Raw genomic sequence first — 71,482 nt, 5'->3', positions numbered from 1 at the left:
ACACACGCCCCGCCAGGAACACAGTCAAGGGCCACCGTCAAGCACAAACACACGCCCCGCCAGGAACACAGTCAAGGACCACCGTCAAGCACAAACACACGCCCCGCCAGGAACAGTCAAGGGCCACCGTCAAGCACAAACACACGCCCCGCTAGGAACAGTCAAGGGCCACCGTCAAGCACAAGCACACGCCCCGCCAGGAACACAGTCAAGGGCCACCGTCAAGCACAAACACACGCCCCGCCAGGAACACAGTCAAGGGCCACCGTCAAGCACAAACACACGCCCCGCCAGGAACACAGTCAAGGGCCACCGTCAAGCACAAACACACGCCCCGCCAGGAACACAGCCAAGGGCCTCCGTCAAGCACAAACACGCCTCGCCAGGAACACAGTCAAGGGTCTCCGTCAAGCACAAACACACGCCCCGCCAGGAACACAGTCAAGGGCCACCGTCAAGCACAAACACACGCCCCGCCAGGAACACAGTCAAGGGCCTCCGTCAAGCACAAACACACGCCCCGCCAGGAACACAGTCAAGGGCCACCGTCAAGCACAAACACACGCCCCGCCAGGAACACAGTCAAGGGTCTCCGTCAAGCACAAACACACGCCTCGCCAGGAACACAGTCAAGGGTCTCCGTCAAGCACAAACACACGCCCCGCCAGGAACACAGCCAAGGGCCACCGTCAAGCACAAACACAGGCCCCGCCAGGAACACAGTCAAGGGCCTCCGTCAAGCACAAACACACGCCCCGCCAGGAACACAGTCAAGGACCACCGTCAAGCACAAACACACGCCCCGCCAGGAACACAGCCAAGGGCCACCGTCAAGCACAAACACACGCCCCGCCAGGAACACAGTCAAGAGCCACCGTCAAGCACAAACACACGCCCCGCCAGGAACACAGTCAAGGGCCACCGTCAAGCACAAACACACGCCCCGCCAGGAACACAGTCAAGGGCCACCGTCAAGCACAAACACACGCCCCGCCAGGAACACAGTCAAGGGGCCTCCGTCAAGCACAAACACAGGCCCCGCCAGGAACACAGTCAAGGGCCTCCGTCAAGCACAAACACACGCCCCGCCAGGAACACAGTCAAGGGCCTCCGTCAAGCACAAACACAGGCCCCGCCAGGAACACAGTCAAGGGCCTCCGTCAAGCACAAACACACGCCCCACCAGGAACAAGGCCAAGGGCCTCCGTCAAGCACAAACACAGGCCCCGCCAGGAACACAGTCAAGGGCCACCGTCAAGCACAAACACACGCCCCGCCAGGAACACAGTCAAGGACCACCGTCAGGCACAAACCCACGCCTCGCCAGGAACACAGTCAAGGACCACTGTCAAGCACAAACACACGCCCCGCCAGGAACACAGTCAAGGGCCACCGTCAAGCAAAAACACACGCCCCGCCAGGAACACAGCCAAGGGCCTCCGTCAAGCACAAACACACGCCCCGCCAGGAACACAGTCAAGGGCCACCGTCAAGCACAAACACACGAACTGCCAGGAACACAGTCAAGGGCCACCGTCAAGCACAAACACACGCCCTACCAGGAACACAGTCAAGGGCCACCGTCAAGCACAAACACACGGCCCGCCAGGAACACAGTCAAGGGCCACTGTCAAGCACAAACACACGCCCCACCAGGAACACAGCCAAGGGGCCACCGTCAAGCACAAACACACGCCCCGCCAGGAACACAGTCAAGGGCCACTGTCAAGCACAAACACACGCCCCACCAGGAACACGGCCAAGGGCCTCCGTCAAGCACAAACACAGGCCCTGCCAGGAACACAGTCAAGGGCCACCGTCAAGCACAAACACACGCCCTGCCAGGAACACAGTCAAGGGCCACTGTCAAGCACAAACACACGCCCCGCCAGGAACACAGCCAAGGGGCCACCGTCAAGCACAAACACACGCCCCGCCAGGAACACAGTCAAGGGCCACTGTCAAGCACAAACACACGCCCCACCAGGAACACGGCCAAGGGCCTCCGTCAAGCACAAACACAGGCCCTGCCAGGAACACAGTCAAGGGCCACCGTCAAGCACAAACACACGCCCCGCCAGGAACAGTCAAGGGCCACCGTCAAGCACAAACACACGCCCCGCCAGGAACACAGCCAAGGGCCTCCGTCAAGCACAAACACACGCCCCGCCAGGAACAGTCAAGGGCCACCGTCAAGCACAAACACACGCCCCGCCAGGAACACAGTCAAGGGCCACCGTCAAGCACAAACACACGGCCCGCCAGGAACACAGTCAAGGGCCACCGTCAAGCACAAACACACGCCCCACCAGGAACACGGCCAAGGGCCTCCGTCAAGCACAAACACAGGCCCTGCCAGGAACACAGCCAAGGGCCACCGTCAAGCACAAACACACGCCCTACCAGGAACACAGTCAAGGACCACCGTCAAGCACAAACACACGCCCCGCCAGGAACACAGTCAAGGGCCACCGTCAAGCACAAACACACGCCCCGCCAGGAACACAGTCAAGGGCCACCGTCAAGCACAAACACACGCCCCGCCAGGAACACAGTCAAGGGCCACCGTCAAGCACAAACACACGCCCCGCCAGGAACACAGTCAAGGGCCACCGTCAAGCACAAACACACGCCCCGCCAGGAACACAGTCAAGGGCCACCGTCAAGCACAAACACACGCCCCGCCAGGAACACAGCCAAGGGCCACCGTCAAGCACAAACACACGCCCCGCCAGGAAACAGTCAAGGGCCACCGTCAAGCACAAACACACGCCCCGCCAGGAACACAGTCAAGGGCCTCCGTCAAGCACAAACACACGCCCCGCCAGGAACACAGTCAAGGGCCACCGTCAAGCACAAACACACGCCCCGCCAGGAACACAGTCAAGGGCCACCGTCAAGCACAAACACACGCCCCGCCAGGAACACAGTCAAGGGCCACCGTCAAGCACAAACACACGCCCCGCCAGGAACACAGTCAAGGGCCACTGTCAAGCACAAACACACGCCCCACCAGGAACACAGTCAAGGGCCACCGTCAAGCACAAACTCACGCCCCGCCAGGAACACAGTCAAGGGCCACCGTCAAGCACAAACACAGGCCCGGCCGGAACACAGTCAAGGGCCTCCGTCAAGCACAAACACACGCCCCGCCAGGAACAGTCAAGGGCCACCGTCAAGCACAAACACACGCCCCGCCAGGAACACAGCCAAGGGCCTCCGTCAAGCACAAACACACGCCCCGCCAGGAACACAGTCAAGGGCCACCGTCAAGCACAAACACACGCCCCGCAAGGAACACAGTCAAGGGCCACCGTCAAGCACAAACACACGCCCCGCCAGGAACACAGCCAAGGGCCTCCGTCAAGCACAAACACACGCCCCGCCAGGAACACAGTCAAGGGCCACCGTCAAGCACAAACACACGCCCCGCCAGGAATACAGTCAAGGGCCACCGTCAAGCACAAACACACGCCCCGCCAGGAACACAGTCAAGGGCCTCCGTCAAGCACAAACACACGCACCGCCAGGAACACAGTCAAGGGCCACCGTCAAGCACAAACACACGCCCCGCCAGGAACACAGTCAAGGGCCACCGTCAAGCACAAACACACGCCCCGCCAGGAACACAGTCAAGGACCACCGTCAAGCACAAACACACGCCCCGCCAGGAACAGTCAAGGGCCACCGTCAAGCACAAACACACGCCCCGCCAGGAACAGTCAAGGGCCACCGTCAAGCACAAACACACGCACCGCCAGGAACACAGTCAAGGGCCACCGTCAAGCACAAACACACGCCCCGCCAGGAACACAGTCAAGGACCACCGTCAAGCACAAACACACGCCCCGCCAGGAACACAGTCAAGGGCCACCGTCAAGCACAAACACACGCCCCGCCAGGAACACAGCCAAGGGCCTCCGTCAAGCACAAACACACGCCCCGCCAGGAACACAGTCAAGGGCCACCGTCAAGCACAAACACAGGCCCCGCCAGGAACACAGTCAAGGGCCACCGTCAAGCACAAACACACGCCCCGCCAGGAACACAGTCAAGGGGCCTCCGTCAAGCACAAACACAGGCCCCGCCAGGAACACAGTCAAGGGCCTCCGTCAAGCACAAACACACGCCCCGCCAGGAACACAGTCAAGGGCCTCCGTCAAGCACAAACACAGGCCCCGCCAGGAACACAGTCAAGGGCCTCCGTCAAGCACAAACACACGCCCCACCAGGAACAAGGCCAAGGGCCTCCGTCAAGCACAAACACAGGCCCTGCCAGGAACACAGTCAAGGGCCACCGTCAAGCACAAACACACGCCCCGCCAGGAACACAGTCAAGGACCACCGTCAAGCACAAACACACGCCCCGCCAGGAACACAGTCAAGGGCCACCGTCAAGCACAAACACACGCCCCGCCAGGAACACAGTCAAGGGCCACCGTCAAGCACAAACACACGCCCCGCCAGGAACACAGTCAAGGGGCCTCCGTCAAGCACAAACACAGGCCCCGCCAGGAACACAGTCAAGGGCCTCCGTCAAGCACAAACACACGCCCCGCCAGGAACACAGTCAAGGGCCTCCGTCAAGCACAAACACAGGCCCCGCCAGGAACACAGTCAAGGGCCTCCGTCAAGCACAAACACACGCCCCACCAGGAACAAGGCCAAGGGCCTCCGTCAAGCACAAACACAGGCCCTGCCAGGAACACAGTCAAGGGCCACCGTCAAGCACAAACACACGCCCCGCCAGGAACACAGTCAAGGGCCACCGTCAAGCACAAACACACGCCCCGCCAGGAACACAGTCAAGGGCCACCGTCAAGCACAAACACACGCCCCGCCAGGAACACAGTCAAGGACCACCGTCAAGCACAAACACACGCCCCGCCAGGAACACAGTCAAGTGCCACCGTCAAGCACAAACACACGCCCCGCCAGGAACACAGTCAAGGGCCACCGTCAAGCACAAACACACGCCCCGCCAGGAACACAGTCAAGGGCCACCGTCAAGCACAAACACACGCCCCTCCAGGAACACAGTCAAGGGCCACCGTCAAGCACAAACACACGCCCCGCCAGGAATACAGTCATGGGGCCTCCGTCAAGCACAAACACAGGCCCCGCCAGGAACACAGTCATGGGGCCTCCGTCAAGCACAAACACACGCCCCGCCAGGAACACAGTCATGGGGCCTCCGTCAAGCACAAACACAGGCCCCGCCAGGAACACAGTCAAGGGCCACCGTCAAGCACAAACACACGCCCCGCCAGGAACAGTCAAGGGCCACCGTCAAGCACAAACACACGCCCCGCCAGGAACACAGCCAAGGGCCTCCGTCAAGCACAAACACACGCCCCGCCAGGAACACAGCCAAGGGCCTCCGTCAAGCACAAACACACGCCCCGCCAGGAACACAGCCAAGGGCCTCCGTCAAGCACAAACACACGCCCCGCCAGGAACACAGCCAAGGGCCTCCGTCAAGCACAAACACACGCCCCGCCAGGAACACAGCCAAGGGCCTCCGTCAAGCACAAACACACGCCCCGCCAGGAACACAGCCAAGGGCCTCCGTCAAGCACAAACACACGCCCCGCCAGGAACACAGTCAAGGGCCACCGTCAAGCACAAACACACGCCCCGCCAGGAACAGTCAAGGGCCTCCGTCAAGCACAAACACACGCCCCGCCAGGAACACAGTCAAGGGCCACCGTCAAGCACAAACACACGCCCCGCCAGGAACACAGCCAAGGGCCACCGTCAAGCACAAACACACGCCCCGCCAGGAACACAGTCAAGGGCCTCCGTCAAGCACAAACACACGCCCCGCCAGGAACAGTCAAGGGCCTCCGTCAAGCACAAACACACGCCCCGCCAGGAACACAGTCAAGGGCCTCCGTCAAGCACAAACACACGCCCCGCCAGGAACAGTCAAGGGCCTCCGTCAAGCACAAACACACGCCCCGCCAGGAACACAGTCAAGGGCCACCGTCAAGCACAAACACACGCCCCGCCAGGAACACAGTCAAGGGCCACCGTCAAGCACAAACACACGCCCCGCCAGGAACACAGTCAAGGGCCTCCGTCAAGCACAAACACACGCCCCGCCAGGAACAGTCAAGGGCCTCCGTCAAGCACAAACACACGCCCCGCCAGGAACACAGCCAAGGGCCACCGTCAAGCACAAACACACGCCCCGCCAGGAACACAGTCAAGGGCCACCGTCAAGCACAAACACACGCCCCGCCAGGAACAGTCAAGGGCCTCCGTCAAGCACAAACACACGCCCCGCCAGGAACACAGTCAAGGGCCTCCGTCAAGCACAAACACACGCCCCGCCAGGAACAGTCAAGGGCCACCGTCAAGCACAAACACACGCCCCGCCAGGAACACAGTCAAGGGCCACCGTCAAGCACAAACACACGCCCCGCCAGGAACACAGTCAAGGGCCACCGTCAAGCACAAACACACGCCCCGCCAGGAACACAGTCAAGGGCCTCCGTCAAGCACAAACACACGCCCCGCCAGGAACAGTCAAGGGCCTCCGTCAAGCACAAACACACGCCCCGCCAGGAACACAGTCAAGGGCCTCCGTCAAGCACAAACACACGCCCCGCCAGGAACAGTCAAGGGCCTCCGTCAAGCACAAACACACGCCCCGCCAGGAACAGTCAAGGGCCACCGTCAAGCACAAACACACGCCCCGCCAGGAACACAGTCAAGGGCCTCCGTCAAGCACAAACACACGCCCCGCCAGGAACAGTCAAGGGCCTCCGTCAAGCACAAACACACGCCCCGCCAGGAACAGTCAAGGGCCACCGTCAAGCACAAACACACGCCCCGCCAGGAACACAGTCAAGGGCCTCCGTCAAGCACAAACACACGCCCCGCCAGGAACAGTCAAGGGCCACCGTCAAGCACAAACACACGCCCCGCCAGGAACACAGTCAAGGGCCTCCGTCAAGCACAAACACACGCCCCGCCTGGAACAGTCAAGGGCCACCGTCAAGCACAAACACACGCCCCGCCAGGAACAGTCAAGGGCCTCCGTCAAGCACAAACACACGCCCCGCCAGGAACAGTCAAGGGCCACCGTCAAGCACAAACACACGCCCCGCCAGGAACAGTCAAGGGCCTCCGTCAAGCACAAACACACGCCCCGCCAGGAACAGTCAAGGGCCACCGTCAAGCACAAACACACGCCCCGCCAGGAACACAGTCAAGGGCCTCCGTCAAGCACAAACACACGCCCCGCCAGGAACAGTCAAGGGCCACCGTCAAGCACAAACACACGCCCCGCCAGGAACAGTCAAGGGCCTCCGTCAAGCACAAACACACGCCCCGCCAGGAACAGTCAAGGGCCACCGTCAAGCACAAACACACGCCCCGCCAGGAACAGTCAAGGGCCTCCGTCAAGCACAAACACACGCCCCGCCAGGAACACAGTCAAGGGCCTCCGTCAAGCACAAACACACGCCCCGCCAGGAACACAGTCAAGGGCCTCCGTCAAGCACAAACACACGCCCCGCCAGGAACACAGTCAAGGGCCTCCGTCAAGCACAAACACACGCCCCGCCAGGAACACAGTCAAGGGCCTCCGTCAAGCACAAACACACGCCCCGCCAGGAACACAGTCAAGGGCCTCCGTCAAGCACAAACACACGCCCCGCCAGGAACACAGTCAAGGGCCTCCGTCAAGCACAAACACACGCCCCGCCAGGAACACAGTCAAGGGCCTCCGTCAAGCACAAACACACGCCCCGCCAGGAACACAGTCAAGGGCCTCCGTCAAGCACAAACACACGCCCCGCCAGGAACACAGTCAAGGGCCTCCGTCAAGCACAAACACAGGCCCCGCCAGGAACACAGTCAAGGGCCTCCGTCAAGCACAAACACAGGCCCCGCCAGGAACAGTCAAGGGCCACCGTCAAGCACAAACACACGCCCCGCCAGGAACAGTCAAGGGCCTCCGTCAAGCACAAACACACGCCCCGCCAGGAACAGTCAAGGGCCTCCGTCAAGCACAAACACACGCCCCGCCAGGAACACAGTCAAGGGCCTCCGTCAAGCACAAACACACGCCCCGCCAGGAACACAGTCAAGGGCCTCCGTCAAGCACAAACACACGCCCCGCCAGGAACACAGTCAAGGGCCTCCGTCAAGCACAAACACACGCCCCGCCAGGAACACAGTCAAGGGCCTCCGTCAAGCACAAACACACGCCCCGCCAGGAACACAGTCAAGGGCCTCCGTCAAGCACAAACACACGCCCCGCCAGGAACACAGTCAAGGGCCTCCGTCAAGCACAAACACACGCCCCGCCAGGAACACAGTCAAGGGCCTCCGTCAAGCACAAACACACGCCCCGCCAGGAACACAGTCAAGGGCCTCCGTCAAGCACAAACACACGCCCCGCCAGGAACACAGTCAAGGGCCTCCGTCAAGCACAAACACAGGCCCCGCCAGGAACACAGTCAAGGGCCTCCGTCAAGCACAAACACAGGCCCCGCCAGGAACAGTCAAGGGCCACCGTCAAGCACAAACAACAACTTCCTCAGCCAAACAGCCAACATAAAAAAAGTCCTCAGATTGCCTCGTTGTGACTAATTAGCGAGAAGCTTCCACGCACGATAACATTGAGTCCAATAAGTCGCTCGTAGGGCACAAGCGTTCCGCTCCTCCCCAAAACTAATACAATCTCGAGCGCAACAAATGAATGAATTAAGTCTTTTGATAGACTGGAGGCGCCGGGAGCTGAGGCAATATTTACCACACTTGACTATTGTTAATTAATTAACTTGACTATTGTATTAATTGACTAACAGTCAAGCACTCGGCCAACTGTGCACGAGCATTATTGGGGTAATTACGGTGTACAATCCTCAGGTCTCTCATAGGAAAACTGTGCCTATTAACACCAACTATTTTGGTTATGTCATCCTGGACCCGCTAGAGGATGGTGTCTAATGTGTCGTGTACTGAACACTGTTTATCTTCCTCATACACCTGTCACGACGCTGACCACAAGTAAACATTAATGCAGGCATTATGACCCCAGGCATTAGGGCCCCTTGCTGACGTTAGTTTCTCCTCCTGGCATTAGTGTTCGCCCTGCTGGCATTAGTGTGTCCCTGCTGGCATTAGTGTGTCCCTGCTGGCATTAGTGTGCCCCTGCTGGCATTAGTGTGCCCCTGCTGGCATTAGTGTGCCCCTGCTGGACTTAGTGTGCCCCTGCTGGCATTAGTGTTCCCCCTGCTGGCATTAGTGTGCCCCTGCTGGCATTAGTGTGCCCCTGCTGGCATTAGTGTGCCCCCTGCTGGCATTAGTGTGCCCCTGCTGGCATTAGTGTGCCCCTGCTGGCGTTAGTGTGCCCGTGCTGGCATTAGTGTGCCCCTGCTGGCATTAGTGTGCCCCTGCTGGCATTAGTGTGTCCCTGCTGGCATTAGTGTGCCCCTGCTGGCATTAGTGTGCCCCTGCTGGCATTAGTGTACCCCTGCTGGCATTAGTGTGCCCCTGCTGGCATTAGTGTGCCCCTGCTGGCATTAGTGTGCCCCTGCTGGCATTAGTGTGCCCCTGCTGGCATTAGTGTTCCCCCTGCTGGCATTAGTGTGCCCCTGCTGGCATTAGTGTGCCCCTGCTGGCATTAGTGTGCCCCCTGCTGGCATTAGTGTGCCTCTGCTGGCATTAGTGTGCCCCTGCGTGCGTTAGTGTGCCCGTGCTGGCATTAGTGTGCCCCCTGCTGGCATTAGTGTGCCCCCTGCTGGCATTAGTGTGTCCCTGCTGGCATTAGTGTGCCCCCTGCTGGCATTAGTGTGCCCCCTGCTGGCATTAGTCTGACCCTGCTGGCATTAGTGTGTCCCTGCTGGCATTAGTGTGTCCCTGCTGGCATTAGTGTGCTGCTGCTGGCATTAGTGTGTCCCTGCTGGCATTAGTGTTCCCCCTGCTGGCATTAGTGTTCCCCCTGCTGGCATTAGTGTTCCCCCTGCTGGCATTAGTGTGCCCCCTGCTGGCATTAGTCTGACCCTGCTGGCATTAGTGTGTCCCTGCTGGCATTAGTGTTCCCCCTGCTGGCATTAGTGTGTCCCTGCTGGCATTAGTCTGACCCTGCTGGCATTAGTGTGTCCCTGCTGGCATTAGTGTTCCCCCTGCTGGCATTAGTGTGTCCCTGCTGGCATTAGTGTGCCCCTGCTGGCATTAGTGTGCCCCTGCTGGCATTAGTGTGTCCCTGCTGGCATTAGTGTTCCCCCTGCTGGCATTAGTGTGTCCCTGCTGGCATTAGTGTGTCCCTGCTGGCATTAGTGTTCCCCCTGCTGGCATTAGTGTGCCCCCTGCTGGCATTAGTGTGCCCCCTGCTGGCATTAGTCTGCCCCTACTGGCATTAGTGTGTCCCTGCTGGCATTAGTGTGCTCCTGCTGGCATTAGTGTGCCCCTGCTGGCATTAGTGTGTCCCTGCTGGCATTAGTGTGCCCCTGCTGGCATTAGTGTGCCCCTGCTGGCATTAGTGTGTCCCTGCTGGCATTAGTGTTCCCCCTGCTGGCATTAGTTTGTCCCTGCTGGCATTAGTGTTACCCCTGCTGGCATTAGTGTTCCCCCTGCTGGCATTAGTGTGTCCCTGCTGGCATTAGTGTGTCCCTGCTGGCATTTGTCTGCCCCTGCTGGCATTAGTGTGCTCCTGCTGGCATTAGTGTGCCCCTGCTGGCATTAGTCTGCCCCTGCTGGCATTAGTGTGCTCCTGCTGGCATTAGTGTGCCCCTGCTGGCATTAGTGTGCCCCTGCTGGTATTAGTGTGCCCCTGCTGGCATTAGTGTGTCCCTGCTGGCGTTAGTGTGTCCCTGCTGGCATTAGTGTGTCCCTGCTGGCATTAGTGTGCCCCCTGCTGGTATTAGTGTGCCCCCTGCTGGCATTAGTGTTCCCCCTGCTGGCATTAGTGTGCCCCTGCTGGCATTAGTGTGTCCCAGCTGGCATTAGTGTGCCCCCTGCTGGCATTAGTCTGCCCCTACTGGCATTAGTGTGCCCCCTGCTGGCATTAGTGTGCCCCTGCTGGCATTAGTCTGCCCCTACTGGCATTAGTGTGCCCCTGCTGGCATTAGTGTGCCCCTGCTGGCATTAGTGTGCCCCTTGCTGGCATTAGTGTGCCCCTGCTGGCATTAGTGTGTCCCTGCTGGCATTAGTGTTCCCCCTGCTGGCATTAGTGTTCCCCTGCTGGCATTAGTCTGCCCCTACTGGCATTAGTGTGTCCCTGCTGGCATTAGTGTTCCCCCTGCTGGCATTAGTGTGCCCCCTGCTGGCATTAGTGTGCCCCCTGCTGGCATTAGTCTGCCCCTACTGGCATTAGTGTGTCCCTGCTGGCATTAGTGTGCCCCTGCTGGCATTAGTGTGTCCCTGCTGGCATTAGTGTGCCCCCTGCTGGCATTAGTGTGCCCCTGCTCGCATTAGTGTGCCCCTGCTGGCATTAGTGTGCCCCTGCTGGCATTAGTGTGTCCCTGCTGGCATTAGTGTGTCCCTGCTGGCATTAGTCTGCCCCTGCTGGCATTAGTGTGCCCCTGCTGGCATTAGTGTTCCCCCTGCTGGCATTAGTGTGCCCCTGCTGGCATTAGTGTGCCCCTGCTGGCATTAGTGTGTCCCTGCTGGCATTAGTGTGCCCCTGCTGGCATTAGTGTGCCCCTGCTGGCATTAGTGTGCCCCTGCTGGCATTAGTGTGCCCCTGCTGGCATTAGTATGTCCCTGCTTTCATTAGTGTGCTCCTGCTGGCATTAGTCTGCCCCTGCTTTCATTAGTGTGCTCCTGCTGGCATTAGTCTGCCCCTGCTGGCATTAGTGTGTCCCTGCTGGCATTAGTGTGCCCCCTGCTGGCATTAGTGTGCCATTGCTGGCATTAGTGTGCCCCTGCTGGCATTAGTGTGCCCCTTGCTGGCATTAGTGTGCCCCTGCTGGCATTAGTGTGACCCTGCTGGCATTAGTGTTCCCCCTGCTGGCATTAGTGTTCCCCTGCTGGCATTAGTCTGCCCCTACTGGCATTAGTGTGTCCCTGCTGGCATTAGTGTTCCCCCTGCTGGCATTAGTGTGCCCCCTGCTGGCATTAGTGTGCCCCCTGCTGGCATTAGTCTGCCCCTGCTGGCATTAGTGTGTCCCTGCTGGCATTAGTGTGCCCCTGCTGGCATTAGTGTGTCCCTGCTGGCATTAGTGTGCCCCCTGCTGGCATTAGTGTGCCCCTGCTCGCATTAGTGTGCCCCTGCTGGCATTAGTGTGCCCCTGCTGGCATTAGTGTGTCCCTGCTGGCATTAGTGTGTCCCTGCTGGCATTAGTCTGCCCCTGCTGGCATTAGTGTGCCCCTGCTGGCATTAGTGTTCCCCCTGCTGGCATTAGTGTGCCCCTGCTAGCATTAGTGTGCCCCTGCTGGCATTAGTGTGTCCCTGCTGGCATTAGTGTGCCCTTGCTGGCATTAGTGTGCCCCTGCTGGCATTAGTGTGCCCCTGCTGGCATTAGTGTGCCCCTGCTGGCATTAGTGTGCCCCTGCTGGCATTAGTATGTCCCTGCTGGCATTAGTGTGCTCCTGCTGGCATTAGTCTGCCCCTGCTGGCATTAGTGTGTCCCTGCTGGCATTAGTGTGCCCCTGCTGGCATTAGTGTGCTCCTGCTGGCATTAGTGTGCCCCTGCTGGCATTAGTGTGCCCCTGCTGGCATTAGTGTGCCCCCTGCTGGCATTAGTGTGCCCCTGCTGGCATTAGTGTGCCCCTGCTGGCATTAGTGTGCCCCTGCTGGCATTAGTGTGCCCCTGCTGGCATTAGTATGTCCCTGCTGGCATTAGTGTGCCCCTGCTGGCATTAGTGTGCCCCCTGCTGGCATTAGTGTGCCCTTGCTGGCATTAGTGTGCCCCTGCTGGCATTAGTGTGCCCCTGCTGCCATTAGTGTGCCCCTGCTGGCATTAGTGTGTTCCTGCTGGCATTAGTGTTCCCCCTGCTGGCATTAGTGTGCCCCTGCTGGCATTAGTGTGCTCCTGCTGGCATTAGTGTGTCCCTGCTGGCATTTGTCTGCCCCTGCTGGCATTAGTGTGTCCCTGCTGGCATTAGTGTGCTCCTGCTGGCATTAGTGTATCCCTGCTGGCATTAGTGTGCTCCTGCTGGCATTAGTGTGTCCCTGCTGGCATCAGTGTGCTCCTGCTGGCATTAGTGTGCCCCTGCTGGCATTAGTGTGTTACGCTGGCATTAGTCTGCCCCTGCTGGCATTAGTGTGCCCCTGCTGGCATTAGTCTGCCCCTGCTGGCATTAGTGTGCCCCTGCTGGCATTAGTGTGTTCCTGCTGGCATTAGTCTGCCCCTGCTGACATTAGTGTGTCCCTGCTGGCATTAGTGTGCCCCTGCTGGCATTAGTGTGCCCCTGCTGGCATTAGTCTGCCCCTGCTGGCATTAGTGTGCTCCTGCTGGCATTAGTGTGCCCCTGCTGGCATTAGTGTGCTCCTGCTGGCATTAGTGTGCCCCTGCTGGCATTAGGCTGCCCCTGCTAGCATTAGTGTGCTCCTGCTGGCATTAGTGTGCCCCTGCTGGCATTGGTCTGCCCCTGCTGGCATTAGTGTGCCCCTGCTGGCATTAGTGTGTTCCTGCTGGCATTAGTCTGCCCCTGCTGGCATTAGTGTGTCCCTGCTGGCATTAGTGTGCCCCTGCAGGTATTAGTGTGCTCCTGCTGGCATTAGTGTGCCCCTGCTGGCATTAGTGTGCCCCCTGCTGGCATTAGTGTTCCCCCTGCTGGCATTAGTGTTCCCCTTGCTGGCATTAGTGTGCCCCTTGCTGGCATTAGTGTGCCCCTGCTGGCATTAGTGTGTCCCTGCTTCCATTAGTGTGCCCCTGCTGGCATTAGTGTGTCCCTGCTGGCATTAGTGTTCCCCCTGCTGGCATTAGTGTGTCCCTGCTGGCATTAGTGTTCCCCCTGCTGGCATTAGTGTGCCCCTGCTGGCATTAGTGTTCCCCCTGCTGGCATTAGTGTGCCCCTGCTGGCATTAGTGTGCCCCTTGCTGGCATTAGTGTGCCCCTGCTGGCATTAGTGTGTCCCTGCTGGCATTAGTGTTCCCCCTGCTGGCATTAGTCTTCCCCTGCTGGCATTAGTGTGTCCCTGCTGGCATTAGTGTGCCCGTGGTGGCATTAGTGTGCCCCTGCTGGCATTAGTGTGCTCGTGCTGGCATTAGTGTTCCCCCTGCTGGCATTAGTGTTCCCCCTGATGGCATTAGTGTGTCCCTGCTGGCATTAGTGTGCCCCTGCTGGCATTAGTGTTCCCCTGCTGGCATTAGTGTGCCCCTGCTGGCATTAGTGTGTCCCTGCTGGCATTAGTGTTCCCCCTGCTGGCATTAGTGTGCTCCTGCTGGCATTAGTGTGTCCCTGCTGGCATTAGTGTGTTCCTGCTGGCATTAGTGTTCCCCCTGCTGGCATTAGTGTGTCCCTGCTGGCATTAGTGTGTCCCTGCTGGCATTAGTGTGTCCCTGCTGGCATTAGTGTGTCCCTGCTGGCATTAGTGTGTCCCTGCTGGCATTAGTGCTCCCCCTGCTGGCATTAGTGTTCCCCCTGCTGGCATTAGTGTGTCCCTGCTGGCATTAGTCTGCCCCTGCTGGCATTAGTCTGCCCCTGCTGGCATTAGTGTGTCCCTGCTGGCATTAGTGTGCTCCTGCTGGCATTAGTGTGCTCCTGCTGGCATTAGTGTGTCCCTGCTGGCATTAGTGTGCTCCTGCTGGCATTAGTGTGTCCCTGCTGGCATTAGTCTGCCCCTGCTGGCATTAGTGTGTCCCTGCTGGCATTAGTGTGCCCCTGATGGCATTAGTGTGTCCCTGCTAGCATTAGTCTGCCCCTGCTGGCATTAGAGTGCCCCTGCTGGCATTAGTGTGCTCCTGCTGGCATTAGTGTGCCCCTGCTGGCATTAGTGTGCCCCCTGCTGGCATTAGTCTGCCCCTGCTGGCATTAGTGTGTCTCTGCTGGCATTAGTGTTCCCCCTGCTGGCATTAGTGTTCCCCCTGCTGGCATTAGTGTGTCCCTGCTGGCATTAGTGTGTCCCTGCTGGCATTAGTGTGCTCCTGCTGGCATTAGTGTGTCCCTGCGGGCATTAGTGTGCTCCTGCTGGCATTAGTGTGCCCCTGCTGGCATTAGTGTGTCCCTGCTGGCATTATTGTGCCCCTGCTGGCAATAGTTTGCCCCTCCTGGCATTAGTGTGTCCCTGCTGGCATTAGTGTGTCCCTGCTGGCATTAGTGTGCCCCTGCTGGCATTAGTGTGTCCCTGCTGGCATTAGTGTTCCCCTGCTGGCATTAGTGTGTCCCTGCTGGCATTAGTGTTCCCCCTGCTGGCATTAGTGTTCCCCCTGCTGGCATTAGTGTGCCCCTGCTGGCATTAGTGTGCCCCAGCTGGCATTAGTGTGTCCCTGCTGGCATTAGTGTGCCCCTGCTGGCATTAGTGTGTCCCTGCTGGCATTAGTGTTCCCCCTGCTGGCATTAGTGTTCCCCCTGCTGTCATTAGTGTGTGCCTGCTGGCATTAGTGTGCCCGTGCTGGCATTAGTGTGCCCGTGCTGGCATTAGTGTGCCCGTGCTGGCATTAGTATTCCCCCTGCTGGCATTAGTGTTCCCCCTGCTGGCATTAGTGTGTCCCTGCTGGCATTAGTGTGTCCCTGCTGGCATTAGTGTGTCCCTGCTGGCATTAGTGTGCCCCTGCTGGCATTAGTGTGTCCCTGCTGGCATTAGTGTGTCCCTGCTGGCATTAGTGTGTCCCTGCTGGCATTAGTGTGTCCCTGCTGGCATTAGTGTGTCCCTGCTGGCATTAGTGTGTCCCTGCTGGCATTAGTGTGTCCCTGCTGGCATTAGTGTGCCCCTGCTGGCATTAGTGTGCCCCTGCTGGCATTAGTGTGTCCCTGCTGGCATTAGTGTGTCCCTGCTGGCATTAGTGTGTCCCTGCTGGCATTAGTGTGTCCCTGCTGGCATTAGTGTGCCCCTGCTGGCATTAGTGTGTCCCTGCTGGCATTAGTGTGTCCCTGCTGGCATTAGTGTGTCCCTGCTGGCATTAGTGTTCCCCCTGCTGGCATTAGTGTGTCCCTGCTGGCATTAGTGTGTCCCTGCTGGCATTAGTGTGTCCCTGCTGGCATTAGTGTGTCCCTGCTGGCATTAGTGTGTCCCTGCTGGCATTAGTGTTCCCCCTGCTGGCATTAGTGTTCCCCTGCTGGCATTAGTGTTCCCCCTGCTGGCATTAGTGTGCCCCTGCTGGCATTAGTGTGCCCCTGCTGGCATTAGTGTGCGCCCTGCTGGCATTAGTGTGCCCCTGCTGGCATTAGTGTGCCCCTGCTGGCATTAGTGTGCCCCCTGCTGGCGTTAGTGTGCCCGTGCTGGCATTAGTGTGCCCCTGCTGGCATTAGTGTGCCCCTGCTGGCATTAGTGTGCCCCTGCTGGCATTAGTGTGCCCCTGCTGGCATTAGTGTGCCCCTGCTGGCATTAGTGTGCCCCTGCTGGCATTAGTGTGCCCCTGCTGGCATTCGTGTTCCCCCTGCTGGCATTAGTGTGCTCCTGCTGGCATTAGTGTGCCCCTGCTGGCATTAGTGTGCCCCCTGCTGGCATTAGTGTGCCTCTGCTGGCATTAGTGTGCCTCCTGCGTGCGTTAGGGTGCCCGTGCTGGCATTAGCGTGTCCCTGCTGGCATTAGTGTGCCCCTGCTGGCATTAGTGTGCCCCTGCTGGCATTAGTGTGTCCCTGCTGGCATTAGTGTTCCCCCTGCTGGCATTAGTGTTCCCCCTGCTGGCATTAGTGTGCCCCCTGCTGGCATTAGTCTGCCCCTGCTGGCATTAGTGTGTCCCTGCTGGCATTAGTGTACCCCCTGCTGGCATTAGTGTGTCCCTGCTGGCATTAGTGTGTCCCTGCTGGCATTAGTGTTCCCCCTGCTGGCATTAGTGTGCCCCCTGCTGGCATTAGTATGCCCCCTGCTGGCATTAGTCTGCCCCTACTGGCATTAGTGTGTCCCTGCTGGCATTAGTGTGTTCCTGCTGGCATTAGTGTGCCCCTGCAGGCATTAGTGTGTCCCTGCTGGCATTAGTGTGCCCCTGCTGGCATTAGTGTGCCCCTGCTGGCATTAGTGTGTCCCTGCTGGCATTAGTGTTCCCCCTGCTGGCATTAGTGTGTCCCTGCTGGCATTAGTGTTACCCCCTGCAGGCATTAGTGTTCCCCCTGCTGGCATTAGTGTGTCCCTGCTGGCATTAGTGTGTCCCTGCTGGCATTTGTCTGCCCCTGCTGGCATTAGTGTGCTCCTGCTGGCATTTGTGTGCCCCTGCTGGCATTAGTCTGCCCCTGCTGGCATTAGTGTGCTCCTGCTGGCATTAGTGTGCCCCTGCTCGCATTAGTGTGCCCCTGCTGGCATTAGTGTGTCCCTGCTGGCATTAGTGTGCCCCTGCTGGCATTAGTGTGTCCCTGCTGGCATTAGTGTGCCCCTGCTGGCATTAGTGTGCCCCTGCTGGCATTAGTGTGCCCCTGCTGGCATTAGTGTGCCCCTGCTGGCATTAGTGTGCCCCTGCTGGCATTAGTATGTCCCTGCTGGCATTAGTGTGCTCCTGCTGGCATTAGTGTGCCCCTGCTGGCATTAGTGTGCCCCTGCTGGCATTAGTGTGTCCCTGCTGCCATTAGTGTGCCCCTGCTGGCATTAGTGTGTTCCTGCTGGCATTAGTGTTCCCCCTGCTGGCATTAGTGTGCCCCTGCTGGCATTAGTGTGCTCCTGCTGGCATTAGTGTGTCCCTGCTGGCATTAGTCTGCCCCTGCTGGCATTAGTGTGTCCCTGCTGGCATTAGTGTGCTCCTGGTAGCATTAGTGTGCTGCTGCTGGCATTAGTGTGTCCCTGCTGGCATTAGTGTGCTTCTGCTGGCATTAGTGTTCCCCCTGCTGGCATTAGTGTACCCCTGCTGGCATTAGTGTGCCCCAGCTGGCATTAGTGTGTCCCTGCTGGCATTAGTGTGCCCCTGCTGGCATTAGTGTGTCCCTGCTGGCATTAGTGTTCCCCCTGCTGGCATTAGTGTTCCCCCTGCTGGCATTAGTGTGTCCCTGCTGGCATTAGTGTGCCCGTGCTGGCGATAGTGTGCCCCTGCTGGCATTAGTGTGCCCGTGCTGGCATTAGTGTGCCCGTGCTGGCATTAGTATTCCCCCTGCTGGCATTAGTGTGTCCCTGCTGGCATTAGTGTTCCCCCTGCTGGCATTAGTGTGTCCCTGCTGGCATTAGTGTGTCCCTTCTGGCATTAGTGTGTCCCTGCTGGCATTAGTGTGTCCCTGCTGGCATTAGTCTGCCCCTGCTGGCATTAGTGTTCCCCCTGCTGGCATTAGTGTGTCCCTGCTGGCATTAGTGTGTCCCTGCTGGCATTAGTGTGTGTCTGCTGGCATTAGTGTTCCCCCTGCTGGCATTAGTGTTCCCCCTGCTGGCATTAGTGTGTCCCTGCTGGCATTAGTGTGTCCCTGCTGGCATTAGTGTGCTCCTGCTGGCATTAGTGTGTCCCTGCTGGCATTAGTGTGCTCCTGCTGGCATTAGTGTGTCCCTGCTGGCATTAGTCTGCCCCTGCTGGCATTAGTGTGCCCCTGTTGGCATTAGTGTGCCCCTGCTGGCATTAGTGTGTCCCTGCTGGCATTAGTGTTCCCCCTGCTGGCATTAGTGTGTCCCTGCTGGCATTATTGTGCCCCTGCTGGCAATAGTGTGCCCCTCCTGGCATTAGTGTGTCCCTGCTGGCATTAGTGTTCCCCTGCTGGCATTAGTGTGTCCCTGCTGGCATTAGTGTTCCCACTGCTGGCATTAGTGTTCCCCCTGCTGGCATTAGTGTGCCCCTGCTGGCATTAGTGTGCCCCAGCTGGCATTAGTGTGTCCCTGCTGGCATTAGTGTTCCCCCTGCTGGCATTAGTGTTCCCCCTGCTGACATTAGTGTGCCCCAGCTGGCATTAGTGTGTCCCTGCTGGCATTAGTGTGCCCCTGCTGGCATTAGTGTGTCCCTGCTGGCATTAGTGTTCCCCCTGCTGGCATTAGTGTTCCCCCTGCTGGCATTAGTGTGTCCCTGCTGGCATTAGTGTGCCCGTGCTGGCATTAGTGTGCCCCTGCTGGCATTAGTGTGCCCGTGCTGGCATTAGTGTGCCCGTGCTGGCATTAGTATTCCCCCTGCTGGCATTAGTGTTCCCCCTGCTGGCATTAGTGTGTCCCTGCTGGCATTAGTGTGTCCCTGCTGGCATTAGTGTGTCCCTGCTGGCATTAGTGTGTCCCTGCTGGCATTAGTGTGTCCCTGCTGGCATTAGTGTTCCCCCTGCTGGCATTAGTGTGTCCCTGCTGGCATTAGTGTGTCCCTGCTGGCATTAGTGTGTCCCTGCTGGCATTAGTGTGTCCCTGCTGGCATTAGTGTGCCCCTGCTGGAATTAGTGTGTCCCTGCTGGCATTAGTGTTCCCCCTGCTGGCATTAGTGTTCCCCTGCTGGCATTAGTGTTCCCCCTGCTGGCATTAGTGTGCCCCTGCTGGCATTAGTGTGCCCCTGCTGGCATTAGTGTGCCCCCTGCTGGCATTAGTGTGCCCCTGCTGGCATTAGTGTGCCCCTGCTGGCGTTAGTGTGCCCGTGCTGGCATTAGTGTGCCCCTGCTGGCATTAGTGTGCCCCTGCTGGCATTAGTGTGCCCCTGCTGGCATTAGTGTGCCCCTGCTGGCATTAGTGTGCCCCTGCTGGCATTAGTGTGCTCCTGCTGGCATTAGTGTGCCCCTGCTGGCATTAGTGTGCCCCTGCTGGCATTAGTGTGCCCCTACTGGCATTAGTGTGTCCCTGCTGGCATTAGTGTGCTCTTGCTGGCATTAGTGTGCCCCTGCTGGCATTAGTGTGCCCCTGCTGGCATTAGTGTGTCCCTGCTGGCATTAGTGTGCCCCTGCTGGCATTAGTGTGCCCCTGCTGGCATTAGTGTGTCCCTGCTGGCATTAGTGTTCCCCCTGCTGGCATTAGTGTGTCCCTGCTGGCATTAGTGTTACCCCTGCAGGCATTAGTGTTCCCCCTGATGGCATTAGTGTGTCCCTGCTGGCATTAGTGTGTCCCTGCTGGCATTTGTCTGCCCCTGCTGGCATTAGTGTGCTCCTGCTGGCATTAGTGTGCCCCTGCTGGCATTAGTGTGCCCCCTGCTGGCATTAGTCTGCCCCTGCTGGCATTAGTGTGTCTCTGCTGGCATTAGTGTTCCCCCTGCTGGCATTAGTGTTCCCCCTGCTGGCATTAGTGTGTCCCTGCTGGCATTAGTGTGTCCCTGCTGGCATTAGTGTGCTCCTGCTGGCATTAGTGTGTCCCTGCGGGCATTAGTGTGCTCCTGCTGGCATTAGTGTGCCCCTGCTGGCATTAGTGTGTCCCTGCTGGCATTATTGTGCCCCTGCTGGCAATAGTTTGCCCCTCCTGGCATTAGTGTGTCCCTGCTGGCATTAGTGTGTCCCTGCTGGCATTAGTGTGCCCCTGCTGGCATTAGTGTGTCCCTGCTGGCATTAGTGTTCCCCTGCTGGCATTAGTGTGTCCCTGCTGGCATTAGTGTTCCCCCTGCTGGCATTAGTGTTCCCCCTGCTGGCATTAGTGTGCCCCTGCTGGCATTAGTGTGCCCCAGCTGGCATTAGTGTGTCCCTGCTGGCATTAGTGTGCCCCTGCTGGCATTAGTGTGTCCCTGCTGGCATTAGTGCTCCCCCTGCTGGCATTAGTGTTCCCCCTGCTGTCATTAGTGTGTGCCTGCTGGCATTAGTGTGCCCGTGCTGGCATTAGTGTGCCCGTGCTGGCATTAGTGTGCCCGTGCTGGCATTAGTATTCCCCCTGCTGGCATTAGTGTGTCCCTGCTGGCATTAGTGTGTCCCTGCTGGCATTAGTGTGTCCCTGCTGGCATTAGTGTGCCCCTGCTGGCATTAGTGTGCCCCTGCTGGCATTAGTGTGTCCCTGCTGGCATTAGTGTGTCCCTGCTGGCATTAGTGTGTCCCTGCTGGCATTAGTGTGTCCCTGCTGGCATTAGTGTGCCCCTGCTGGCATTAGTGTGTCCCTGCTGGCATTAGTGTGTCCCTGCTGGCATTAGTGTGTCCCTGCTGGCATTAGTGTTCCCCCTGCTGGCATTAGTGTGTCCCTGCTGGCATTAGTGTGTCCCTGCTGGCATTAGTGTGTCCCTGCTGGCATTAGTGTGTCCCTGCTGGCATTAGTGTGTCCCTGCTGGCATTAGTGTTCCCCCTGCTGGCATTAGTGTTCCCCTGCTGGCATTAGTGTTCCCCCTGCTGGCATTAGTGTGCCCCTGCTGGCATTAGTGTGCCCCTGCTGGCATTAGTGTGCGCCCTGCTGGCATTAGTGTGCCCCTGCTGGCATTAGTGTGCCCCTGCTGGCATTAGTGTGCCCCCTGCTGGCGTTAGTGTGCCCGTGCTGGCATTAGTGTGCCCCTGCTGGCATTAGTGTGCCCCTGCTGGCATTAGTGTGCCCCTGCTGGCATTAGTGTGCCCCTGCTGGCATTAGTGTGCCCCTGCTGGCATTAGTGTGCCCCTGCTGGCATTAGTGTGCCCCTGCTGGCATTCGTGTTCCCCCTGCTGGCATTAGTGTGCTCCTGCTGGCATTAGTGTGCCCCTGCTGGCATTAGTGTGCCCCCTGCTGGCATTAGTGTGCCTCTGCTGGCATTAGTGTGCCTCCTGCGTGCGTTAGGGTGCCCGTGCTGGCATTAGCGTGTCCCTGCTGGCATTAGTGTGCCCCTGCTGGCATTAGTGTGCCCCTGCTGGCATTAGTGTGTCCCTGCTGGCATTAGTGTTCCCCCTGCTGGCATTAGTGTACCCCCTGCTGGCATTAGTGTGCCCCCTGCTGGCATTAGTCTGCCCCTGCTGGCATTAGTGTGTCCCTGCTGGCATTAGTGTACCCCCTGCTGGCATTAGTGTGTCCCTGCTGGCATTAGTGTGTCCCTGCTGGCATTAGTGTTCCCCCTGCTGGCATTAGTGTGCCCCCTGCTGGCATTAGTATGCCCCCTGCTGGCATTAGTCTGCCCCTACTGGCATTAGTGTGTCCCTGCTGGCATTAGTGTGTTCCTGCTGGCATTAGTGTGCCCCTGCAGGCATTAGTGTGTCCCTGCTGGCATTAGTGTGCCCCTGCTGGCATTAGTGTGCCCCTGCTGGCATTAGTGTGTCCCTGCTGGCATTAGTGTTCCCCCTGCTGGCATTAGTGTGTCCCTGCTGGCATTAGTGTTACCCCCTGCAGGCATTAGTGTTCCCCCTGCTGGCATTAGTGTGTCCCTGCTGGCATTAGTGTGTCCCTGCTGGCATTTGTCTGCCCCTGCTGGCATTAGTGTGCTCCTGCTGGCATTTGTGTGCCCCTGCTGGCATTAGTCTGCCCCTGCTGGCATTAGTGTGCTCCTGCTGGCATTAGTGTGCCCCTGCTCGCATTAGTGTGCCCCTGCTGGCATTAGTGTGTCCCTGCTGGCATTAGTGTGCCCCTGCTGGCATTAGTGTGTCCCTGCTGGCATTAGTGTGCCCCTGCTGGCATTAGTGTGCCCCTGCTGGCATTAGTGTGCCCCTGCTGGCATTAGTGTGCCCCTGCTGGCATTAGTGTGCCCCTGCTGGCATTAGTATGTCCCTGCTGGCATTAGTGTGCTCCTGCTGGCATTAGTGTGCCCCTGCTGGCATTAGTGTGCCCCTGCTGGCATTAGTGTGTCCCTGCTGCCATTAGTGTGCCCCTGCTGGCATTAGTGTGTTCCTGCTGGCATTAGTGTTCCCCCTGCTGGCATTAGTGTGCCCCTGCTGGCATTAGTGTGCTCCTGCTGGCATTAGTGTGTCCCTGCTGGCATTAGTCTGCCCCTGCTGGCATTAGTGTGTCCCTGCTGGCATTAGTGTGCTCCTGGTAGCATTAGTGTGCTGCTGCTGGCATTAGTGTGTCCCTGCTGGCATTAGTGTGCTTCTGCTGGCATTAGTGTTCCCCCTGCTGGCATTAGTGTACCCCTGCTGGCATTAGTGTGCCCCAGCTGGCATTAGTGTGTCCCTGCTGGCATTAGTGTGCCCCTGCTGGCATTAGTGTGTCCCTGCTGGCATTAGTGTTCCCCCTGCTGGCATTAGTGTTCCCCCTGCTGGCATTAGTGTGTCCCTGCTGGCATTAGTGTGCCCGTGCTGGCGATAGTGTGCCCCTGCTGGCATTAGTGTGCCCGTGCTGGCATTAGTGTGCCCGTGCTGGCATTAGTATTCCCCCTGCTGGCATTAGTGTGTCCCTGCTGGCATTAGTGTTCCCCCTGCTGGCATTAGTGTGTCCCTGCTGGCATTAGTGTGTCCCTTCTGGCATTAGTGTGTCCCTGCTGGCATTAGTGTGTCCCTGCTGGCATTAGTCTGTCCCTGCTGGCATTAGTGTTCCCCCTGCTGGCATTAGTGTGTCCCTGCTGGCATTAGTGTGTCCCTGCTGGCATTAGTGTGTCTCTGCTGGCATTAGTGTTCCCCCTGCTGGCATTAGTGTTCCCCCTGCTGGCATTAGTGTGTCCCTGCTGGCATTAGTGTGTCCCTGCTGGCATTAGTGTGCTCCTGCTGGCATTAGTGTGTCCCTGCTGGCATTAGTGTGCTCCTGCTGGCATTAGTGTGTCCCTGCTGGCATTAGTCTGCCCCTGCTGGCATTAGTGTGCCCCTGTTGGCATTAGTGTGCCCCTGCTGGCATTAGTGTGTCCCTGCTGGCATTAGTGTTCCCCCTGCTGGCATTAGTGTGTCCCTGCTGGCATTATTGTGCCCCTGCTGGCAATAGTGTGCCCCTCCTGGCATTAGTGTGTCCCTGCTGGCATTAGTGTTCCCCTGCTGGCATTAGTGTGTCCCTGCTGGCATTAGTGTTCCCACTGCTGGCATTAGTGTTCCCCCTGCTGGCATTAGTGTGCCCCTGCTGGCATTAGTGTGCCCCAGCTGGCATTAGTGTGTCCCTGCTGGCATTAGTGTTCCCCCTGCTGGCATTAGTGTTCCCCCTGCTGACATTAGTGTGCCCCAGCTGGCATTAGTGTGTCCCTGCTGGCATTAGTGTGCCCCTGCTGGCATTAGTGTGTCCCTGCTGGCATTAGTGTTCCCCCTGCTGGCATTAGTGTTCCCCCTGCTGGCATTAGTGTGTCCCTGCTGGCATTAGTGTGCCCGTGCTGGCATTAGTGTGCCCCTGCTGGCATTAGTGTGCCCGTGCTGGCATTAGTGTGCCCGTGCTGGCATTAGTATTCCCCCTGCTGGCATTAGTGTTCCCCCTGCTGGCATTAGTGTGTCCCTGCTGGCATTAGTGTGTCCCTGCTGGCATTAGTGTGTCCCTGCTGGCATTAGTGTGTCCCTGCTGGCATTAGTGTGTCCCTGCTGGCATTAGTGTTCCCCCTGCTGGCATTAGTGTGTCCCTGCTGGCATTAGTGTGTCCCTGCTGGCATTAGTGTGTCCCTGCTGGCATTAGTGTGTCCCTGCTGGCATTAGTGTGCCCCTGCTGGAATTAGTGTGTCCCTGCTGGCATTAGTGTTCCCCCTGCTGGCATTAGTGTTCCCCTGCTGGCATTAGTGTTCCCCCTGCTGGCATTAGTGTGCCCCTGCTGGCATTAGTGTGCCCCTGCTGGCATTAGTGTGCCCCCTGCTGGCATTAGTGTGCCCCTGCTGGCATTAGTGTGCCCCTGCTGGCGTTAGTGTGCCCGTGCTGGCATTAGTGTGCCCCTGCTGGCATTAGTGTGCCCCTGCTGGCATTAGTGTGCCCCTGCTGGCATTAGTGTGCCCCTGCTGGCATTAGTGTGCCCCTGCTGGCATTAGTGTGCTCCTGCTGGCATTAGTGTGCCCCTGCTGGCATTAGTGTGCCCCTGCTGGCATTAGTGTGCCCCTACTGGCATTAGTGTGTCCCTGCTGGCATTAGTGTGCTCTTGCTGGCATTAGTGTGCCCCTGCTGGCATTAGTGTGCCCCTGCTGGCATTAGTGTGTCCCTGCTGGCATTAGTGTGCCCCTGCTGGCATTAGTGTGCCCCTGCTGGCATTAGTGTGTCCCTGCTGGCATTAGTGTTCCCCCTGCTGGCATTAGTGTGTCCCTGCTGGCATTAGTGTTACCCCTGCAGGCATTAGTGTTCCCCCTGATGGCATTAGTGTGTCCCTGCTGGCATTAGTGTGTCCCTGCTGGCATTTGTCTGCCCCTGCTGGCATTAGTGTGCTCCTGCTGGCATTAGTGTGCCCCTGCTGGCATTAGTCTGCCCCTGCTGGCATTAGTGTGCTCCTGCTGGCATTAGTGTGCCCCTGCTCGCATTAGTGTGCCCCTGCTGGCATTAGTGTGCCCCTGCTCGCATTAGTGTGCCCCTGCTGGCATTAGTGTGTCCCTGCTGGCATTAGTGTGCCCCTGCTGGCATTAGTGTGCCCCTGCTGGCATTAGTGTTCCCCTGCTGGCATTAGTGTGTCCCTGCTGGCATTAGTGTGTCCCTGCTGGCATTAGTGTGCCCCTGCTGGCATTAGTGTGCCCCTGCTGGCATTAGTGTGCTCCTGCTGGCATTAGTGTGTCCCTGCTGGCATTAGTCTGCCCCTGCTGGCATTAGTGTGTCCCTGCTGGCATTAGTGTGCTCCTGCTAGCATTAGTGTGCTGTTGCTGGCATTAGTGTGTCCCTGCTGGCATTAGTGTGCTCCTGCTGGCATTAGTGTTCCCCCTGCTGGCATTAGTGTGCCCCTGCTGGCATTAGTGTGCCCCAGCTGGCACTAGTCTGCCCCTACTGGCATTAGTGTGTCCCTGCTGGCATTAGTGTGCTCCTGCTGGCATTAGTGTTCCCCCTGCTGGCATTAGTGTGTCCCTGCTGGCATTAGTGTGCTCCTGCTGGCATTAGTGTTCCCCCTGCTGGCATTAGTGTGCCCCTGCTGGCATTAGTGTGTCCCTGCTGGCATTAGTGTGCCCCTGCTGGCATTAGTGTGTCCCTGCTGGCATTAGTGTTCCCCCTGCTGGCATTAGTGTGTCCCTGCTGGCATTAGTGTGCCCCTGCTGGCATTAGTGTTCCCCCTGCTGGCATTAGTGTGTCCCTGCTGGCATTAGTGTGTCCCTGCTGGCATTAGTGTGTCCCTGCTGGCATTAGTGTGTCCCTGCTGGCATTAGTGTGTCCCTGCTGGCATTAGTGTGTCCCTGCTGGCATTAGTGTGCCCCTGCTGGCATTAGTGTGTCCCTGCTGGCATTAGTGTGCCCCTGCTGGCATTAGTGTGTCCCTGCTGGCATTAGTGTGCCCCTGCTGGCATTAGTGTGCCCCTGCTGGCATTAGTGTGCCCCTGCTGGCATTAGTGTGCCCCTGCTGGCATTAGTGTGCCCCTGCTGGCATTAGTGTGCCCCTGCTGGCATTAGTATGTCCCTGCTGGCATTAGTGTGCTCCTGCTGGCATTAGTGTGCCCCTGCTGGCATTAGTGTGCCCCTGCTGGCATTAGTGTGTCCCTGCTGCCATTAGTGTGCCCCTGCTGGCATTAGTGTGTTCCTGCTGGCATTAGTGTTTCCCCTGCTGGCATTAGTGTTCCCCTGCTGGCATTAGTGTTCCCCCTGCTGGCATTAGTGTGCCCCTGCTGGCATTAGTGTGCCCCTGCTGGCATTAGTGTGCCCGTGCTGGCATTAGTGTGCCCCTGCTGGCATTAGTGTGTCCCTGCTGGCATTAGTGTTTCCCCTGCTGGCATTAGTGTTCCCCCTGCTGGCATTAGTGTGTCCCTGCTGGCATTAGTCTGCCCCTGCTGGCATTAGTGTGTCCCTGCTGGCATTAGTGTGCCCCTGCTGGCATTAGTGTGTCCCTGCTGGCATTGGTGTGCCCCTGCTGGCATTAGTGTGCCCCTGCTGGCATTAGTGTGCCCCTGCTGGCATTAGTGTGCCCCTGCTGGCATTAGTGTGCCCCTGCTGGCATTAGTGTGCCCCTGCTGGCATTAGTATGTCCATGCTGGCATTAGTGTGCTCCTGCTGGCATTAGTGTGCCCCTGCTGGCATTAGTGTGCCCCTGCTGGCATTAGTGTGTCCCTGCTGCCATTAGTGTGCCCCTGCTGGCATTAGTATGTCCCTGCTGGTATTAGTGTGCTCCTGCTGGCATTAGTGTGCCCCTGCTGGCATTAGTGTGCCCCTGCTGGCATTAGTGTGTCCCTGCTGCCATTAGTGTGCCCCTGCTGGCATTAGTGTGTTCCTGCTGGCATTAGTGTTCCCCCTGCTGGCATTAGTGTTCCCCTGCTGGCATTAGTGTTCCCCCTGCTGGCATTAGTGTGCCCCTGCTGGCATTAGTGTGCCTCTGCTGGCATTAGTGTGCCCGTGCTGGCATTAGTGTGCCCCTGCTGGCATTAGTGTGCCCCTGCTGGCATTAGTGTGCCCCTGCTGGCATTAGTGTGCCCCTGCTGGCATTAGTGTGTCCCTGCTGGCATTAGTGTTTCCCCTGCTGGCATTAGTGTTCCCCCTGCTGGCATTAGTGTGTCCCTGCTGGCATTAGTCTGCCCCTGCTGGCATTAGTGTGTCCCTGCTGGCATTAGTGTGCCCCTGCTGGCATTAGTGTGCCCCTGCTGGCATTGGTGTGTCCCTGCTGGCATTGGTGTGCCCCTGCTGGCATTAGTGTGCCCCTGCTGGCATTAGTGTGCCCCTGCTGGCATTAGTGTGCCCCTGCTGGCATTAGTGTGCCCCTGCTGGCATTAGTATGTCCCTGCTGGCATTAGTGTGCTCCTGTTGGCATTAGTGTGCCCCTGCTGGCATTAGTGTGCCCCTGCTGGCATTAGTGTGTCCCTGCTGCCATTAGTGTGCCCCTGCTGGCATTAGTGTGTTCCTGCTGGCATTAGTGTTCCCCCTGCTGGCATTAGTGTGCCCCTGCTGGCATTAGTGTGCCCCTGCTGGCATTAGTGTGTCCCTCCTGGCATTAGTCTGCCCCTGCTGGCATTAGTGTGCTCCTGCTGGCATTAGTGTGTCCCTGCTGGCATTAGTCTGCCCCTGCTGGCATTAGTGTGCTCCTGCTGGCATTAGTGTGTCCCTGCTAGCATTAGTCTGCCCCTGCTGGCATTAGTGTGTCCTTGCTGGCATTAGTGTGCTCCTGCTGGCATTAGTGTGCCCCTGCTGGCATTAGTGTGCCCCCTGCTGGCATTAGTGTGTCCCTGCTGGCATTAGTGTGCTCCTGCTGGCATTAGTGTGTCCCTGCTGGCATTAGTGTGCTCCTGCTGGCATTAGTGTGTCCCTGCTGGCATTAGTCTGCCCCTGCTAGCATTTGTCTGTCCCTGCTGGCATTAGTGTGCCCCTGCTGGCATTAGTGTGCTCCTGCTGGCATTAGTGTGCCCCTGCTGGCATTAGTGTGCCCCCTGCTGGCACTAGTGTGTCCCTGCTGGCATTAGTGTTCCCCCTGCTGGCATTAGTGTTCCCCCTGCTGGCATTAGTGTGTTCCTGCTGGCATTAGTGTGCCCGTGCTGGCATTAGTGTTCCCCTGCTGGCATTAGTGTGCCCGTGCTGGCATTAGTGTTCCCCCTGCTGGCATTAGTGTTCCCCCTGCTGGCATTAGTGTGTCCCTGCTGGCATTAGTGTGCCCCTGCTGGCATTTGTGTGTCCCTGCTGGCATTAGTGTTCCCCCTGCTGGCATTAGTGTTCCCCCTGCTGGCATTAGTGTGTCCCTGCTGGCATTAGTGTGTCCCTGCTGGCATTAGTGTGCCCCTGCTGGCATTAGTGTGTCCCTGCTGGCATTAGTGTTCCCCCTGCTGGCTTTAGTGTTCCCCCTGCTGGCATTAGTGTGTCCCTGCTGGCATTAGTCTGCCCCTGCTGGCATTAGTCTGCCCCTGCTGGCATTAGTGTGTCCCTGCTGGCATTAGTGTGCTGCTGCTGGCGTTAGTGTGCTCCTGCTGGCATTAGTGTGTCCCTGCTGGCATTAGTGTGCTCCTGCTGGCATTAGTGTGTCCCTGCTGGCATTAGTCTGCCCCTGCTGGCATTAGTGTGTCCCTGCTGGCATTAGTGTGCCCCTGCTGGCATTAGTGTGTCCCTGCTAGCATTAGTCTACCCCTGCTGGCATTAGTGTGCCCCTGCTGGCATTAGTGTGCTCCTGCTGGCATTAGTGTGCCCCTGCTGGCATTAGTGTGCTCCTGCTGGCATTAGTGTGCCCCTGCTGGCATTAGTGTGTCCCTGCTAGCATTAGTGTTCCCCCTGCTGGCATTAGTGTTCCCCCTACTGGCATTATTGTGTCCCTGCTGTCATTAGTGTGTCCCTGCTGGCATTAGTGTGTCCCTTCTGGCATTAGTGTGCTCCTGCTGGCATTAGTGTGTCCCTGCTGGCATTAGTGTGCCCCTGCTGGCATTAGTGTGCTCCTGCTGGCATTAGTGTGTCCCTGTTGGCATTAGTGTGTCCCTGCTGGCATTAGTCTGCCCCTGCTGGCATTAGTGTGTCCCTGCTGGCATTAGTCTGCCCCTGCTGGCATTAGTGTGCCCCTGCTGGCATTAGTGTGCCCCTGCTGGCATTAGTGTGTCCCTGCTGGCATTATTGTGCCCCTGCTGGCATTAGTGTGCCCCTGCTGGCATTAGTGTGTCCCTGCTGGCATTACTGTTCCCTTGCTGGCATTAGTGTGTCCCTGCTGGCATTAGTGTTCAACCTGCTGGCATTAGTGTTCCCCCTGCTGGCATTAGTGTGCCCCTGCTGGCATTAGTGTGCCCCAGCTGGCATTAGTGTGTCCCTGCTGGCATTAGTGTGCCCCTGCTGGCATTAGTGTGTCCCTGCTGGCATTAGTGTTCCCCCTGCTGGCATTAGTGTTCCCCCTGCTGGCATTAGTGTGTCCCTGCTGGCATTAGTGTGCCCGTGCTGGCATTAGTATTCCCCCTGTTGGCATTAGTGTTCCCCCTGCTGGCATTAGTGTGTCCCTGCTGGCATTAGTGTGCCCGTGCTGGCATTAGTATTCCCCCTGTTGGCATTAGTGTTCCCCCTGCTGGCATTAGTGTGTCCCTGCTGGCATTAGTGTGTCCCTGCTGGCATTAGTGTGCTCCTGCTGGCATTAGTGTGTCCCTGCTGGCATTAGTCTGCCCCTGCTAGCATTTGTCTGTCCCTGCTGGCATTAGTGTGCCCCTGCTGGCATTAGTGTGCTCCTGCTGGCATTAGTGTGCCTCTGCTGGCATTAGTGTGCCCCCTGCTGGCATTAGTGTGTCCCTGCTGGCATTAGTGTTCCCCCTGCTGGCATTAGTGTTCCCCCTGCTGGCATTAGTGTTCCCCCTGCTGGCATTAGTGTGTTTCTGCTGGCATTAGTGTGCCCGTGCTGGCATTAGTGTGCCCCTGCTGGCATTAGTGTGCCCGTGCTGGCATTAGTGTTCCCCCTGCTGGCATTAGTGTTCCCCCTGCTGGCATTAGTGTGTCCCTGCTGGCATTAGTGTGCCCCTGCTGGAATTAGTGTGTACCTGCTGGCATTAGTGTTCCCCCTGCTGGCATTAGTGTTCCCCCTGCTGGCATTAGTGTGTCCCTGCTGGCATTAGTGTGTCCCTGCTGGCATTAGTGTGCCCCTGCTGGCATTAGTGTGTCCCTGCTGGCATTAGTGTTCCCCCTGCTGGCATTAGTGTTCCCCTTGCTGGCATTAGTGTGTCCCTGCTGGCATTAGTCTGCCCCTGCTGGCATTAGTCTGCCCCTGCTGGCATTAGTGTGTCCCTGCTGGCATTAGTGTGCTCCTGCTGGCATTAGTGTGCTCCTGCTGGCATTAGTGTGTCCCTGCTGGCATTAGTGTGCTCCTGCTGGCATTAGTGTGTCCCTGCTGGCATTAATCTGCCCCTGCTGGCATTAGTGTGTCCCTGCTGGCATTAGTGTGCCCCTGCTGGCATTAGTGTGTCCCTGCTAGCATTAGTCTACCCCTGCTGGCATTAGTGTGCCCCTGCTGGCATTAGTGTGCTCCTGCTGGCATTAGTGTGCCCCTGCTGGCATTAGTGTGCTCCTGCTGGCATTAGTGTGCCCCTGCTGGCATTAGTGTGTCCCTGCTAGCATTAGTGTTCCCCCTGCTGGCATTAGTGTTCCCCCTACTGGCATTAGTGTGTCCCTGCTGTCATTAGTGTGTCCCTGCTGGCATTAGTGTGTCCCTGCTGGCATTAGTGTGCTCCTGCTGGCATTAGTGTGTCCCTGCTGGCATTAGTGTGCCCCTGCTGGCATTAGTGTGCTCCTGCTGGCATTAGTGTGTCCCTGTTGGCATTAGTGTGTCCCTGCTGGCATTAGTCTGCCCCTGCTGGCATTAGTGTGTCTCTGCTGGCATTAGTCTGCCCCTGCTGACATTAGTGTGCCCCTGCTGGCATTAGTGTGCCCCTGCTGGCATTAGTGTGTCCCTGCTGGCATTATTGGGCCCCTGCTGGCATTAGTGTGCCCCTGCTGGCATTAGTGTGTCCCTGCTGGCATTACTGTTCCCTTGCTGGCATTAGTGTGTCCCTGCTGGCATTAGTGTTCCCCCTGCTGGCATTAGTGTTCCCCTGCTGGCATTAGTGTGCCCCTGCTGGCATTAGTGTGCCCCAGCTGGCATTAGTGTGTCCCTGCTGGCATTAGTGTGCCCCTGCTGGCATTAGTGTGTCCCTGCTGGCATTAGTGTTCCTCCTGCTGGCATTAGTGTTCCCCCTGCTGGCATTAGTGTGTCCCTGCTGGCATTAGTGTGCCCGTGCTGGCATTAGTATTCCCCCTGCTGGCATTAGTGTTCCCCCTGCTGGCATTAGTGTGTCCCTACTGGCATTAGTGTGTCCCTGCTGGCATTAGTGTGTCCCTGCTGGCATTAGTGTGGCCCTGCTGGCATTAGTGTTCCCCCTGCTGGCATTAGTGTGTCCCTGCTGGCATTAGTGTGTCCCTGCTGGCATTAGTGTTTCCCTGCTGGCATTAGTGTGTCCCTGCTGGCATTAGTGTGCCCCTGCTGGCATTAGTGTGTCCCTGCTGGCATTAGTGTTCCCCCTGCTGGCATTAGTGTTCCCCTGCTGGCATTAGTGTTCCCCCTGCTGGCATTAGTGTGCCCCTGCTGGCATTAGTGTGCCCCTGCTGGCATTAGTGTGCCCGTGCTGGCATTAGTGTGCCCCTGCTGGCATTAGTGTGCCCCTGCTGGCATTAGTGTGCCCCTGCTGGCATTAGTGTGCCCCTGCTGGCATTAGTGTGCCCCTGCTGGCATTAGTGTGCCCCTGCTGGCATTAGTGTGTCCCTGCTGGCATTAGTGTTCCCCCTGCTGGCATTAGTGTGTCCCTGCTGGCATTAGTGTTCCCCCTGCTGGCATTAGTGTTCCCCCTGCTGGCATTAGTGTGTCCCTGCTGGCATTAGTCTGCCCCTGCTGGCATTAGTGTGTCCCTGCTGGCATTAGTGTGCCCCTGCTGGCATTAGTGTGTCCCTGCTGGCATTAGTCTGCCCCTGCTGGCATTAGTGTGTCCCTGTGGGCATTTGTGTGCCCCTGCTGGCATTAGTGTGCCCCTGCTGGCATTAGTGTGCCCCTGCTGGCATTAGTGTGTCCCTGCTGGCATTAGTGTTCCCCCTGCTGGCATTAGTCTGCCCCTGCTGGCATTAGTGTGTCCCTACTGGCATTAGTCTGCCCCTGCTGGCATTAGTGTGTCCCTGCTGGCATTAGTGTTCCCCCTGCTGGCATTAGTCTGCCCCTGCTGGCATTAGTGTTCCCCCTGCTGGCATTAGTGTGCCCTTGCTGGCATTAGTGTGCCCCTGCTGGCATTAGTCTGCCCCTGCTGGCATTAGTGTGTCCCTGCTGGCATTAGTGTGTCCCTGCTGGCATTAGTGTTCCCCTGCTGGCATTAGTGTGTCCCTGCTGGCATTAGTCTGCCCCTTCTGGCATTAGTGTGCCCCTGCTGGCCTTAGTGTGTCCCTGCTGGCATTAGTCTGCTCCTGCTAGCATTAGTGTGTCCTTGCTGGCATTAGTGTGCCCCTGCTGGCATTAGTGTGTCCCTGCTGGCATTAGTGTGTCCCTGCTGGCATTAGTGTGCCCCTGCTGGCATTAGTGTGCTCCTGCTGGCATTAGTGTGCCCGTGCTGGCATTAGTGTGCCCCTGCTGGCATTAGTCTGCTCCTGCTAGCATTAGTGTGCCTCTGCTGGCATTAGTGTGTCCCTGCTGGCATTAGTGTGCCCCTGCTATCATTAATGTGCCCCCTGCTGGCATTAGTGTGTCCCTGCTGGCATTAGTGTGCCCCTGCTGGCATTAGTCTGCCCCTGCTGGCATTAATGTGCTCCTGCTGGCATTAGTGTGTCCCTGCTGGCATTAGTGTTCCCCTGCTGGCATTAGTGTGCTGCTGCTGGCATTAGTGTGCCCCTGCTGGCATTAGTGTGCCCCTGCTGGCATTAGTGTGCCCCTGCTGGCATTAGTGTGCCCCTGCTGGCATTAGTGTGTCCCTGCTGGCATTAGTGTGCCCCCTGCTGGCATTAGTGTGTCCCTGCTGGCATTAGTGTGCCCCCTGCTGGCATTAGTGTGTTCCTGCTGACATTAGTGTGCCCCTTCTGGCATTAGTGTGCCCCTGCTGGCATTAGTGTGCCCCTGCTGGCATTAGTGTGTCCCTGCTGGCATTAGTGTGCCCCCTGCTGGCATTAGTGTGTCCCTGCTGACATTAGTGTGTCCCTGCTGGCATTAGTGTGCCCCCTGCTGGCATTAGTGTGTCCCTGCTGACATTAGTGTGCCCCTGCTGGCATTAGTGTGTCCCTGCTGACATTAGTGTGCCCCCTGCTGGCATTAGTGTGTCCCTGCTGGCATTAGTGTGCCCCTGCTGACATTAGTGTGCTGCTGCTGGCATTAGTTTGCCCCCTGCTGGCATTAGTGTGTCCCTGCTGACATTAGTGTGCTGCTGCTGGCATTAGTGTGCCCCCTGCTGGCATTAGTGTGCCCCCTGCTGGCATTAGTGTGCCCCTGCTGGCATTAGTGTTCCCCCTGCTGCCTCCTGTGTAACGCTGCCTCTAATTGGAGTGTAAAACATCGCTGAAAATAGCCTCAGGTGCCAACACCAACAACATCATGAATCACCAACAGCAATAGCAGGAACTCCGTCTCCTTTCCCCTCCCCACCCCCTTCCAACCCAAAAAAAACTGCTAACTTTCCAGTTCTGCGATACGACCATTAGTTCATATGACCCTTGGTGATTGGTCATTTGAAAACATATTTTTTTATCATGTTTTCTTCTGAATCCTTGAATACTTCAAAGTATATTTACGCGGAATTTAGCGAAGGTTTTTCCGGCTCTGGAGTGGAGAGCGGAGGTATTAATGGCTTTACCTGTGTGCTAATTGGAACCCCATTGAGATGTGGACTCCACCTGTACCGTTGAGGCTGTTTCAGTACTGTAGCGTTGAGTCGTGATCAGAGAGTGGTACAGTGCCTGGTGACTGTTGAGTCGTGATCAGAGAGTGGTACAGTGCCTGGTGACTGTTGAGTCGTGATCAGAGAGTGGTACAGTGCCTGGTGACTGTTGAGTCGTGATCAGAGAGTGGTACAGTGCCTGGTGACTGTTGAGTCGTGATCAGAGAGTGGTACAGTGCCTGGTGACTGTTCAGTCGTGATCAGAGAGTGGTACAGTGCCTGGTGACTGTTCAGTCGTGACCAGCAGGTGGTACAGTGCGTGGTGACTGTTCAGTCGTGACCAGCAGGTGGTACAGTGCCTGGTGACTGTTCAGTCGTGATCAGAGATTGTTTCAGTGCCTGGTGACTGTTGAGTCGTGATCAGCAGGTGGTACAGTGCGTGGTGACTGTTGAGTCGTGATCAGCAGGTGGTACAGTGCGTGGTGACTGTTGAGTCGTGATCAGCAGGTGGTACAGTGCCTGGTGACTGTTGAGTCGTGATCAGCAGGTGGTACAGTGCCTGGTGGCTGTTGAGTCGTGACCAGCAAGTGGTACAGTGCCTGGTGACTGTTGAGTCGTGACCAGCAGGTGGTACAGTGCCTGGTGACTGTTGAGTCGTGATCAGCAGGTGGTACAGTGCCTGGTGACTGTTGAGTCGTGACCAGCAAGTGGTACAGTGCCTGGTGACTGTTGAGTCGTGATCAGAGAGTGGTACAGTGCCTGGTGGCTGTTGAGTCGTGATCAGAGAGTGGTACAGTGCCTGGTGACTGTTGAGTCGTGATCAGCAGGTGGTACAGTGCCTGGTGACTGTTGAGTCGTGATCAGCAAGTGGTACAGTGCCTGGTGACTGTTGAGTCGTGATCAGCAGGTGGTACAGTGCCTGGTGACTGTTGAGTCGTGACCAGCAGGTGGTACAGTGTCTGGTGGCTGTTGAGTCGTGATCAGCAGGTGGTACAGTGTCTGGTGGCTGTTGAGTCGTGATCAGCAGGTGGTACAGTGCCTGGTGGCTGTTGAGTCGTGATCAGCAAGTGGTACAGTGCCTGGTGACTGTTGAGTCGTGACCAGCAGGTGGTACAGTGCCCGGAGGCTGTTGAGTCGTGATCAGCAGGTGGTACAGTGCCCGGAGGCTGTTGAGTCGTGATCAGCAAGTGGTACAGTGCCTGGTGGCTGTTGAGTCGTGATCAGCAAGTGGTACAGTGCCTGGTGACTGTTGAGTCGTGACCAGCAGGTGGTACAGTGCCCGGAGGCTGTTGAGTCGTGATCAGCAGGTGGTACAGTGCCCGGAGGCTGTTGAGTCGTGATCAGCAGGTGGTACAGTGCCTGGTGACTGTTGAGTCGTGATCAGCAAGTGGTACAGTGCCTGGTGACTGTTGAGTCGTGATCAGCAGGTGGTACAGTGCCTGGCGGCTGTTGAGTCGTGATCAGCAGGTGGTACAGTGTCTGGTGGCTGTTGAGTCGTGATCAGCAGGTGGTACAGTGCCTGGTGACTGTTGAGTCGTGATCAGCAAGTGGTACAGTGCCTGGTGACTGTTCAGTCGTGATCAGCAGGTGGTACAGTGCCTGGTGACTGTTGAGTCGTGATCAGAGAGTGGTACAGTGCCTGGTGACTGTTGAGTCGTGATCAGCAGGTGGTACAGTGCCTGGTGACTGTTGAGTCGTGATCAGCAGGTGGTACAGTGCCTGGTGACTGTTGAGTCGTGATCAGCAAGTGGTACAGTGCCTGGTGACTGTTGAGTCGTGATCAGCAAGTGGTACAGTGCCTGGTGACTGTTCGACTGGCGGTAATGGAGTCCACCATCATACTCCACCCCGCGAGTCTCCTCCATACAGGTCTCAGTGTTGCGTCTCCCGCCACATAATGTCACGCGGGGAGTGCGGGACGCCGTCACTACGCCAGAGAAGGTCTACCAGTCTGCCGCATGCGGGTGACGTCGAGAAACAGAACACTTCAGTAAAGTGAGTCCGGGCCAATAGAACCTTGAGGTTACCTTGACATGATCTCGGGGCTTAGCGTCTCCGCGGCCCGGTCCTCGACCAGACATCATCTAGAACACTTCAGTAGTTAACGATATGTAGTGACCAGTGAGACCCAGCTCCCGACCAGGTGATGGGCTCGACTTGTGATGGGCTCGACCTGTGATGGGCTCGACCCTGTGATGGACTTGACCTGTGATGGACTCGACCCTGTGATGGGCTCGACCCTGTGATAGGCTCGACCTGTGATGGGCTCGACCTGTGATGGGCTCGACCCTCTGATGGGCTCGACCTGTGATGGGCTCGACCCTGTGACGGGCTCGACCTGTGATGGGCTCGACCCTGTGATGGGCTCGACCCTCTGATGGGCTCGACCCTGTGATGGGCTCGACCCTGTGATGGGCTCGACCCTGTGATGGGCTCGACCTGTGATGGGCTCGACCCTGTCATGGGCTCGACCTGTGATGGACTTGACCTGTGATGGGCTCGACCCTGTGACGGACTTGACCTGTGATGGGCTCGACCCTGTGATGGGCTCGACCCTGTGATGGACTTGACCTGTGATGGACTCGACCCTGTGATGGACTTGACCTGTGATGGATTTGACCTGTGATGGGCTCGACCTGTGATGGACTCGACCCTGTGATGGACTTGACCTGTGATGGACTCGACCCTGTGATGGACTTGACCTGTGATGGACTCGACCCTGTGATGGACTTGACCTGTGATGGGCTCGACCCTGTGATGGACTTGACCTGTGATGGACTTGACCTGTGATGGACTTGACCTGTGATGGACTCGACCCTCTGATGGACTTGACCTGTGATGGGCTCGACCCTCTGATGGACTTGACCTGTGATGGACTTGACCTGTGATGGGCTCGACCCTGTGATGGACTTGACCTGTGATGGACTCGACCCTGTGATGGACTTGACCTGTGATGGACTTGACCTGTGATGGACTTGACCTGTGATGGACTCGACCTGTGATGGACTTGACCTGTGATGGACTTGACCTATGAGGTACTCGACCCTGTGATGGACTCGACCCAGTGATGGACTCGACCCTGTGATGGACTTGACCTGTGATGGACTCGACCCTGTGATGGACTCGACCCTGTGATGGACTTGACCTGTGATGGACTCGACCCTGTGATGGACTTGCCCTGTGATGGACTCGACCCTGTGATGGACTTGACCTGTGATGGACTCGACCCTGTGATGGACTTGACCTGTGATGGACTTGACCTGTGATGGACTCGACCCTGTGATGGGCTCGACCCTGTGATGGGCTCGACCCTGTGATGGGCTCGACCTGTGATGGGCTCGACCCTGTGATGGACTCGACCTGTGATGGACTCGACCCTGTGATGGGCTCGACCTGTGATGGATTCGACCCTGTGATGGGCTCGACCTGTGATGGGCTCAACCCTGTGATGGACTCGACCTGTGATGGACTCGACCCTGTGATGGACTCGACCCTGTGATGGGCTCGACCCTGTGATGGGCTCGACCCTGTGATGGGCTCGACCCTGTGATGGACTTGACCTGTGATGGACTCGACCCTGTGATGGACTCGACCCTGTGATGGACTTGACCTGTGATGGACTCGACCTCTGAGGTACTCGACCCTGTGATGGGCTCGACCCTGTGATGGGCTCGACCCTGTGATGGGCTCGACCTGTGATGTACTCGACCCTGTGATGGGCTCGACCCTGTGATGGACTCGACCTGTGATGGACTTGACCTGTGTTGGACTCGACCTCTGAGGTACTCGACCCTATGATGGGCTCGACCCTGTGATGGGATCGACCCTGTGATGGGCTCGACCCTGTGATGGGCTCGACCCTGTGATGGACTCGACCCTGTGATGGGCTCGACCCTGTGATGGACTCGACCCTGTGATGGGCTCGACCTGTGATGGACTCGACCTGCGATGGACTCGACCTGTGATGGACTCGACCTCTGAGGTACTCGACCCTGTGATGGGCTCGACCCTGTGATGGGCTCGACCCTGTGATGGACTCGTCCTGTGATATGCTCGACCCTGTGATGGACTTGACCTGTGATGGACTCGACCTTTGAGGTACTCGACCCTGTGATGGACTCGACCTGTGATGGGCTCGACCCTGTGATGGACTCGACCCTGTGATGGGCTCGACCTGTGATGGACTCGACCTGCGATGGACTCGACCTGTGATGGACTCGACCTCTGAGGTACTCGACCCTGTGATGGACTCGACTTGTGATGGACTCGACCTCTGAGGTACTCGACCCTGTGATGGACTCGACCTGTGATATACGCTACAGGATACTGTAAAGAGATTATAACATCAAGAACACAGTTACTGCTCCTTACAATTGCATTTATAAGTATGCTACTTACACTTATAAGTGTGTTACCTTCACTTACATTTATAAGTATGCTACTTACGCTTATAAGTGTGCTATTTACACTTACACTTATAAGTTTGCTATTTACACTTACAAATCTGTATTTCTCAATACTAATCGGGACTGCAAATTCTTCTCAGAAGGATATAATAGAACCCTTGAATGTCACAGCTTCCTGATAGTCTCTGAGTCAGATTAAATCTATGAAAATACGTTTATTAAATCTATGTAAGTACGTTTATTAAATCTATGAAAGTACGTTTATTTATTGATTGATTTATTTACAAGAATTTAAATTTGGTTTATGAGAGTACATAACCCTGGTGTTCTTACTTTCTTACAAGGCTCTAACACACGTAGCGTAGCGGCCAAGCAAGTTAAGGGCCTCAGTATATGGAACTGCCTTGTCAATTATAGTAAGGTAATTATATTACCTTATAATTTTATTATTTCATAAGGCCAGGTAAGATCACTAAGCTATTACCACTCTATAGCACTTATGACCAACCACTTGGGCTGGACGGTAGAGCGACGGTCTCGCGTCATGCAGATCGGCGTTCAATCCCCGATCGTCTATGTGGTTGGGCACCATTCCTATTCCCCGTCCCATCCCAAATCCTGATCCCTTCCAAGTGCTATATAGTCGTAATGACTTGGCGCTTTCCCCTGATAGTTCAATTAAATTCTATAGCACTTATAAGTGATATGAGGATGAGGATTTAGGATAGGACGGAGGAAATGAATAATGCTCAACTACTTGAACCGTCGGGGATTGAACGCGGACCTGCAAGTAGCCTGACCGTCACTCTACCATTGAGAGTGGTTGGGCACCATTTTGACTTCTTCTCAGTCAAGTAAAAGTATACTTACTCAACACTGAATTAAGAAGTACAACAATGAAGAACCAAAATTCCTGAAGTAGCCATCCTTCAACCACTATCTTGCCTGGTCCTGGTAGCATTCTTCCCGTGAACCCGCCTACCCGCCGAAGCCGTAAAGGCCAGAGCTCTATTAGCTTTTAAACTATAGCTGGAAAAGATCATCGAGGCAAATGGAAGGGATCTTCAACAAGCCGCCGGCTTCCTGTCCTCGTCGAGGCCACTAGTGTTAGTGGCCCTCAAGTAAACTCAGGTAAACTATCCTTAACCGTAATCATTCATAACCCCATCAGTATAATTTATCATTATGTTAGCCTCTTAAGGTCAATTCAGCATGTAAACTTTCAGGTTACTCCACTTAATAATTGTATACCCCAGCCACTAGTATTATTTATCTGGGTAAGTTTAACTCTTCATCAATTGTAACTTCAAATTCACTGTGAATATTGCGTTAGCTTTAAGACTTGCGCGAAACCCTGTGCACGTTAGTGGCCTTGTAACACTGTCCCAGTGACTCACCAAGATGTGTACTTACCAAACCCGTTGTACCATCTTGTATATATACAGCATTCAATAAATCTAGTTTTAATAGTGTCTGGTTAGTTTAGTTTATTCATTATGCACCCCATACCCGTCCTGTGGACGATAGTGGAAAGGGTTACAGAGGCACATAATGGGCTCAGGGATTGAACCCCACAATTCATTTAGCTAAGCAAGTTACAATCTTGATGAGCCAGTTACAAAACTTCAAAGCACATCGTTATATCAACAATGGGTTCGAGACCGACCACAAGTACTGTTTCAAAATTAAGCAACTGACATATGTGGAGAGCTAGTGTTACAATTTATATGTTTGTCCTGCACACCGTCCCCCATCCAGTGGGCAGCGGTGGATAGGTTACAGTCACTTAGTTACTACCTACAGTTAGCAAACTGGGGATATTTGGCTAAAATTTCTGGTAGCAGATCATTTTGAATGAAATATTGACACATCGTTGGAACATTGGTTATAGAATTGTCTCTGAATTCACGTATCTTTTCGCACTCCATCACATAGTGACGGAGGGTGTGCGAATAATTTTGTTGACACAGTTTACATTTGGTCAGGTCTACATCAGCAGATAATGAGAATTCCCAGAGATACTTGTAACCGAGTCTAAGCCGAGCAGTAGTAACATCTAGAAGTCTGCTGATTTTATTGGATGATCCATAGATGTGTGGCTCCTCTTGCATGATAGTATGATGATAGATGGAATTACTGGTGTCAATTTCACTTTGTCTTAAATATACAAGATCTTGTTGAAGTTCTCGGTGTACTGCTGCTCTCAGATTGCTCATTGACAATCCAAGGTTACACTCAACGGCTCCTTTAAAGGCAGATTCTTTGGCTAACTCATCAGCTCTGTCATGCATTCGGAGGCCAACATGAGATGGAGACCACATGAAATGGACTCTGTTACCATCATTAATAATTTTGTTGTATTTGTGTCTAGCTTCGGACACGAGCATGTTACAGTTATGTCTTGAAGAGTTGAGAGCAATTAAGGATGATAAGGAGTCACTTACAATTAATGTATCAAGTTTGGAGACTTGTACACATTTCAGTGCAAGGATCAAGGCAAATAGTTCAGTCTGAAGGGTAGAGGCCCAGTTGTTTATACGGACTCCCCACTCAAAGTATAAGCCATCGCCCATTGTCAGGACAACTGCACTCCCAGCTGCACCCGTGGTGCGGTGTAGGGAACCATCAGTGTATATGATTTGAGAGAGAGAATGCTCTGTGGACAGAGCATCAATATGGCTTAAGGCGTTGAGCTTTGCCTCAAGACGAAGCTTGGGCTGATCTCTAATTTGCTTCTTGGGTGGAAAGGGAGGGATTAAAACTGGAAAGGGTGTAACCTCCCACGGTGCAGGAAAGTGCCGTTGTTGTTTCTCTTGGTACAAATGATAAATCTGATACATTTTGAGTTCAGTTCCAGTTTTAGTTATCCATTTGGAACAATGTTGACCTTCGATAAAGAAATTCTGGAGGGCTTCTGTGCAAGGGTTAGGATGAGTTAGCCTAAGCATTTTTATACCAATCTGACAGTTAGTTTCAGTAACACGATCAACAACGCTCGGAATATTAAGTTCCTTTCTCATGTGAAGTATCTTTGTGGTACGAGGGCACCCAAGGATTATCCTCAAGGCTTCGTTCTGCCAATTTTCCAGCCCGCCAAGCTTTCTTTCAGGCATCAAGGCAAGCACCATAGCCTCAGTGATAAGGTTACTTATCCTAAAGTGTCTGGGATTCAGGTATAGTTTATCCTGCACGAACTTACTCCGTTTTCTGTCAAATTAGAGGTTGAGAGATTAGCGGAGACTTTAAGAAACCCGCTACCGATCCCTTCCTTGCTTGTGAGGGACCACTGACAACCTCTCCATTGGTCTTCCTGTGGAGAGAAGTTTGATCAAACTGATTTTAATAGCGCTGTGAAAGGGAAGGAATTTATTAGGGGGGAAGCGCCAAGCCATTAAGACTAAATTGCCCTAGGAAGGGGTCGGGACAGCTCCGTGGAACAAGCAATGGCAATTTCCATTTCTTTTGTATGAGGTAAAGAAACGAGTACAGTCGAGTACGAGTTCGATCTCGACTCAGAATACCGGGTTCCAATCCCGGACAGGACAAAAAGTGTTCGACGTGTTTCCTATCACCTAATGCATCTGTTCACTTAGCAGTAAATGGGTAACTGGGAGTTAAGTCAGCTTGTTGTGGGGCTCCATTCTAAGGGGGGGGGGGACCTAGATATAAATTTAACATGAATATAGACACAAATTTAACATGAATATACACACAGGCTCCCTGTCCCCCCCACACAATGAGTTATTATTATTAATTATATCTGGAGATAATAGAAATATTACTTTAATAAGCTGAAATTCTCTACGATACATTCTGAAGGGGAAGCTAATACCCTCGTAAACTAGGTACTCACCTAATACGTGGTATACACGTATACATGCGGTACACCAAGGTGTAGTGTATGTGCGTCACGACGTTGAGTGTATAGCCAGTATACACACAGTGAACACAGCGTTCAGGTGTAAGCCTTAGTATGTGGTATACACGTATACATGCGGTACACCAAGGTGTAGTGTATGCGCGTCACGACGTTGAGTGTATAGCCAGTATACACACAGTGAACACAGCGTTCAGGTGTAAGCCTTAGTATGTGGTATACACGTATACATGCGGTACACCAAGGTGTAGTGTATGCGCGTCATAACGTTGAGTGTATAGCCAGTATACACACAGTGAACACAGCGTTCAGGTGTAAGCCTTAGTATGTGGTATACACGTATACATGCGGTACACCAAGGTGTAGTGTATGTGCGTCACGACGTTGAGTGTATAGCCAGTATACACACAGTGAACACAGCGTTCAGGTGTAAGCCTTAGTATGTGGTATACACGTATACATGCGGTACACCAAGGTGTAGTGTATGCGCGTCACGACGTTGAGTGTATAGCCAGTATACACACAGTGAACACAGCGTTCAGGTGTAAGCCTTAGTATGTGGTATACACGTATACATGCGGTACACCAAGGTGTAGTGTATGCGCGTCATAACGTTGAGTGTATAGCCAGTATACACACAGTGAACACAGCGTTCAGGTGTAAGCCTTAGTATGTGGTATACACGTATACATGCGGTACACCAAGGTGTAGTGTATGCGCGTGACAACGTTGAGTGTATAGCCAGTATACACACAGTGAACACAGCGTTCAGGTGTAAGCCTTAGTATGTGGTATACACGTATACATGCGGTACACCAAGGTGTAGTGTATGTGCGTCACAACGTTGAGTGTATAGCCAGTATACACACAGTGAACACAGCGTTCAGGTGTAAGCCTTAGTATGTGGTATACACGTATACATGCGGTACACCAAGGTGTAGTGTATGTGCGTCACAACGTTGAGTGTATAGCCAGTATACACACAGTGAACACAGCGTTCAGGTGTAAGCCTTAGTATGCTAATATTATTCATAACTACCAAGTCTAAAAATCCCGGGGATTACATTATAAGATTGTATAGTGATTATACACAGGAGGGGCTTGCTGCCGGCTGATTGGTTGGATGTGTGGGGTGGATGTGTGGCGTGGATGTGTGGGGTGATGTGTGGGGTGGATGTGTGGGGTGGATTTGTGGGGTGATGTGTGGGGTGGATGTGTGGGGTGGATGTGACGGGGTGGATGTGTCGGGTGGATGTGTGGGGTGGATGTGACTGGGTGGATGTGACTGGGTGGATGTGTGGGGTGGATGTGTGGGGTGGATGTGACGGGGTGGATGAGTGGGGTGGATGTGTGATGTGGATGTGACTGGCTGGATGTGACGGGGTGGATGTGACTGTGTGGATGTGTGGGGTGTATGTGACGGGGTGGATGTTTGGGATGGATGTGTGGGGTGGATGTGCGGGGTGGATGTGACGGGGTGGATGTTACGGGGTGGATGTATGGGGTGGATGTGATGAGGTGGATGTGTGGGGTGGATGTGACAGGGTGAATATGTGGGGTGGATGTGTGGGGTGGATGTGTGCTGTGGATGTGTGGGGTGGATGTGTGGAGTGGATGTGTGGGGTGGATGTGTGGGGTGGATGTGTGGGGTGGATGTGACGGGGTGGATGTGTCGGGGTGGATGTGTGGAGTGGATGTGTGGGGTGGATGTGACGGGGTGGATGTGTCGGGGTGGATGTGTGGGGGTGGATGTGTGGGGTGGATGTGACGGGGTGGATGTGTGGGGTGGATGTGTGGGGTGGATGTGACGGGGTGGATGTGACGGGGTGGATGTGTGGGGTGGATGTGACGGGGTGGATGTGACGGGGTGGATGTGTGGGGTGGATGTGACGGGGTGGATGTGTCGGGTGGATGTGTGGGGTGGATGTGACTGGGTGGATGTGACGGGGTGGATGTGACGGGGTGGATGTGTGATGTGGATGTGACTGGGTGGATGTGACGGGGTGGATGTGTGTGGTGGATGTGACGGGGTGGATGTGTGGGGTGGATGTGACGGGGTGGATGTGTGGGGTGGATGTGTGGGGTGAATGTGACGGGGTGGATGTGACGGGGTGGATGTGACGGGGTGGATGTGTGGGGTGGATGTGTGAGGTGGATGTGACAGGGTGGATGTGTGGGGTGGATGTGTGGGGGGGATGTGTGGGGTGGATGTGACTGGGTGGATGTGACGGGGTGGATGTGACTGGGTGGATGTGTGGGGTGGATGTGACGGGGTGGATGTGTGGTGTGGATGTGCGGGGGTGGATGTGTGTTGTGGACGTGTGGGGTGGATGTGACGGGGTGGATGTGACTGGGTGGATGTGTGGGGTGGATGTGACGGGGTGGATGTGTGGGGTGGATGTGTGGGGTGGATGTGTGGCGTGGATGTGTGGGATGGATGTGTGGGGTGGATGTGTGGGGTGGATGTGACGAGGTGGATGTGTGGGGTGGATGTGTGGGTGGATGTGACTGGGTGGATGTGTGGGGTGGATGTGTGGGGAGGATGTGTGGGGTGGATGTGTTGGGTGGATGTGTGGGGTGGATGTGTTGGGTGGATGTGTTAGGTGGATGTGACGAGGTGATGTGTGGGGTGGATGAGTGGCGTTCATGTGTGGGGGTGGATGTGTGGGGTGGATGTGTGGGGTGGATGTGTGGGGTGGATGTGTGGCGTGGATGTGTGGGGTTGATGTGTGGGGTGGATGTGTGGGGTGGATGTGTGGGGTGGATGTGTGGCGTGGATGTGTGGGGTGGATGTGACGGGGTGGATGTGTGGGGTGGATGTGTGGCGTGGATGTGTGGGGGTGGATGTGAGGGGTGGACGTGTGGGGTGGATGTGTGGGGCGGATGTGTGGGGTGATGTGTGGGGTGGATGTGTGGGGTGGATGTGTGGAGTGGATGTGTGGGGTGGATGTGTGGGGTGGATGTGTGGGGTGGATGTGTGGGGTGGATGTGTGGGGTGATGTGTGGGGTGGATGTGTGGGGTGGATGTGTGGCGTGGATGTGTGGGGGTGGATGTGTGGGGTGATGTGTGGGGTGGATGTGTGGGGTGGATGTGTGGGGTGGATGTGTGGGGTGATGTGTGGGGTGGTGTTGTGGGGTGGATGTGTGGGGTGGATGTGTGGCGTGGATGTGTGAGGGTGGATGTGTGGGGTGATGTGTGGGGTGATGTGTGGGGTGATGTGTGGGGGTGGATGTGTGGCGTGGATGTGTGAGGGTGGATGTGTGGGGTGATGTGTGGGGTGATGTGTGGGGTGATGTGTGGGGGTGGATGTGTGGGGTGGATGTGTGGCGTGGATGTGTGGGGTGGATGTGTGGGGTGGATGTGTGGGGTGATGTGTGGGGTGGATGTGTGGGGAGGATGTGTGGGGTGGATGTGTGGCGTGGATGTGTGGGGGTGGATGTGTGGGGTGATGTGTGGGGTGGATGTGTGGGGTGGATGTGTGGGGTGGATGTGTGGGGTGATGTGTGGGGTGGTGTTGTGGGGTGGATGTGACGAGGTGGATGTGTGGGGTGGATGTGACGGGGTGGATGTGTGGGATGGATGTGTTGGGTGGATGTGTGGGGTGGATGTGCGGGGTGGATGTGACGGGGGTGGATGTGTGGGGTGTATGTGTGGCGTGGATGTGAGGCGTGGATGTGTGGGGTGGATGTGACGGGGTGGATGTGTGGGGTGGATGTGACTGGGTGGATGTGTGGGGTGGATGTGACGGGCTGGATGTGTGGGGTGGATGTGTGGGGTGGATGTGTGGCGTGGATGTGTGGGGTGGATGTGTGGGATGGATGTGTGGGGTGGATGTGACGAGGTGGATGTGTGGGGTGGATGTGTGGGTGGATGTGACTGGGTGGATGTGTGGGGTGGATGTGACGGGGTGGATATGTGGGGTGGATTTGTGGGGTGGATGTGTGGCATGGATGTGTGGGGTGGATGTGTTGGGTGGATGTGTGGGGTGGATGTGTTGGGTGGATGTGTTGGGTGGATGTGACGAGGTGATGTGTGGGGTGATGTGTGGGGTGGATGTGTGGGGTGGATGTGTGGCGTGGATGTGTGGGGTTGATGTGTGGGGTGGATGTGTGGGGTGGATGTGTGGGGTGGATGTGTGGCGTGGATGTGTGGGGTGGATGTGACGGGGTGGATGTGTGGGATGGATGTGTGGCGTGGATGTGTGGGGTGGATGTGTGGGGTGATGTGTGGGGTGATGTGTGGGGTGGATGTGTGGGGTGGATGTGTGGGGCGGATGTGTGGGGTGATGTGTGGGGTGGATGTGTGGGGTGGATGTGTGGGGTGATGTGTGGGGTGGATGTGTGGGGTGGATGTGTGGGGTGATGTGTGGGGTGGATGTGTGGGGTGGATGTGTGGGGTGATGTGTGGGGTGGATGTGTGGGGGTGGATGTGTGGGGTGATGTGTGGGGTGATGTGTGGGGTGGATGTGTGGGGGTGGATGTGTGGGGTGATGTGTGGGGTGATGTGTGGGGTGATGTGTGGGGTGGATGTGTGGGGGTGGATGTGTGGGGTGATGTGTGGGGTGGATGTGTGGGGTGATGTGTGGGGTGATGTGTGGGGCGGATGTGTGGGGTGATGTGTGGGGTGGATGTGTGGGGTGGATGTGTGGGGTGATGTGTGGGGTGGATGTGTGGGGGTGGATGTGTGGGGTGATGTGTGGGGTGATGTGTGGGGTGGATGTGTGGGGTGGATGTGTGGGGCGGATGTGTGGGGTGATGTGTGGGGTGGATGTGTGGGGTGGATGTGTGGGGTGATGTGTGGGGTGGATGTGTGGGGTGATGTGTGGGGTGGATGTGTGGGGTGATGTGTGGGGTGATGTGTGGGGTGGATGTGTGGGGTGGATGTGTGGGGTGATGTGTGGGGTGGATGTGTGGCGTGGATGTGTGAGGGTGGATGTGTGGGGTGATGTGTGGGGTGATGTGTGGGGTGATGTGTGGGGGTGGATGTGTGGGGTGGATGTGTGGCGTGGATGTGTGGGGTGGATGTGTGGGGTGGATGTGTGGGGTGATGTGTGGGGTGGATGTGTGGGGTGGATGTGTGGGGTGGATGTGTGGCGTGGATGTGTGGGGGTGGATGTGTGGGGTGATGTGTGGGGTGGATGTGTGGGGTGGATGTGTGGGGTGGATGTGTGGGGTGGATGTGTGGGGTGATGTGTGGGGTGGATGTGTGGGGCGGATGTGACGAGGTGGATGTGTGGGGTGGATGTGACGGGGTGGATGTGTGGGATGGATGTGTTGGGTGGATGTGTGGGGTGGATGTGACGGGGGTGGATGTGTGGGGTGGATGTGTGGCGTGGATGTGTGGGGGTGGATGTGTAGGGTGGATGTGTGGAGTGGATGTGTGGGGTGGATGTTACTGGGTGGATGAGTGGGGTGGATGTGACGAGGTGGATGTGTGGTTTGGATGTGTGGGGTGGATGTGTGGGGTGGATGTGACGAGGTGGATGTGTAGGGTGGATGTGACGGGGTGGATGTGTGGGGTGGATGTGTCGGGTGGATGTGACTGGGTGGATGTGACGGGGTGGATGTGTGGGGTAGATGTGTGGGGTGTATGTGACGGGGTGGATGGGTGGGGTGGGTGGGTGGGGTGGATGTGACGGGGTGGATGTGTGGGGTGGATGTGACGGGGTGGATGTGTGGGGTGGATGTGTGGGGTGGATGTTACGGGGTGGATGTGACGGGGTGGATGTGACGGGGTGGATGTTACGGGGTGGATGTTACGGGGTGGATGTGACGGGGTGGATGTTACGGGGTGGATGTTACGGGGTGGATGTCTTTACCTATTTGTGCTTGCGGGGGTTGAGCTTTGGTTCTTTGGTCCCGCCTCTCAACTGTCAATCAACTGGTGTACAGATTCCTGAGCCTACTGGGCTCTATCATATCTACATTTGAATCTGTGTATGGAGTCAGCCTCCACCACATCACTTCCTAGTGCATTCCATTTATTAACTACTCTGACACTGAACAATTCTTTCTAACGTCTCTGTGGCTCATCTGGGTACTAAGTTTCCACCTGTGTCCCCTTGTTCGTGTCCCACCCGTGCTGAAGAGTTTGTCTTTGTCCACCCTGTCAATTCCCCTGAGAATTTTGTAGGTGGTTATCATGTCTCCCCTTACTCTTCTGTTTTCCAGGGATGTGAGGTTCAGCTCCTTTAGCCTTTCCTCGTAGCTCATACCTCTTATTCCCGGGACTAATGTGGTGGCATACCTCTAGATGTTTTCTAGCTTTGTTTTGTGTTTAACTAGGTATGGACTCCAGGCTCGAGCTGCATTCTCCATGATTGCTCTGACATAAGTGGTATACAAGGTCCTGAACGATTCTTTATACAAGTTTCTGAAGGCAGTTCTTATGTTGACCAGTCTAGCATATGCCGCTGATGATATCCATTTGACGTGGGCCTCTGGGGACAGGTTCGGTATGATATCGACCCCCAGATCTTTCTCTCTATTTGACTCTTACTGAATATCACCTCCTAGAAGGTACATTGTGTTCAGCCTCCTGCTCCCTTCGCCTAATTTCATTACCTTACACTTTCCTGAGTTCCACCAGTTTGTCCAGGTCGTCCTGTAGTCTCTGTCTATCTTCAACTGTCTTGATTCTTCTCATAATATTTGCATCATCAGCAAACATTGAGAGGAATGAGTCTATACCCTCTGGAAGATCGTTCACATATATTAGAAACAGGATGGGTCCTAGTACTGAGCCCTGTGGGACTCCGCTGGTGACATCTCGGCACTCTGATGTCTTCCCCCTCACCGTTACTCGCTGTTTCCTGTTGCTTAAGTACTCCCTTATCCACTGGAGCACTGGGTGGATGTGACCAGTTAGATTTCACTGGCTGGAGTGTTTGACGCAGTTATCCACAACTGCGTCAAACACGGACCCCACAACTGCGTCAAACAGGGACCCTACAACTGCGTCAAACAGGGACCCTACAACTGCGTCAAACAGGCACCCCACAACTGCGTCAAACAGGGACCCCACAACTGCGTCAAACAGGGACCCTACAACTGCGTCAAACAGACACCCCACAACTGCGTCAAACACGGACCCCACAACTACGTCAAACAGGCACCCCATAACTGCGTCAAACAAGGACCCCACAACTGCGTCAAACAGGACCCCACAACTGCGTCAAACACGGACCCCACAACTGCGTCAAACAGGGACCCTACAACTGCGTCAAACAGGGACCCCACAACTGCGTCAAACAGGACCCCACAACTGTGTCAAACAGGGACCCCACAACTGCGTCAAACACGGACCCCACAACTGCGTCAAACAGACACCCCACAACTACGTCAAACAGACACCCCACAACTGCGTCAAACAGGGACCCCACAACTGCGTCAAACAGGGACCCTACAACTGCGTCAAACAGACACCCCACAACTGCGTCAAACAGGGACCCCACAACTGCGTCAAACAGACACCCCACAACTGCGTCAAACAAGGACCCCACAACTGCTTCAAACACGGACCCCACAACTGCGTCAAACAGGCACCCCACAACTGCGTCAAACAGGGACCCCATAACTGCGTCAAACAGGCACCCGACAACTGCGTCAAACACGGACCCCACAACTGCGTCAAACACGGACCCCACAACTGCGTCAAACAGGCACCCCACAACTGCGTCAAACAGGGACCCCATAACTGCGTCAAACAGGGACCCCATAACTGCGTCAAACAGGCACCCCACAACTGCGTCAAACAGGCACCCCATAACTGCGTCAAACAAGGACCCCACAACTGCGTCAAACAGGACCCCACAACTGCGTCAAACACGGACCCCACAACTGCGTCAAACAGGGACCCTACAACTGCGTCAAACAGGGACCCCACAACTGCGTCAAACAGGACCCCACAACTGTGTCAAACAGGGACCCCACAACTGCGTCAAACACGGACCCCACAACTGCGTCAAACAGACACCCCACAACTGCGTCAAACAGGGACCCCACAACTGCGTCAAACAAGGACCCCACAACAGCGTCAAACAGACACCCCATAACTGCGTCAAACAAGGACCCCACAACTGCGTCAAACAGGACCCCACAACTGCGTCAAACAGGACCCCACAACTACGTCAAACACGGACCCCACAACTCCGTCAAACAGGGACCCCACAACTGCGTCAAACAGGCACCCCATAACTGCGTCAAACACGGACCCCACAACTGCGTCAAACACGGACCCCACAACTGCGTCAAACACGGACCCCTCAACTGCGTCAAACAGGGACCCTACAACTGCGTCAAACAGGGACCCCACAACTGCGTCAAACAGGACCCCACAACTGTGTCAAACAGGGACACCACAACTGCGTCAAACAAGGACCCCACAACTGCGTCAAACAGGACCCCACAACTGCGTCAAACAGGACCCCACAACTACGTCAAACACGGACCCCACAACTCCGTCAAACAGGGACCCCACAACTGCGTCAAACAGGCACCCCATAACTGCGTCAAACACGGACCCCACAACTGCGTCAAACACGGACCCCACAACTGCGTCGAACACGGACCCCTCAACTGCGTCAAACAGGGACCCTACAACTGCGTCAAACAGGGACCCCACAACTGCGTCAAACAGGACCCCACAACTGTGTCAAACAGGGACACCACAACTGCGTCAAACACGGACCCCACAACTGCGTCAAACAGGGACCCCACAACTGCGTCAAACAGACACCCCACAACTGCGTCAAACAAGGACCCCACAACTGCTTCAAACACGGACCCCACAACTGCGTCAAACAAGGACCCCACAACTGCGTCAAACACCCCACAACTGCGTCAAGCACCCCACAACTGCGTCAAACACCCCACAACTGCGTCAAACAGATACCCCACAACTGCGTCAAACAAGGACCCCACAACTGCGTCAAACAGACACCCCACAACTGCGTCAAACAGACACCCCACAACTGCGTCAAACAGGGACCCCACAACTGCGTCAAACACGGACCCCACAACTGCGTCAAACACCCCACAACTGCGTCAAACAAGGACCCCACAATTGCGTCAAACAAGGACCCCACAACTGCGTCAAACAGGGACCCTACAACTGCGTCAAACACGGACCCCACAACTGCGTCAAACACCCCACAACTGCGTCAAACAAGGACCCCACAATTGCGTCAAACAAGGACCCCACAACTGCGTCAAACAGGGACCCCACAACTGCGTCAAACAGGGACCCCACAACTGCGTCAAACAGGGACCCAAGGAGCGACAAAAATGGACGCGCTCTGCCTTAAATATTTCCTCTTTCAAAAATTGTAATTCATAACACTTTTGAGAGAAAATTTAAGCAAAAATTACACCAAAATGTTCCTGTAGATTTTGCGCCTCGAGGGACACTTTAGTCTCTCCTAGAATGAGACGATTTTCTGCGCCATAAAATATTTTGCAAATAAGAAGAAAAGTTAACAAAAATGGTTTAGGTGTAGGCCTGGCGTGGGTGACTTGGGACGAGTTTTATAGTTAAGGTGAGGATAACATGGCGTGCACTGGTGAGGCATGAGTCGTGTCTCTCACCTCTAGTGAGGCATGAGGAGTGTCCCTCACCTCTAGTGAGGCATGAGGAGTGTCCCTCACCTCTAGTGAGGCATGAGTCGTGTCCCTCACCTCTAGTGAGGCATGAGGCGTGTTCCTCACCTCTAGTGAGGCATGAGGAGTGTTCCTCACCTCTAGTGAGGCATGAGTCGTGTCCCTCACCTCTAGTGAGGTATGAGGCGTGTTTCTCACCTCTAGTGAGGCATGAGTCGTGTCCCTCACCTCTAGTGAGGAATGAGTCGTGTCCCTCTCCTCTAGTGAGGCATGAGTCGTGTCCCTCACCTCTAGTGAGGCATGAGGCGTGTCCCTCACCTCCAGTGAGGCATGAGTCGTGTCCCTCACCTCCAGTGAGGCATGAGGCGTGTCCCTCACCTCTAGTGAGGCATGAGGCGTGTCCCTCACCTCTAGTGAGGCATGAGGCGTGTTCCTCACCTCTAGTGAGGCACGAGTTTTGTCCCTCACCTCTAGTGAGGCATGAGGTGTGTCCCTCACCTCTAGTGAGGCATGAGTCATGTCCCTCACCTCTAGTGAGGCATGAGTCGTGTCCCTCACCTCCAGTGAGGCATGAGTCGTGTCCCTCACCTCTAGTGAGGCATGAGTCGTGTCCCTCACCTCTAGTGAGGCATGAGTCGTGTCCCTCACCTCTAGTGAGGCATGAGTCGTGTCCCTCACCTCCAGTGAGGCATGAGTCGTGTCCCTCACCTCCAGTGAGGCATGAGTCGTGTCCCTCACCTCCAGTGAGGCATGAGTCGTGTCCCTCACCTCCAGTGAGGCATGAGTCGTGTCCCTCACCTCCAGTGAGGCATGAGTCGTGTCCCTCACCTCCAGTGAGGCATGAGTCGTGTCCCTCACCTCCAGTGAGGCATGAGTCGTGTCCCTCATCTCCAGTGAGGCATGAGTCGTGTCCCTCACCTCTAGTGAGGCATTACTTCCTCTCCCACACACACACTCCCACAGACACACTCCCACAGACACACTCCCACAGACACATTCCCACACACACACTCCCACAGACACACTCCCACAGACACACTCCCACACACACACTCCCACACACACACACACTCCCACACACACACTCCCACACACACACACACTCCCACACACACACTCCCACAGACACATTCCCACACACACACTCCCACAGACACACTCCCACAGACACACTCCCACACACACACTCCCACACACACACTCCCACACACACACACACTCCCACACACACACTCCCACAGACACACTCCCACACACACACTCCCACACACACACACTCCCACACACTCCCACACACTCCCACACACACACTCCCACAGACACTCCCACACACACTCCCACACACACACACACACACACTCCCACAGACACACTCCCACACACACACTCCCACAGACACACTCCCACAGACACACTCCCACACACACACTCCCACAGACACACTCCCACACACACTCCCACACACACATTCCCACACACACACTCCCACAGACACACTCCCACACACACACTCCCACAGACACACTCCCACACACACACTCCCACACACACATTCCCACACACACACTCCCACAGACACACTCCCACACACACACTCCCACAGACACACTCCCACACACACACTCCCACACACACATTCCCACACACACACTCCCACAGACACACTCCCACACACACACTCCCACAGACACACTCCCACACACACACTCCCACACACACATTCCCACACACACACTCCCACACACACATTCCCACACACACACTCCCACAGACACACACCCACACACACACTCCCACAGACACACTCCCACAGACACACTCCCACACACACACTCCCACACACACATTCCCACACACACACTCCCACACACACACTCCCACAGACACACTCCCACACACACACTCCCACACACACATTCCCACACACACACACTCCCACAGACACACTCCCACACACACACTCCCACACACACACTCCCACACACACACACTCCCACACACACATTCCCACACACACACTCCCACACACACACTCCCACACACACACTCCCACACACACACTCCCACACACACACTCCCACACACACACTCCCACACACACATTCCCACACACACACTCCCACACACACACTCCCACACACACACTCCCACAGACACACTCCCACACACACACTCCCACAGACACTCCCACACACACTCCCACACACACACACACACACACTCCCACAGACACACTCCCACACACACACTCCCACACACACACTCCCACAGACACACTCCCACACACACACTCCCACACACACACTCCCACACACACACTCCCACAGACACACTCCCACACACACACTCCCACAGACACTCCCACACACACTCCCACACACACACACACACACACTCCCACAGACACACTCCCACACACACACTCCCACACACACACTCCCACACACACACTCCCACACACACACTCCCACACACACACTCCCACACACACACTCCCACACACACACTCCCACACACACACACACTGAGTCTGGCCAAGAAAAAAATAGCTTTTTGTGAAAAGTTTTTATGGACGGCGCACTCCATCACCGCCCCTCCCTCTTCTCCCTCCTCTCCCACCAAGGGGTCCCAACCCTCCCTCCCTCAACATCTTGAGCAGGATCTCCTCCCAGAGAGCCAATTCGGCTTCCTCACAGAACGCGGAACTATCGATATGATATCTGCTGCACGCCAGCTCCAAGAAGAATGCCAACGAGCAAGATAGCGACCTCTTGGTGACCTTGGTCGACCTGACCAAGCCCTCCGGTGCCGTCAGCAGTGATGACTTGTGGAGCATAACGGAGAAGTTTGGTTGCTGACGAGCTCGTGATTGTCCAGCACTTGAACAATGGGGTGATGACGAAACACCGGACGATGGAGACTAGTCCAAAGCCATCCCAGCGAGGCACTATGGGAAGCGGGGCTGGGTGTTCTCCAACACTCTTCAGCGTGGCATGCTAGGCTGTACTCACCGATGCCTTCCGTGACTGTCAGGATGGAATACCCGTCAGATACAGGACTGACGGTGGGCCGTGCACCCATAGCCGTCTGTGGGCTGTCATAAAAGGTGGAAAAACTGTCATAAGTCTTCCTATTCCACGCCGACACAGAGCAAATGATGCAGCCCGAGATGGACTGTATCATGTCAACCTGCGACAACTTCGGCCGCATCATATTATTCAGACTTTATATAGGAAGTTGTGGTTATTTTAGTCATTATTGTTGTGTTGATTGTCCGTTAATTTGTTATTGCTTTCCCGGAGTAACTGACTATGGCTGCCGCTTCCGTTGTTGCTAAGTCCTGGTCTCATTTTTGCTTGAGTATGACTGATATACCAAGCGCTTGCTGCCACAAAACTGGGAGTCTCATCACTGGTGGCTCAAGCAAATGCCACCACAGTCATGTTGCTTGTAGCAGGAGCATCTACAGCCCCAGCCCTTGTAGGTAAAGCACTGGTAACCCACGTAATTGTAGCCTCATCTACGATAGCCTCCTAGCACTTGCAATACAGATGATTGTAGCCATTGTGCTGCTAGTTGCAAAAGTTCACTTGACCCAGAACATCAGTTTTCAGTTCAAAGTTAAGGGCAGCATCGCTTGAAGGCCGTGAATTAGTACGTGCACGGATTAACATTTATAATACAGAATTATGCAAGTCAGAGCAGCTGTACACCTGTTCAGTCCAGCCAGAATTGTCATGATTGGTTTAAATTGTTGCGAATAAGCTTTTGATTCTGACTAGTAATTGTTGCACTAGGAAGCCCAGCACTGGTAAACACAGTACTGGTAATCTCAGTACTAGTAATTCCTACACTAGTAATCCCTACATTAGTAATCCCTACACAAGTAATCTCAGCACTAGTAATCCCTACACTAGTAATCTCAGCACTAGTAATCCCTACACTAGTAATCTCAGCACTAGTAATCCCTACACTAGTAATCTCAGCACTAGTAATCTCAGCACTAGTAATCTCAGCACTAGTAATCCCTACACTAGTAATCACAGCACTAGTAATCACTACACTAGTAATCTCAGCACTAGTAATCCCTACACTAGTAATCTCAGCACTAGTAATCCCTACACTAGTAATCTCAGCAATAGTAATCCCTACACTAGTAATCTCAGCACTAGTAATCCCTACACTAGTAATCTCAGCACTAGTAATCCCTACAGTAGTAATCTCAGCACTAGTAATCCCTACACTAGTAATCACAGCACCAGAAATGGCTACAGCAGTAATCCCTACAACAGTAATCGCTACAGTAGTAATCCCTACACTAGTAATCTCAGCTCTAGTAATCCCTACAGTAGTAATCCCTACAGCAGTAATCCCTACAGTAGTAATCCCTACAGCAGTAATCCCTACAGCAGTAATCCCTACAGTAGTAATCCCTACAGCAGTAATCCCTACAGTAGTAATCTCTACAACAGTAATCCCTACAGCAGTAATTCCTAAAGCAGTAATCCCTACATCAGTAATCCCTACAGCAGTAATCCCTATAGTAGTAATCCCTACAGCAGTAATCCCTACACTAGTAATCTCAGCACTAGTAATCTCAGCACTAGTAATCCCTACATTAGTAATCCCTACACTAGTAATCTCAGCACTAGTAATTCCTACAGTAGTAATCCCTACACTAGTAATCTCAGCACTAGTAAACCCTACATTAGTAATCCCTACACTAGTAATCTCAGCACTAGTAATCCCTACACTAGTAATCTCAGCACTAGTAATCCCTACAGTAGTAATCCCTACACTAGTAATCTTAGCACTAGTAATCACTACAGTAGTAATCCCTACAGCAGTAATCCCTACAGTAGTAATCCCTACAGCAGTAATCCCTACAGTAGTAATCCCTACACTAGTAATCCCTACACTAGTAATCCCTACACTAGTAATCTCAACACTAGTAATCTCAGCACTAGTAATCCCTACACTAGTAATCTCAGCACTAGTAATCCCTACAGTAGTAATCCCTACACTAGTAATCTCAGCACTAGTAATCACTACAGTAGTAATCCCTACACTAGTAATCCCTACAGCAGTAATCCCTACACTAGTAATCCCTACACTAGTAATCCCTACAGTAGTAATCCCTACACTAGTAATCCCTACACTAGTAATCCCTACACTAGTAAGCCCTACACTAGTAATCCCTACACTAGTAATCCCTACACTAGTAATCCCTACACTAGTAATCCCTACACTATGAATGTAATCCCAGTCCATCCTTCTGAAGGCTCTGTGACTCGCTTGTCATTTCTCTCTAAAAGTCGTAATATTTTTATTATTTTCTCTGGCAGTTTTTACAGACCTTTTTCCTCCACAAACAAGAGGCATTAATTTATCATAATTTTTGATTAGAAATTAATGGTCTTCTGTTCTTCTGACATTTAGATAAGTTTAAAAAATTGACGATTTCAATTCACTATGAAAAAAGACATCACCTGTCGGCATGTTAAACTAATTAATTTATTTAAAATTTTACGGTCATATTTTTAATAACATGATATTTTCCTTAAACAACGCATGGGTATAAAATATGTTAATTTAAAAATATTTTCCCCGTAGGGTGTGTTTGTGGGTGTGTCATCTGTGTGTGTGTGTGTGGACCTACACCCCAGCGGCAGTGGGTCGGCTTTAGCTGGAAAATATATTCGTTTTGTTCAACACAGGCGACCAGATGCCTAAGGCTAGCCTTACAAAACTTTGCAAGGTAAATGGTCTGGGTTATGGGTAGTACATAGGATGGTCGTGGTGGAGCCCCATGGCTTCCCTTCGCGGGAAATGCTAATGCTACTAACTTCTAAGCACTTTAACTAAAAAATCCCTCCTCAGTCTGACTCATGTAGCATATTAAATGTTAGGATAGAAGGTGGTGAAAGCAGTACCTGGAAGATGGAAAGAAACGGGATGGAGAGGTAAAGAGAGATGAGAGAGGGAGGGAAAAGATTGGGAGAGAAAGAGGGGATGTGGGGACCCGGGCGCAGCCGGTTACTCCTCCTATTGTATTCCCTCCCACCCACACATCCTCCCCATCACCCCCAATACACCCTCCCCATCTCCCCGAATACACCCTTCCCATCACCCCCAACACACGATACCCAACTCTCGCCACTAACAATCCCTATTTGCTTCAACATTCACTCCCTGTTCCTTCCAGCTCATTCCCCTATTTTCCTTTCCCCCTGATTACACACACTCTCTTCACCTGTCTTCACCCTCCCTATATATATATACATATATATATATATATATATATATATATATATATATATATATATATATATATATATATATATATATATATATATTAGTATATTTTGGTAGCAGTCTTTCTTGTAAACATATATTATTAAATATGACCGAAAAAGTAAGATTAATAATTCTAACACGAATTTTCTCAATATTTCTTATGTTTCTTTTCACTGTCGATGGTAATTGAAAAATCAATTCTCCAAAATTCATTTTTATTTCTAGTAATCTTCTTCTTCTAGAAGATACAATTGACGATTTACTATAAAACCAAAAAAAACGGCCAATCTACTCATGAGAAACTCTCCAGACACAAAGCAGAACGCTGTAAAAGAGACCATGTCGTCTATGCCTTCAAATGCCCACTTGGGGACTGTAAGCCTCAAAGAACTCAGTATATAGGCAAGACAACAACATCTCTTTCCAGGCGATTAACGATGCATAGGCAACAGGGCTCCATTAAGGAACATATAATCTCTTCCCACAACCAGACCATCACCAGAGAAGTCTTAACAAAAAACACAGAAATCATCGATAGATACAGCGATAGCAGGCGACTTGACATCTGCGAGGCACTACACATCAAGAAGTCAACACCAGCAACCAACAGCCAATTAATGCACAACTATATTCTACCCACTTCAAGACTCCGCACCAATATAGAAGCATCAAGAAATATGGGCCAATAGGCCCTTTGCAGTTACTTCCATTCTTCCCTTTAATTTACCCAATTTATACCCATTATTTCGTGTTCTGTCTTGTGTTGAAAGTTTGTTTTCACCTCATCCAAAACTGTTGTAACATATCACCTCACCCAAATGCAGGTATATAAGATAATAGGTTAAGATGATCACTTCCTTTTGTCCGGTCGTGATGGTCAAGCGGATTAAGGCATCCTGTAGTTACCAGTTGCGTTGCTCCTGGGAGTATGGGTTCGAGTCACTTCTGGGGTGTGAGTTTTCAGTCGCATATAGTTCTGGGGACCATTCAGGCTTGTTCACATTTGTGTTCCTCACGTGTGCTCCAAAGAATGAGGTGATTTGATAAAATGCTATGCCCAAGATTACCATCCGAGTGCCGGCGGGGAAGTGGTTCAAATAGCTTCGGCTATCACTTCCTTTTGTCCGGTCGTGATGGTCGAACGGATTAAGGCGTCCTGTAGTTACCAGTTGCGTTGCTCCTGGGAGTATGGGTTCGAGTCACTTCTGGGGTGTGAGTTTTCAGTCGTATATATATATATATATATATATATATATATATATATATATATATATAAAGACTTTTTAAAGTCTTTTTATTAATTCGTCGCCTTGAGAGAAGTTATTCTTCATTTTAATAACATTTAGCATTAGCTTATGTTCGTTTACTTAAGAATGTGCGGTAATATAGATAGATTTCAGATAGATAGACAATAATATCTATATGTCTATATAGATAGACAACAGATAGATTTCAGGTAATGTCATAGAAAGTTCCCCGTCTCCTGTTCTAGCTGTATTTCATTATACTGATGTTGTTCTCTTGGTTGCTCAGTGTACTGACGCTGTTCTCCATGTCTCTCAGTGTACTGACGCTGTTCTCCATGTATCTCAGTGTTCTGACGCTGTTCTCCATGTCTCTCAGTGTACTGACGCTGGTCTCCATGTATCTCAGTGTTCTGACGCTGTTCTCCATGTCTCAGTGTACTGACGCTGTTCTCCATGTATCTCAGTGTACTGACGCTGTTCTCCATGTATCTCAGTGTTCTGACGCTGTTCTCCATTTCTCTCAGTGTACTGACGCTGTTCTCCATGTATCTCAGTGTTCTGACGCTGTTCTCCATGTCTCTCAGTGTACTGACGCTGTTCTCCATGTATCTCAGTGTTCTGACGCTGTTCTCCATGTCTCAGTGTACTGACGCTGTTCTCCATGTATCTCAGTGTACTGACGCTGTTCTCCATGTATCTCAGTGTACTGACGCTGTTCTCCATTTCTCTCAGTGTTCTGACGCTGTTCTCCATGTCTCTCAGTGTTCTGACGCTGTTCTCACAGCATCTCGGTGTTCTGACGCTGTTCTCACAGCATCTCGGTGTTCTGATGCTGTTCTCACAGCATCTCGGTGTTCTGATGCTGTTCTCACAGCATCTCGGTGTTCTGACGCTGTTCTCACAGCATCTCGGTGTTCTGACGCTGTTCTCACAGCATCTCGGTGTTCTGATGCTGTTCTCACAGCATCTCAGTGTTCTGATGCTGTTCTCACAGCATCTCAGTGTTCTGATGCTGTTCTCACAGCATCTCAGTGTTCTGATGCTCTTCTCACAGCATCTCAGTGTTCTGATGCTGTTCTCACAGCATCTCGGTGTTCTGATGATGTTCTCACAGCATCTCAGTGTTCTGATGCTGTTCTCACAGCATCTCAGTGTTCTGATGCTGTTCTTGTGGCGTTCCATCCCATCTCAAACCAGATTATGGTATAAGTTGGTCTGTTCTGAGAATGTCTGAAGAACTAATTAACCAATCTGATGAACATCTGCAATAGCAGATGTTCTCTTGTGGGAACGTATTTTGCTCCAGCTGCTCTGTTAAGTGGACACCTGTATGGCCAGCTGCTCTGTTAAGTGGACACCTGTATGGCCAGCTGCTCTGATAAGTGGACACCTGTATGGCCAGCTGCTCTGATAAGTGGACACCTGTATGGCCAGCTGCTCTGATAAGTGGACACCTGTATGGCCAGCTGCTCTGATAAGTGGACACCTGTATGGCCAGCTGCTCTGTTAAGTGGACACCTGTATGACCAGCTGCTCTGTTAAGTGGACACCTGTATGGCCAGCTGCTCTGTTAAGTGGACACCTGTATGGCCAGCTGCTCTGTTAAGTGGACACCTGTATGGCCAGCTGCTCTGTTAAGTGGACACCTGTATGGCCAGCTGCTCTGTTAAGTGGACACTTGTATGGCCAGCTGCTCTGTTAAGTGGACACTTGAATGGCCAGCTGCTCTGTTAAGTGGACACTTGTATGGCCAGCTGCTCTGTTAAGTGGGCACTTGTATGGCCAGCTGCTCTGTTAAGTGGACACTTGTATGGCCAGCTGCTCTGTTAAGTGGACACTTGTATGGCCAGCTGCTCTGATAAGTGGACACTTGTATGGCCAGCTGCTCTGTTAAGTGGGCACTTGTATGGCCAGCTGCTCTGTTAAGTGGACACTTGTATGGCCAGCTGCTCTGTTAAGTGGACACTTGTATGGCCAGCTGCTCTGATAAGTGGACACTTGTATGGCCAGCTGCTCTGTTAAGTGGACATTTGTATGGCCAGCTGCTCTGATAAGTGGACACCTGTATGGCCAGCTGCTCTGTTAAGTGGACACCTGTATGGCTAGCTGCTCTGTTAAGTGGACACCTGTATGGCCAGCTGCTCTGTTAACTGGACACCTGTATGGCCAGCTGCCATGTTAAGTGGACACCTGTATGGCCAGCTGCTCTGTTAAGTGGACACCTGTACGGCCAGCTGCTCTGATACGTGGACTCCTGTATGGCCAGCTGCTCTGTTAAGTGGACACCTGTATGGCCAGCTGCTCTGTTAAGTGGACACCTGTATGGCCAGCTGCTCTGTTAAGTGGACACTTGTATGGCCAGCTGCTCTGTTAAGTGGACACTTGTATGGCCAGCTGCTCTGTTAAGTGCATGGACACCTGTATGGCCAGCTGCTCTGTTAAGTGGACACCTGTATGGCTAGCTGATCTGTTAAGTGGACACCTGTATGGCCAGCTGCTCTGTTAAGTGGACACCTGTATGGCCAGCTGCCATGTTAAGTGGACACCTGTATGGCCAGCTGCTCTGATACGTGGACTCCTGTATGGCCAGCTGCTCTGTTAAGTGGACACCTGTATGGCCAGCTGCCATGTTAAGTGGACACCTGTATGGCCAGCTGCTCTGTTAAGTGGACACTTGTATGGCCAGCTGCACTGTTAAGTGGACACTTGTATGGCCAGCTGCTCTGTTAAGTGGACACCTGTATGGCTAGCTGCTCTGTTAAGTGGACACCTGTATGGCCAGCTGCTCTGTTAAGTGGACACCTGTATGGCCAGCTGCCATGTTAAGTGGACACCTGTATGGCCAGCTGCTCTGATACGTGGACTCCTGTATGGCCAGCTGCTCTGTTAAGTGGACACCTGTATGGCCAGCTGCCATGTTAAGTGGACACCTGTATGGCCAGCTGCTCTGTTAAGTGGACACTTGTATGGCCAGCTGCACTGTTAAGTGGACACTTGTATGGCCAGCTGCTCTGTTAAGTAGACACTTGTATGGCCAGCTGCTCTGTAAAGTGGACACCTGTATGGCCAGCTGCTCTGATACGTGGACTCCTGTATGGCCAGCTGCTCTGTTAAGTGGACACCAATATGGCCAGCTGCTCTGTTAAGTGGACACTTGTATGGCCAGCTGCTCTGTTAAGTGGACACTTGTATGGCCAGCTGCACTGTTAAGTGGACACTTGTATGGCCAGCTGCTCTGTTAAGTAGACACTTGTATGGCCAGCTGCTCTGATAAGTGGACACTTGTATAGCTAGCTGCTCTGTTAAGTGGACACCTGTATGGCCAGCTGCTCTGTTAAGTGGACACCTGTATGGCTAGCTGCTCTGTTAAGTGGACACCTGTATGGCCAGCTGCCCTGTTAAGTGGACACCTGTATGGCCAGCTGCCATGTTAAGTGGACACCTGTATGGCTAGCTGCTCTTTTAAGTGGACACCTGTATGGCCAGCTGCTCTTAAGTGGACACCTGTATGGCCAGCTGTTCTGTTAAGTGGACACCTGTATGGCCAGCTGCTCTGTTAAGTGGACACTTGTATGGCCAGCTGCTCTGTTAAGTGGACACTTGTATGGCCAGCTGCTCTGATAAGTGGACACTTGTATGGCCAGCTGCTCTGTTAAGTGGACATTTGTATGGCCAGCTACCATGTTAAGTGGACACCTGTATGGCCAGCTGCTCTGTTAAGTGCATGGACACCTGTATGGCCAGCTGCTCTGTTAAGTGGACACCTGTATGGCTAGCTGCTCTGTTAAGTGGACACCTGTATGGCCAGCTGCTCTGTTAAGTGGACACCTGTATGGCCAGCTGCCATGTTAAGTGGACACCTGTATGGCCAGCTGCTCTGTTAAGTGGACACCTGTATGGCCAGCTGTTCTGATACGTGGACTCCTGTATGGCCAGCTGCTCTGTTAAGTGGACACCTGTATGGCCAGCTGCTCTGTTAAGTGGACACCTGTATGGCCAGCTGCTCTGTTAAGTGGACACTTGTATGGCCAGCTGCTCTGTTAAGTGGACACTTGTATGGCCAGCTGCTCTGTTAAGTAGACACTTGTATGGCCAGCTGCTCTGTAAAGTGGACACCTGTATGGCCAGCTGCTCTGATACGTGGACTCCTGTATGGCCAGCTGCTCTGTTAAGTGGACACCAATATGGCCAGCTGCTCTGTTAAGTGGACACTTGTATGGCCAGCTGCTCTGTTAAGTGGACACTTGTATGGCCAGCTGCACTGTTAAGTGGACACTTGTATGGCCAGCTGCTCTGTTAAGTAGACACTTGTATGGCCAGCTGCTCTGATAAGTGGACACTTGTATAGCTAGCTGCTCTGTTAAGTGGACACCTGTATGGCCAGCTGCTCTGTTAAGTGGACACTTGAATGGCCAGCTGCTCTGTTAAGTGGACACTTGTATGGAGCGCTGCTCTGTTAAGTGGACACTTGTATGGCCAGCTGCTCTGTTAAGTGGACACTTGTATGGCCAGCTGCTCTGTTAAGTGGACGCCTGTATGGCCAGCTGCCATGTTAAGTGGACACCTGTATGGCCAGCTGCTCTGTTAAGTGGACACCTGTATGGCTAGCTGCTCTGTTAAGTGGACACCTGTATGGCCAGCTGCCCTGTTAAGTGGACACCTGTATGGCCAGCTGCCATGTTAAGTGGACACCTGTATGGCTAGCTGCTCTTTTAAGTGGACACCTGTATGGCCAGCTGCTCTTAAGTGGACACCTGTATGGCCAGCTGTTCTGTTAAGTGGACACCTGTATGGCCAGCTGCTCTGTTAAGTGGACACTTGTATGGCCAGCTGCTCTGTTAAGTGGACACTTGTATGGCCAGCTGCTCTGATAAGTGGACACTTGTATGGCCAGCTGCTCTGTTAAGTGGACATTTGTATGGCCAGCTACCATGTTAAGTGGACACCTGTTTGGCCAGCTGCTCTGTTAAGTGCATGGACACCTGTATGGCCAGCTGCTCTGTTAAGTGGACACCTGTATGGCTAGCTGCTCTGTTAAGTGGACACCTGTATGGCCAGCTGCTCTGTTAAGTGGACACCTGTATGGCCAGCTGCCATGTTAAGTGGACACCTGTATGGCCAGCTGCTCTGTTAAGTGGACACCTGTATGGCCAGCTGTTCTGATACGTGGACTCCTGTATGGCCAGCTGCTCTGTTAAGTGGACACCTGTATGGCCAGCTGCTCTGTTAAGTGGACACCTGTATGGCCAGCTGCTCTGTTAAGTGGACACTTGTATGGCCAGCTGCTCTGTTAAGTGGACACTTGTATGGCCAGCTGCTCTGTTAAGTGCATGGACACCTGTATGGCCAGCTGCTCTGTTAAGTGGACACCTGTATGGCTAGCTGCTCTGTTAAGTGGACACCTGTATGGCCAGCTGCTCTGTTAAGTGGACACCTGTATGGCCAGCTGCCATGTTAAGTGGACACCTGTATGGCCAGCTGCTCTGGTACGTGGACTCCTGTATGGCCAGCTGCTCTGTTAAGTGGACACCTGTATGGCCAGCTGCTCTGTTAAGTGGACACTTGTATGGCCAGCTGCACTGTTAAGTGGACACTTGTATGGCCAGCTGCTCTGTTAAGTAGACACTTGTATGGCCAGCTGCTCTGTTAAGTAGACACTTGTATGGCCAGCTGCTCTGTTAAGTGGACACCTGTATGGCCAGCTGCTCTGATACGTGGACTCCTGTATGGCCAGCTGCTCTGTTAAGTGGACACCAATATGGCCAGCTGCTCTGTTAAGTGGACACTTGTATGGCCAGCTGCTCTGTTAAGTGGACACTTGTATGGCCAGCTGCACTGTTAAGTGGACACTTGTATGGCCAGCTGCTCTGTTAAGTAGACACTTGTATGGCCAGCTGCTCTGATAAGTGGACACTTGTATAGCTAGCTGCTCTGTTAAGTGGACACCTTTATGGCCAGCTGCTCTGTTAAGTGGACACTGGAATGGCCAGCTGCTCTGTTAAGTGGACACTTGTATGGAGCGCTGCTCTGTTAAGTGGACACTTGTATGGCCAGCTGCTCTGTTAAGTGGACACTTGTATGGCCAGCTGCTCTGTTAAGTGGACGCCTGTATGGCCAGCTGCCATGTTAAGTGAACACCTGTAAGGCCAGCTGCTCTGTTAAGTGGACACCTGTATGGCCAGCTGCCATGTTAAGTGAACACCTGTAAGGCTAGCTGCTCTGTTAAGTGGACACCTGTATGACCAGCTGCACTGTTAAGTTGACACCTGTATGACCAGCTGCACTGTTAAGTTGACACCTGTATGACCAGCTGCACTGTTAAGTTGACACCTGTATGACCAGCTGCACTGTTAAGTTGACACCTGTATGACCAGCTGCAATGTTAAGTTGACACCTGTATGACCAGCTGCACTGTTAAGTTGACACCTGTATGGCCAGCTGCCATGTTAAGTGAACACCTGTAAGGCTAGCTGCTCTGTTAAGTGGACACCTGTATGACCAGCTGCACTGTTAAGTTGACACCTGTATGACCAGCTGCTCTGTTAAGTTGACACCTGTATGACCAGCTGCACTGTTAAGTTGACACCTGTATGACCAGCTGCACTGTTAAGTTGACACCTGTATGACCAGCTGCACTGTTAAGTTGACACCTGTATGACCAGCTGCACTGTTAAGTTGACACCTGTATGACCAGCTGCACTGTTAAGTTGACACCTGTATGACCAGCTGCACTGTTAAGTTGACACCTGTATGACCAGCTGCACTGTTAAGTTGTCACCTGTATGACCAGCTGCACTGTTAAGTTGACACCTGTATGACCAGCTGCACTGTTAAGTTGACACCTGTATGACCAGCTGCACTGTTAAGTTGACACCTGTATGACCAGCTGCACTGTTAAGTTGACACCTGTATGACCAGCTGCACTGTTAAGTTGTCACCTGTATGACCAGCTGCACTGTTAAGTTGACACCTGTATGACCAGCTGCACTGTTAAGTTGACACCTGTATGACCAGCTGCACTGTTAAGTTGACACCTGTATGACCAGCTGCACTGTTAAGTTGACACCTGTATGACCAGCTGCACTGTTAAGTTGACACCTGTATGACCAGCTGCACTGTTAAGTTGTCACCTGTATGACCAGCTGCACTGTTAAGTTGACACCTGTATGACCAGCTGCACTGTTAAGTTGTCACCTGTATGACCAGCTGCACTGTTAAGTTGACACCTGTATGACCAGCTGCACTGTTAAGTTGTCACCTGTATGACCAGCTGCACTGTTAAGTTGTCACCTGTATGACCAGCTGCACTGTTAAGTTGACACCTGTATGACCAGCTGCACTGTTAAGTTGACACCTGTATGACCAGCTGCACTGTTAAGTTGACACCTGTATGACCAGCTGCACTGTTAAGTTGACACCTGTATGACCAGCTGCACTGTTAAGTTGTCACCTGTATGACCAGCTGCACTGTTAAGTTGACACCTGTATGACCAGCTGCACTGTTAAGTTGACACCTGTATGGCCAGCTGCACTGTTAAGTTGTCACCTGTTTGACCAGCTGCACTGTTAAGTTGACACCTGTATGACCAGCTGCACTGTTAAGTTGTCACCTGTATGACCAGCTGCACTGTTAAGTTGACACCTGTATGACCAGCTGCACTGTTAAGTTGTCACCTGTATGACCAGCTGCACTGTTAAGTTGACACCTGTATGACCAGCTGCACTGTTAAGTTGTCACCTGTATGACCAGCTGCACTGTTAAGTTGTCACCTGTATGACCAGCTGCACTGTTAAGTTGACACCTGTATGACCAGCTGCACTGTTAAGTTGACACCTGTATGACCAGCTGCACTGTTAAGTTGACACCTGTATGACCAGCTGCACTGTTAAGTTGACACCTGTATGACCAGCTGCACTGTTAAGTTGACACCTGTATGACCAGCTGCACTGTTAAGTTGACACCTGTATGACCAGCTGCACTGTTAAGTTGACACCTGTATGACCAGCTGCACTGTTAAGTTGACACCTGTATGACCAGCTGCACTGTTAAGTTGACACCTGTATGACCAGCTGCACTGTTAAGTTGACACCTGTATGACCAGCTGCACTGTTAAGTTGTCACCTGTATGACCAGCTGCACTGTTAAGTTGTCACCTGTATGACCAGCTGCACTGTTAAGTTGACACCTGTATGACCAGCTGCACTGTGAAGTTGACACCTGTATGACCAGCTGCACTGTTAAGTGGACACCTGTATGGCCAGCTGTGCTAATTGGTGAACATATTATTGAATCTCTCAGCGAGACGCTGTTGCCCTAATTATCAATGTTGAGGTTTTATTGACGTTGTAATTAAGCGGTAAATGAGTTTTCTGGATCAAATGAACTTAATTAAGGAGTTTCTAACTTGTTCCGTAAGTAGTGAGAAGGAAAGTGTCCAGGAAGTTGTGGAAAGATGTACAAATATGTTCCGGTTTATCACTGAGTTTAGGAATTAAATTGAATGTTTAATAGTTAATATTATATTCTATGTCGCAATTTTATACACCAAATTGTTATTTAAAAGTGTGTAAGTTGGGTCGTTGGGTTACAGTATATGAGGGAGAGACGGGTTTTGTTGTTAGGGAAACATAGGAAAGAGTTCGATCCTCTTTTATGACTCGTGGTGGTCCACCTGCATCAGAGGACTACAACTACAACACAGCATCAGGGGACTACAACTACAACACAGCATCAGGGGACTACAACCACAACACAGCATCAGGGGACTACAACCACAACACAGCATCAGGGGACTACAACTACAACACAGCATCAGGGGACTACAACTACAACACAGCATCAGGGGACTACAACTACAACACAGCATCAGGGGACTACAACTACAACACAGCATCAGGGGACTACAACTACAACACAGCATCAGGGGACCACAACCACAACACAGCATCAGGGGACCACAACTACAACACAGCATCAGGGGACTACAACTACAACACAGCATCAGGGGACCACCACTACAACACAGCATCAGGGGACCACAACTACAACACAGCATCAGGTGGACTACAACTACAACACAGCATCAGGGGACCACAACTACAACACAGCATCAGGGGACCACAACTACAACACAGCATCAGGTGGACTACAACTACAACACAGCATCAGGGGACCACAACTACAACACAGCATCAGGGGACCACAACTACAACACAGCATCAGGGGACCACAACCACAACACAGCATCAGGGGACCACAACTACAACACAGCATCAGGGGACCACAACTACGAGACAGCATCAGGGGACCACAACCACAACACAGCATCAGGGGGACTACAACTACAACACAGCATCAAGGGACAACAACTACAACACAGCATCAGGGGACCACAACTACAACACAGCATCAGGGGACCACAACACAGCATCAGGGGACCACAACACAGCATCCGGGGACCACAACTACAACACAGCATCAGGGGACCACAACCACAACACAGCATCAAGGGACTACAACTACAACACAGCATCACGGGACTACAACCACAACACAGCATCACGGGACCACAACCACAACACAGCATCAGGGGACCACAACTACAACACAGCATCACGGGACCACAACTACAACACAGCATCAGGGGACCACAACCACAACACAGCATCAGGGGACTACAACTACAACACAGTATCAGGGGACCACAGCTACAACACAGCATCAGGGGACCACAAATACAACACAGCATCAGGTGGACTACAACTACAACACAGCATCACGGGACCACAACTACAACACAGCATCAGGGGACCACAACTACAACACAGCATCAGGTGGACTACAACTACAATACAGCATCATGGGACCACAACTACAACACAACATCAGGGGACCACAACCACAACACAGCATCAGGTGGACTACAACTACAACACAGCATCAGGGGACCACAACTACAACACAACATCAGGGGACCACAACCACAACACAGCATCAGGTGGACTACAACTACAACACAGCATCAGGGGACCACAACTACAACACAGCATCAGGTGGACTACAACTACAACACAGCATCAGGGGACCACAACCACAACACAGCATCAGGGGACTACAACTACAACACAGCATCAGGGGACCACAACCACAACACAGCATCAGGTGGACTACAACTACAACACAGCATCAGGGAACCACAACTACAACACAGCATCAGGTGGACTACAACTACAACACAGCACCAGGGGACCACAACCACAACACAGCATCAGGGAACCACAACTACAACACAGCATCAGGGGACCACAACCACAACACAGCATCAGGTGGACTACAACTACAACACAGCATCAGGGAACCACAACTACAACACAGCATCAGGTGGACTACAACTACAACACAGCACCAGGGGACCACAACTACAACACAGCATCAGGGAACCACAACAACAACACAGCATCAGGGGACTACAACTACAACACAGCATCAGGGGACTACAACTACAACACAGCATCACGGGACCACAACTGCAACACAGCATCAGGGGACTACAACTACAACACAGCATCAGGTGGACTACAACTACAACACAGCATCAGGGGACTACAACTACAACACAGCATCAGGGGACTACAACCACAACACAGCATCAGGGGACCACAACTACAACACAGCATCAGGGGACTACAACTACAACACAGCATCAGGGGACCACAACCACAACACAGCATCAGGGGACTACAACTACAACACAGCATCAGGGGACCACAACTACAACACAGCATCACGGGACCACAACTACAACACAGCATCAGGGGACTACAACCACAACACAGCATCAGGGGACCACAACTACAACACAGCATCAGGGGACCACAACTACAACACAGCATCAGGGGACCACAACTACAACACAGCATCAGGGGACTACAACTACAACACAGCATCAGGGGACCACAACCACAACACAGCATCAGGGGACCACAACTACAACACAGCATCTGGGGACCACAACCACAACACAGCATCAGGGGACCACAACCACAACACAGCATCAGGGGACCACAACCACAACACAGCATCAGGGGACCACAACCACAACACAGCATCAGGGGGACCACAACTACAACACAGCATCAGGGGACTACAACTACAACACAGCATCAGGGGACTACAACTACAACACAGTATCAGGGGACCACAACTACAACACAGCATCACGGGACCACAACTACAACACAGCATCACGGGACCACAACTACAACACAGCATCAGGGGACCACAACCACAACACAGCATCAGGGGACCACAACACAGCATCAGGGGACCACAACACAGCATCAGGGGACCACAATACAACATCAGGGGACCACAACTACAACACAGCATCAGGGGACCACAACACAGCATCAGGAGACCACAACACAGCATCAGGGGACCACAACACAGCATCAGGGGACCACAATACAGCATCAGGGGACCACAACTACAACACAGCATCAGGGGACCACAACAGAGCATCAGGGGACCACAACACAGCATCAGGGGGCCACAACACAGCATCAGGGGACCACCACTACAACACAGCACGTCTACCTAAGACGCCTTTCTTGAACATCTACCAGGAAGTAAAAGGCTGATATACCTTTAGGAAATACCTCTGACAGAGAAGCAAAGAGACAGAATGTAAGCTATATAACGTATGAAGCAATGACCCCAACCTAAGCTTTTTCAGTCACATGAAGAGGAACGACAATAGTCAAAGAACAGGGGAGGAAGCTGACATCAAGAAAGGACTTGTTCACCGAGAATGACATGAAACTGTGTGAAGAACTTAAGAAAAGATTTTCCAGTAGGTCCTCACAATAGAGCAAGGGGAAGTGTGTCAACTGCAGGAGACAATGTAAAACCCAGCAACACCGGAGGACTT

At 53.8% G+C, this 71,482-nt stretch overlaps 3 protein-coding genes across 3 annotated transcripts; 1 reads left to right on the top strand and 2 right to left on the bottom strand.

Moving 5' to 3' along the window:
* Nucleotides 1–37,156: 37,156 nt before the first annotated feature.
* Nucleotides 37,157–55,218, bottom strand: LOC123765663 (serine/arginine repetitive matrix protein 2-like). Its single transcript, XM_045754347.1, has 2 exons — nucleotides 55,020–55,218; nucleotides 37,157–38,454 (listed from the first exon to the last, which is right to left on the bottom strand). Exons 1-2 carry the CDS (start codon nucleotides 55,216–55,218, stop codon nucleotides 37,157–37,159), a joined length of 1,497 nt encoding a protein of 498 aa, XP_045610303.1.
* Nucleotides 55,219–55,743: 525 nt separating this feature from the next.
* On the bottom strand, nucleotides 55,744–57,279 carry LOC123765662 (mucin-22-like). The gene has a single exon (XM_045754346.2). The coding sequence runs from the start codon at nucleotides 57,277–57,279 to the stop codon at nucleotides 55,744–55,746; it is 1,536 nt and encodes a 511-aa protein (XP_045610302.2).
* A 2,906-nt stretch (nucleotides 57,280–60,185) lies between these two features.
* On the top strand, nucleotides 60,186–60,761 carry LOC138370007 (uncharacterized protein in mobD 3'region-like). The gene has a single exon (XM_069333774.1). It carries the CDS (start codon nucleotides 60,186–60,188, stop codon nucleotides 60,759–60,761), a length of 576 nt encoding a protein of 191 aa, XP_069189875.1.
* Nucleotides 60,762–71,482: the final 10,721 nt, after the last annotated feature.

Source organism: Procambarus clarkii, chromosome 30 (assembly GCF_040958095.1).
Source record: "Procambarus clarkii isolate CNS0578487 chromosome 30, FALCON_Pclarkii_2.0, whole genome shotgun sequence".
Taxonomy (NCBI): Eukaryota; Metazoa; Arthropoda; class Malacostraca; order Decapoda; family Cambaridae; genus Procambarus; species Procambarus clarkii.
This window is presented reverse-complemented; position numbering and strand designations above follow the sequence as displayed.

Coding starts and splice junctions, on each gene's coding strand:
- LOC123765663 (XM_045754347.1), bottom strand. CDS start 55,218: ATGCGGCCGAAGTTGTCGCAGGTTGACATGATACAGTCCATCTCGGGC. Junction 38,455..55,019: donor GACAGTCACGGAAGGCATCG/GTGAGTACAGCC, acceptor ATCTCTTTACAG/TATCCTGTAGCGTATATCAC.
- LOC123765662 (XM_045754346.2), bottom strand. CDS start 57,279: ATGGACTGGGATTACATTCATAGTGTAGGGATTACTAGTGTAGGGATT.
- LOC138370007 (XM_069333774.1), top strand. CDS start 60,186: ATGTCTCAGTGTACTGACGCTGTTCTCCATGTATCTCAGTGTACTGAC.